Source organism: Phaenicophaeus curvirostris, chromosome 5 (genome assembly GCF_032191515.1).
Source record: "Phaenicophaeus curvirostris isolate KB17595 chromosome 5, BPBGC_Pcur_1.0, whole genome shotgun sequence".
Classification (NCBI taxonomy): domain Eukaryota; kingdom Metazoa; phylum Chordata; class Aves; order Cuculiformes; family Cuculidae; genus Phaenicophaeus; species Phaenicophaeus curvirostris.
Genome location: NC_091396.1, coordinates 48,206,909 through 48,278,997, shown reverse-complemented (window position 1 = coordinate 48,278,997; position 72,089 = coordinate 48,206,909).

The window sequence follows — 72,089 nt, the reverse complement described above, 5'->3', positions numbered from 1 at the left end:
TATAGCCAAGAGTTTCCTAATGGCTGTACATGAGGAAAACACACCTGCAGAAGTTTCTAAAGAGATTGCATTTTAAATATCAGAGTGAGAAGTACAGCCCAAATGTGAGAATTTCATTGTAGCCATATTGGCGTCTGGAAGGAAAGCTGTGTGTTTTATCAAGTCCAGTGTGGAAACCCAATGAAATAACACTTAATAATTTCCTTAAAGAAATTTGTTTTTCCTTCCAGAATAAATTATAGCACTCTTATAGTAAGTATTTTTCCCTCTTGGAATATTTTATTTTTAGGAAAAAAAAATATAGAACAAGAAACAAAATTTCCAGGAAAATGGGAAGACATATATGTGAACATACATGTGTGGCTTTAACTTCAGGTCCATAAATTCAGTTATCAAAAAATAAAGTCACATAGTCCTTGTACAAAACACAGGATTGTATAAGTATACAAAAGCTAAACTTCAATTTTACTGTAGGACATATAAAGTCCTAATTCTCTTCTCTTTAAAGAAAAATCATGGGATTTCAATAGTTACTGGTTACTGGTCCAACTACACCGGATTTCTCTCTCCTTACCTGACAGGTAAACACAACTTCTCATTCTACCCTCCAATAGACAGTTACCTACATCTCGCCATCTACAGAGAGAACAGGAGATAGCTAATTCATCAGAGGAGACTTAGATGGGAATTCAGATGGATAGTATGGAAGGAGAGGGATTTGCTGGAACTGTTGCTGCAGCCTTGCTGTGCTGGCACTGCTCTGGAGGGATAAGTGGAACAGGCAGAGGTATTATATCCAGCACTGACGGATAATGTGTGGGGTCTCAAACACAGGAAAAGCAGACTGTATTGTAACAGGAAAGTGAGGTGAATTTGAGCAAAGCCAGTTGCTTGCTATCCTCAATTACTTAGTTCAGAAACATCAGATTAACACATTTTATAAAATAGAGGAGGAAATGCTTTAAACACATCCATTGAACTTGGTGTATGGTAAGGTTTGCTCTCAGGCTTGAGCCTCAGGAGAAGTGAAAGTTCTTTGAAAGCTAAGAGAACATCTTTGTTTTCTTTATGTTTCCTCTGCCAAGAATAAACAAAAGCTCAGCTAAAAAGAACCAGCCAAAATGTCATTCTCTGTGTAACTAAGAAAGGTGAGGAAATTTGCACTCTGAATAACAGTAAGCTGCAGACTCATTCCTAATTGAGGTCTTCATTCTTTCCCAAGATTGATTTTTGTGGTCACTAAGCACCAAAAGATCCTGTGCATTTCTGTTAGGGTATTTCAGAAGAAAGAAATCAAGCAAGCAAAGGATATATAAGATTTGTATGTATTTTTTTCCAAAGAGTTTTTAAAGTCATCCAAATATTTTCAGTTTACTCTATCTCCTGATGACTCTGAGACCATGTTATTCCCTATGCAGTGGCATTGTTGTTGATTAAATCAATATTTAATGTTGATAACAATATTTAACAACAGCAGGATTGATTTACAAATTCCAAAGTTTCATTTAGATCAGTCAATTAGATTCTCGGGGCAAAATTTGTATTGGATATCTTCAATAAAGTTTCTCTCAGGTGGCATTTGCTCAGATGTTAGACAGCCATGTCAAATTTTAATTTGGCCTACAATGGATTCATTCCAGTTTTTACTTAACTTCTGAAATCCATCCAGGTCTTTCTGCTGCTAAACAATGATGGAAAAGGTCATGCCAGGTATAACTGTATTTCCTTTGATGAATACGTGGGATATGCGTTGGCTCACAGTTTAATCGAGACCAACATTCTGCTTTTGCATAGTAGTAGCTGTAACAAATTAAATTCATCTACACGCAGCCCTGCTGAAAAGTTTACAGGAGGGATGTTACCTCACTTATAAAATCCAACAGTAATCCAAATCAGCGATTACAAGGAATGCCATTAAACTTAAAGAAGCAGGTGAAAAAATTGATAGGTCAGATCCCTTAGTTATATCTTTAATTAATAAACTCTACATTAGACTTCTCTGTGAAAAAGATCTACTCAAGGCACATCTTCATCCTGGTCTTGAAATCTACCTGTAAAATCAATTACCTCATCACCCCATGGGAGCTGGCTGAAGGCCCCTCATTCCTTGACCTTAATATACAGCAGAGATCTGATAAAACAACCGAGGATTAACTTGTTGGGAGGGGGTTGTCAGATAAAGTCATCTTCCTTCTGCCATGTCAATAGAAAGGTTAGTCTGCTTCAACACTTCCACAAACTGAACCAGATAGTCTCAGTTTGCATCTGCTGTGATTTAGTCTCCTGTCTTAGGATACACTTAGAGACTAAAATATGTAAATTTACTTGTATGGATGCAAGTTATTCCACATGCTGTGAGTATCTTATGTCACATTAATGTCAAAGGATACCTACTCAGTGTAGTTGATAGAGCCTAAACAGTGATGTCATTGTTCTGAAGATAGTAATTGAATTACTGTGTAAATTATCCTCAGAGATGTACATGCCTTTTCCTTTGGATTTGTTGGTTTGTTCAATGATCTTGTGACCAATATAAACAAGGAAACAAACTAAATGCCCAGTCCTTCTGTATATAAGTGCAGTAATCACCACTGGGTCTTTACAGTGAATTGGAGAAGGAAATCATAGGCAAAATAAAATACTGTGGAAAGGAGTGAAATATCAGTGTGGCAGAGGCAGTGCTACTACTTGATTTTTCATGCCTGAACACAGCCAACATACTGTCCACACTGAGCATAGAATTGTGGACTACAGCCTAACAGTTGCATTCAGAAAACAAACTTGCCACTGATCCTTCTACAGATTTATTTAAGTGGGTTCATGATAGCCTTTTAGTTCCATATCATAGAATCATAGAATCATAGAATCATAGACTAGTTTGGGTTGGAAGGGACCTTAAAGATCATCTAGTTCCAACCCTGCTGCCATGGGCAAGGACATCCCACTAGATCAGGTTACCCAAGGCCCCATCTGTTAGTTTCTGTTAGTTCTTCTGTCTTTAATTTTGACCCACGAGCTCTCAACCTGTTTGTGGCTACTATTCAAAGACAGCTCTTCGCATTCTATCCATTTCCTGATGTAGAGGGCAACACCTTCACCCCTCCTTCCCAGTCTGTCCCTTCTGAACAGCCTGTAACCGTCCATAGTCACACTCCAGCCATGGGATTCATCCCACCATGTTTCCCTGTTGGCAACTAGATCATAGCTTCCTAGTAGCACAGTAGCTTCCAGCTCCGCCTGCTTGTTACCCAACCTTCGTGCGTTAGTGTAAAGGCACTTCAGCTGGGCTGCTGGTTGCACCACCTTCCCAGTGGACTCTTTATTACCTACAAGTGTTTTAGAGAAGTATCTTCCCTAACACCTGATCCCTGACACCTATCCTCCCACCACTTGTTACAGGCTAGCTTGATGTTGTTCCCCTCCCCCTCCATATCTAGTTTAAAGCCCTACCTACAAGCCCCACAAGCTGCTGGGAAAAGACCCTCCTCCCCCTCTCAGAAGGGGAAAGTTAGTTTAAGGAGAAACTGTAAGATGATCAGGAATAATCTTTTCTTCATGGTTATAAGAATATGAAATTGGCTGACAGGATCAGAAGAATGATTCACGTAGCCCAGGTTCCATTCATGGAATACAACTACTTACAGCTGCACTTATTGTGTGTTTTAACATTCAAATGTTTAAATTTTACTTCTCTACTATTTTTAGAAGTTCCTTCCAATGGTTAGATATAGTCACAAAGTTGGGTTTCTCCACACCAATTTGAATATATATTTCTACAGATTCTTCCTTGTCTCTTGTAGCTTTTACTTCTTAGACTATAGAGTTGGTTGCACTGTATTTTTATGACAAAGTTCAAAAGGATAGAAACCAGAACTGAACTCCAGTTGCTGCCTTCAATTTAATTTCTGTTCCAATCTACTTTTGATGGAGATGAGTACTACAGAATACAGTCACTGCTGCATTCCAGCTGCATTGAATACAGAAGAAAATTGAACTGGAGTTCTTCTCTAAAGATTTGTAATTTTCAGGCATATAGTTTCAGCATTTTTGTCTCTCTCAGACATCCTAACAAAAACTCAAAGGGATACACTGTTGGGAGATGAAAATAAAGGAAAGCCTTTGCTAAATAACAAGAAGGACTTTCTTACACTTGGGTGCAGTGAAATGCTCCTGGAATTACTTAATCCATTAATGTGTAGGTTTTGTTTCCTTCCTAAAGAGTGACTGATACATGTGAAAAATTTCTAAAAGAGCTTGCCTGTATATTTCATGTTTATATAAATCATCTTCATTTTTAACTCTTCAGGTTGTGAATGTGACTGTCTATGGTCACACAATGATGAGAGTGCATTTATACTACTGAAAAATAAAGATCAGTTAAAGGCAAAACCAACTCAAATTATCTCAAGAATCGTTATATCTGAATACATTTTTATTTAGAGATATCATCATTGTAAGAACAACAAGAAATGTAACACCATTTATAGATCAGCCTGCATCTATTTTGTTTTGCTGTTAGAGCAGATTTTCTTGGAGAATCAGCTTAATTATTGCACATGCAAATATGTAAATCTGAGACTCCTAACTGCTGAGATGGAAGCCTGTCTATGGGACTCTCGTTTATGAAGTCCCCTGGCAAATTTTTGAGTAGTCCCCTTGGATTTTGCCATACATGACCGTCAGCACAAAACCAAGACCCCATACATTCTTAACATTCATTAAACAAAACTCCTTCAGAGCTGTATGGAGGACTGTGCATAAGAATCTGTCTCTAGCTGACAGTACTAAAGGATCCATGTTCAAATTTAATTTCATCTTTCCTATAACAGGGTCAAATAAAGTACTTTTTCCTATACTTGGTTATGAAATATTTCCCAACTAACTAAATTCCATAAACTATATCAATAGAGCCTAATTTCACATGAGTATACTGCATTGTAAATCAGAAGTTATCACTGGCTCTATCCCAAGTAAGCCCAGTTGGGACTAGGCAGAAGACTATGAGCCATCTGTTCTTAGTTATTGGTCTCTTCCTATTTTGATCTATTACCTGGTACTGCTAGATCCTACATTGGGGATAACTGAACTGCTAACATACAAGCTTCTGAGCATACATCTCAGACTGCATTTCAGGGGATGTCGGTCTAGGATGAGGCATAATTATCATACCATGCTGTTAGCAATCTAACAGATATCTAATGAATCTCTGGCTCTTTTATGTCCTTATTTAATCATATAGTTATAGGAAAAAAAAGATGTAAACACACTGTTCTTGTTCCTGCCCTTTCCACACACTTTTTTAACAGTGTTGTTACTGTGAAACTACCAAACACTCCGGATCTGCTGGACTTCCTTTTCAACCTCAGAGTGGGGGAAGAAAGAGTTAAGCACTGAAGTTATTTAAAGCCTAAAGCTTAAGAAGGTTCTCTGGTGATACAGGTTTCAATCAGAAAAAAATTAATGTTGCAGTGAAGAAAATCTATTCCATGATGTGGAGACTGCAGAACCAGTGTGGAGTTTGTCATGATTAATGCGTTCGTTCTATGTGAGTTAGCATTGTCCAGGCTCCTTGTGCTGGCCTGTTCCATTGGAGCTAAAATACTTATTCAAGACTGCTAGAAACATTTAGACATCTCTAAATAATAAATAAAATACCACATGAGACATTAAAACAGGTCACCTCTCCTATTCTTCAGAATAAACTACTGTCAGATGTACTACTGATTGAAGATGCTGGTCCTTTACTTCATGGAAGGAAAATGCTGCTTTCTGGAGTACAAGGAAACTACTTTGGCCTTATGGTAGTTCTCGCTACGTCTTGAAAAGAATGTCATTCTGGACTATCCTCATTAGACTTCAGAGCCTCACAGCTTCTTGTGGTTTACCTGATGTGTTGTGATGATCCCTGTAACTGCATCCATACCTGAAAAAAAAACCCAAAACTCTCCATGGCCAGAAAAGTTCACTAGTTATGTTATAAAATCTCTACCTGACATGCTGGGACTCACTTCACATGTCAAATTCTACTGAGAGAATGGCAGGCTATTTTCTTTTGCCCATGAAGACTTTCTGCTTGTTATTTTTTATAAAGTATTTATTATTTTCCTTAATTTGAAATAAAAATCATCAACTTGAACATATCCACGTTTGATGTTTTGGACAGAATAAGGGATAATTCTCTGTGAGAAAACCAATAGTCAACAGAGAAGGAACAAGGCAGTTCTAATATTGTGCTGTCAAAAAGAAGTGACATTTGGTAATACTATGTAAATCGAGACTATACAAATTATCTAGAAGGCATTGTGCAAATAAGTTCTGATAAATTATGTTTTCATCTCTATTTCATTCATGTTTTCCTGAAATATTTATGGAAGGGTTATGATTTGCCTAAATGTATTTATTTGAACAAGGTTCTCCTATAATTTCTGTAGACAATTATTATTGTTATAAAGATTTAATTTATGTTTTCCTTGCAAGTATTAAAAAGCTATAAAAACAAGGACACTTACACTTTGCATTTGGTCAGCTGTGCACATCTGTCTCTGATACAAATATGCATTATTTAAATAAGTTTGAATATTTGTCACTTTCCAGAAAATAAAAACACACCAAGACATGTATCAGTTTCAATGGAAAAGTGTTTTCAGTTTCAAAAGACATTTGGTTTATTTCTAAGAACATTAAAATATTTCAATATATTTTTTCCAGTAATGATGAAGGCTTATGAGTTGCTACTGACATTAAATATAGACTCTTTTTCTGTCTATGTGTAAGGATCTGTGGGTTGCCCTAATCAAATTGTAGCATGGGAGATTATACATCTCTTAATTTTCCCCTGTTGTTACAAATTTTTTTCTACCACTAAAATTATTACTTGCTGAAGACCTTCACTATTGACAAAAAATATTTCTGAACTCCTTTGAAATGTTTCACAAGCAAATAGATACAAAAACCCTTATATTAACCTGAGAGAATGTCTCCCATGCCAGCTGATATCTGAAAATGCTCAGTGAAAAAAATCCACAATAAGAAATTACTTTTAAAATCAGTTATTTCTCAATCAGCTTTTAGGTTAAAATACAATAAAATAACCTCCCATTTTACATGTCACTCACTGTTTTGTCATGACTTACTGCAGACGGATCAAGGACTGTTGGGTATTAACTGAAACCAAACAAATGTATCAATGAATTAAATAGTGAAAGAGCATCTAACATTTACTAAATTCAAACTCAGTTCTGCAACCATCTGTGTCTCATTTAAACTAGATCAAACCATTTCCTAGGATTTTGACAACATAAATTAGTACAGGTTCCTAGCTAATAGGATGTCTATTTTGTGAACTAGACATCAAAGGCTTCTCTGTTTGCAAAATAAATAATCCTACACTTTTCAAGTCATTTTGCAGTTACTCAGGGTCTATACAGATAATTTCTTAGACTGTGGCTCACTGTTCCCTCAGTTGTACATCCTAAACAGCTTTGTATTACTTAGTAAGTCAATATTTACTCTCTTTTCTTTCAAAGTGCAGAATAAGTGATTGTGACTCACGGGCAGCTAGACATCAAACATATCCATCAACTTCAAAATAGAAATAAAGAAATATAATTCGTAGGTTACATGCATCGGGGCACCACTGTGTTTTATCTTCTTTGTCATTTAAATATAGTTCTTGAAAATGATCCTGGATCCTAGTCCTTAGGAGTGCAGCTGGGATTAGTATAATGATTCAAAAAGGACACCCTGGAGAATATTTACTCTGACACCAAATGGTAACGTCCTGTGGTATTGTAGCAGGAAGTCTGCTGTGCTGGATTCATTTTCCACCAGGCAATTTATCCTCTGGTAATATACAGAATGGGCTGTTATGTTACATTACATGCCAATTGTACATACAAGTCATATAGGCAACTTATTTGTAGTATGTTGATTTGTTTATCAGGACTATGAGACACAAGACCCAGGGCTCAGAAGCATCCCAGTTTCAAGGCTACTCACTGGAACAGTTTGCTTAAGAACAGACACAGAATTGGTTCTGGTTCTGCTTATGGAGGTCAGAAACACAACTCCCATCTGAAAGAAGAAAACAGAGAAGGATGCTGTGAAACAACAGGGTCAAATTAATTTCTTAGCAAGGAAAACAGAGTTTTGATTGATTTTGTTAGGATATGAATCTATTCACATGAGATCTTTATTCTATATTTCTTAAAAAATAAATGAGTAAGTCTTCCCCATTAAAATATCACACATGAAAAGAGCCTGAAGGCTGTAGGAGAATGTTAGAGAATTAGTCAGAAAACATTTTAAACTAGCCCATGGAAGAATGTGATTTCTTTATGTTGATTTAAACACTCTCTCAAAGGGTTCACACTTAGTATAGTTTTGTGGGAACTGTAATATTGTCTGTGAATCATTCTATATGTTTGGTAAGCTCTGGTCAAGCCAAGTCACACCTTGCATATCCCCACTGCTGTCAGTGTGCTACTTACATGCTGTGCAGATTAATATTATTCCCTGTCTCAAGGATGTGTCACTGAGTGTGTCTTGCCCTGATCTTACATTGCAAGGAGTCTGGAGTAAGGTCTACAGGATCGCACAATGGTTCTTTTTTCTCAACAAACCTTAAATCAGTCTAGTATTATGATAAAGTCCACCTTCTCTTTGAGGAATGGAGAAGAAAATAAAACAGAACTGTTGAAGAAGAACAAGAAAACACATTCTTACTCTGATTCTTTTCTGTGACCAAAACCTCATCTTTGGTTTAGGTATTCAGCACACAGGACTGTGCTGCGGGCTACGTCTGTGTGTATGCACATAGGTATGAAATAAGTTGTCCCACTTTGCTGGGCTCCTTCAGCTCCATCAGACAGATGGATGTGCTTTGCTGTGGTAGTTTCTGTTTGCAAACGCATCCCAACCTATTACTCTTTTTCTGGCCATCTGCAGGGTTCACCTGTGTGTTTGGCTTACAGGCTGTTGAAAACTACAAGAATGACTAAGGGTGAAGGATCAATGCAACAATTCTAATCACAGCTGGACTAAGTGACTGTTGCTGTCAACCTCTCACGTGCTGAGGGACTGTCAAGAAGTCAATGATGATTTAGCAAGATATAAGGGAGCCCTGTAAAGAAAGGAAAACACTGCTGGAGCTGACTGCATAAAGCTCAAGTTTGGAAGCAGCTGGGCTTGTTGCAAGTGGTTGCAAATTGCAAATGATGAATGCAAATTTTCCAATGGTGATGGACTGATGTAAGACTATATGGCAGTTATTTTATACTCTCTCTAAACATTTTGGAGGGTGGTGTTTCAATGCCCTGTTACAGGCCACTTACTCATGGTATGTGAGAAGTGTTTTAGCACTGTATAGTTTTCTTTAAGCCAAAAAGGTTCATGAATTTCTCCGTAAGTATCCTTGGTAACTGATATGTCATCCAACATGGAAGATATCACTCTTCCATAAACAGAAGGTTATCACAAGAACTCTGCACCTCCCATGTCCTAACCAGCTATTGAAACATCCTTCATTTTTAAGAGGAAATTAAGGACTCTTCTATAACCATTCAAAGGACTATATAGGTATATGATGTGGGGATGTTTGGATACACATATCTGATGTATTTAGGAAAAATGACCTACCAGTTTTTGAGGAGACACAAGTAGGAGTGTAAGCATAGGGTCAATTGCACCCCTTTTAAGTGAAAAAATAATTCAACAATTCAATAATTTTGCATCTGAGCTCTGAACAATCAGCCTTACCAACAGCAAAAGTCTTTTAAAAGCCAACAGAACAACAAAGCCAAGTACTTGCGGTTTTTGTGAAGAGATTATAAACTTTCTGCTTAGCAGTTGGCTCGTCCTGCTCAGACAGACCTTCTGTATACAGTAGAAGGGGGTGAAGTCATTTACATTAGTCATTTACATAGTCATTTACATTAGGAAAAAATTCTTCACAGAAAGGGTCATTGGGCACTGGAACAGGCTGCCCACAGAGGTGGTTGATTCACCTTCCCTGGAGGTGTTTAAGGCACGGGTGGACGAGGTGCTAAGGGGAATGGTTTAGAGTTTGATAGGAATGGTTGGACTCGATGATCCGGTGGGTCTCTTCCAACCTGGTTATTCTATGATTCTATGATTCTATGATTCTAATTCCCTGTGGTGCATGAAGGGAATTTGCTGAGGAAAACTGCTTGGGTTTCTCCTGCTTCAGGCAAAGGCAAACCCATTCATGGGGTTGCTTTCACTCAAGGGTCTGGACATACTTGGTAGGTAATGCTAAAAGATGATGAAGTTCAATGTATACCTCAACATCATCTGACTCTGGGTGAGAATGCTCAATTCTAAGCTGTGTCTCTAACAGTGTTACCAAGTGTTTTTTAGTATAAAGGGCTAGCTTCATCATGTGGTATCCAGCAAAATTCTTGAGGCTGCCATCTCTAACCTGCAGCCTGTGGGCACGAACCACGATGAATCCTCACACCATTCTTCTTGCCCTGAGAGACTGCTATACTGGATGGACATCCACAATCATGAATTTAACAAATTTTTGTGTGGAAAAATCATGAATTAGCAATACTTGTGTGTGTGTGTGTGTGTGTGTGTGTGTGTGTGTGTGTGTGTGTGTGTGTGTGTGTGTGTGTGTGTGTGTGTCTCTGTGTGTGTGTGTGTGTGTGTGTGTGTGTGTGTGTATGAAGATTTGAAGATACAAGTAACAATTACCTGAGAGTGACGTAAATGGTATGGAATAAGGTAGAATGTTGTGGCTTCAGTTAAAGTTGGATCAGTTTCTGAATTTAGCTAAGTCTTGTCTAAGTAACTTCATTTTCTGTAAGTTAGCTTCATGTTTTTCAGACAGCTTCTCTAGAAATGATAACATAGGGCACTGGTCAGCAAAAAGGCCAATGCTCATACTTATAGTAACCAAGGCCATCCTCAAGCTGGCAAAAAATAAAACGACACCTACAGGGATGAGTGGACAGGAAAGGTGACCCCAAAATGACCAACAGAATATTCCATCCCATATATGTCATGCTCACCATAAAACTGAGAGATCACAAAAGTCTCTTTCTCTTCTTCAATGGCTGATGTCCAGTGAGGACCTTGTCTGTGTGTTTGTCCCTGACCCCAGATCCCTGTGTTCCTGAATCTAGTTCATGAGTCCAGCTCACTCCTATCTCAGACCCTTGCCCTTCTGTGTGCTCTGCAGCATTTGTGTTGATATATCAAGGCGTGGGCACACAACCTCATGTATTTGTATTTATTACTTTCTATTTATTTTCATGATTATGATTATTATTATTTCATTAAAACTGCAGGTTTAGTTTCCCAACCCGTAAATCTTTTTCCTCTAATTTTCCTTTCTCCTTTCCCTGGGGGTGGGGTGAAGGGAACTGGAAGCATAACTGCTCAGTTTTAGCTGCGAAAACTGGCCAGGCCAGGGCTAAACCTTGACACCCCCCTTGCACTTGTCCACATTCAAATATCTGAGTACTCATTTCAGAAGTGAAGGATCACATTAAGATCTGAAGACTTGCCTTTATGTCTCATAGCTTTTTAGTCTAGGACAGGTTTTGATCAAAGTCAGTATCTCATACCTACAAGATACTTCACCAGCCCATCAGAAAGGTCTCAGATTATTTGGGTTTCAGAAGCTCCAGAAGTTCACACTGAGAAAATTATGTACAGTGTGAAATTATTTAAGATCAAAGAATATAGATCAAAGAACTTATATACTGACTGTATGTTACAAAGCTATCTCTAGTGCTAAACTTTTGCAGCAGATTATAATCTATTTTATGGGCAAGGACTATAGGAAGCTTATCCGCCTTTCAAGCAGGTGGTGAGATGAAGTCACAAATACAAAAAAAAAAAAAAAGCTTTTTAAAGCAGTGAGAAGAAAAGGAAGAAAAAAACCTAAATTTTTCATTTTTTTTTCATGGTACAATAGCATCTTTCACTTCAGGATCTCAAAGCATTTTAGAAGCACTGTAATTAAGCTTCACATCTCTCTTTGTAATATAAAAGATTTTTAATGCTTTTTAACAAGAGAAGAGAAAGAAAAAGGTGAGCAGAAGATAAAATGGTGTTTGCTCATTTAATGCTAATGGAGAGAAAAATGTGCACAACTTAATAATTGTTTTTATTTTAATTGTTCATAAAGATCCATCTTTCTCCTTCTCACCCTAACCATTGGTTACACCAGCATGTGAGAAGTTGTAGACCTTAGAATCATCCATTGTATGGTAGGCTAATTCCATGAATGTTCCCTTCCCCACATCTTCCAGCATTTTACAGAATGTTTTGAAATTCTCTTTTCATCTACTGTTCTCTCCTGATTTAGTGCTTCAATTTACCTCCCTTGATATAGTTTTGCTCTTTCAAGTGTGTGTTGCTTTTTTTTGTTGTTATTGTTTTTATGTTTGTGTGAACTGGTCTCAACAGAGAGAAGAGAGGTGAGATGCATTGTAGCAACTGAACAGTAAGGAATTTCATGTGAGATACTCTTCATAACAGACAAAATCTAATCAGTGAACTAGATTAAAAGAATTTGAGAAATAGCAGCATTCTGTATGGTTATGAATTACTTGAAATTAAAGCATCAACCAAAATCATTTTGTTGTCTTAAAGAACAGTTTGTCCTTTCCTCTTCTCTGTTATCTTGATAGCCTGCTATGAAATCTGCTCAGAAGGGAACATTTTCATGTCAGAATTCTGTATTTTCAGTCAATCAGTGGGCCCTTTGCCAGAGCAGAGGACTAACTGCATTTCGAAGTGGAAGAGATATCTGCAGCCAAAAGAAGGTTCTCTCCATTTATATTAGGGAAGACAGAAGTGACAGTGTCTCTCTTTGTACTCCATAAGTTCAATGACTATCAGCAGGGGTCAGGAAATATTATCTCACATGAAGCAGCACAGACAGAAATTCAGATGAAAATTATCCTACAGTCTTTCAAGAAGAGATTGTTAATATTTTTTTTTCTGCCTTTGTTTCTAAAGCATCCTGTTCTGTTCGATTGGTTATAGAGTTTTGCATTATTTTGTGTGTTTATGTTCACCATTTAAGCTGCAAGACCCAAGGAGAGGAACTGTAGCTGTGTTATGAGTTTGAACATCATTGGGCACACTGGGAATTTAGTGGAGTTTTCTTACTCCTATAACGAAATCATTATTTCAAAATAATACGAACATCAACAACATAAAATTATTTTAATTCACTTCAATGCCTGAAAACTTCCTCAGAAAAAAGATTCATCTGTAGGTGTTGTACACTGGCCTTTTGATGCAGTACCAATCTTATCCCTTATCAATAACAGAGGGTTCTCAATACCTTGAAAAGAAACACCTCTCCTGGGCATATTGCTCTTCTTAGGCAATATGTTACAACTGTCTGCTCTGTGAAATGACCCAGAAAATCTAAATTATGTCAATTGTTTTATTTTCTATAGCTGCCTTATCATATCTTCAGAAAATACCATATTTTGAGATAGCAGGTGAATTAACTGTTTTGGGGTTGGTTTGGTTTTTTGTTTGGTTGGTTTTTGGTTTTTTTTCCATTCTCATTGGTATCAATATATTTTGTAGTTGATGACTATATAACATGAATTTATTCAGATACCATCAGTGGCTGTTAAAAAAAAATAGTTCAGACCCTAGGTTCTGCCACAGAGTTGGTTTATTACAGCTTGAGCTGGGTGCTTGTGAATGAGCACACCTTGATGTAACCCCTGGGCAATTACATCCTTACAATCTAAGATCCATCTACCCACTCTGTGCTTTTTATGTACTTTTCACAGCCTGTTCACACAGCAGCCAGTTCAATGATATTTTGGGGCTAGGATCTCCCTTGTTTGTTTGGCATGCCAACTCTTTTCTTATCTTTAAAGTCTGCAATTGGTGTAGCTTTCTTATCTTCCAGCTTGGATTCACCACCGGGTCCCTTACAGTTACAACAGTATTAGACCTATTTTATGTTTTACTTATAATGTGAAATAGATGGACTTGCAAAAAACTGACTGCTTTAACCAACTTCACAACTTAGCTCCTGCCAGTCTCCCTCCCATCTGAACACACGGACTACCTGGTTACGCTTACCTCTACATTGAAGGCAATGTCAGTACTTAACCGGCAAAGTCTGAGAGACAAACAGGAGCATTTTGTGATGAACAGATCTAAACCCAATTGAAGGCCAGTCACTAGTGCTGTTCCCTAGGGCTCAGTATTGGGGCTAGTCTTGTTTAATATCTTTATCAGTGATCTTGATGAGGGAGGGGATTGAATGCCCCCTCAGTAAATTTGCAGAAGACCCAAAGCTGGGCAGAAGTGTCAAACCGCTTGAAGGTAGGAAAGCTCTACAGGGGGACCTGGACAGACTGGATCAATGGGCTGGGAACAATTGTAAGCAATTCAACAAAGTCAAGTGCGAGGTTTTGCACTTTGGTCAAAATAAGCCCATTTAACACTACAGGCTTTGGGAAGTATGGTTGGAAAATTGCCCAGCAGAAAAGGACCTGGGGGTGCTGGTTGACAGCCAGCTGAATATGAGCCAGCAGTGTGCACAGGTGGCCAAGAAAGCCAGTAGCATCCTGGCTTGTATCAGAAATGACGTGGCCAACAGGAGCAGGGAAGTGATCATGTCCCTATAATTGGCACTGATGAGGCCACGCGTTGAATACTGTGTTCAGTTTTGGGCCTCTCAGTACAAGAAAGATATTGAGCTGCTGGAGCATGTCTATAGGAAGGCAATGAGTCTGGAGCACAAGTCTTATGAGGAGCAGATGAGGGAACTGGGACTGTTTAGCCTGGAGAAGAGGAGGCTGAGGGGCAACCTTATTGCTCTCTACAACTTTCTAAAAGGAAGTTGTAGCAAGGTGGGTGCTGGTCTCTTCAAACAACCAATACATGATAAAATGAAAGGAAATTGTCTCAAGTTGCACCAGGTGAGGTTTAGATTTGATATTAGGAAAATTTCTTTACTGAAAGAGTAGTGAAGCATTGGAATGGGTTGCCAGGGAAGTGATAGAGTCACCATCTTTGGAGATGTTCAAAAACCATGTGGATGTGGTGCTTTAGGACATAGTATGTTGGTATTGTGTTGATGGTTGGACTTGATAATCTCAGAGGTCTTTTCCAGCCTTATGATACTGACTCCATTATTTTCTCATTGTGTAAAGAAAAGGATTGGTGTTGTCGATGTCCACGTCTCCTCACAAAATGTGTCCCTCCAAATCTGCTGAATAAATCGAGAGAGTGTTCTTCTACTCACTAATGTCAGCCACAACTCACCAGTGAAATCTGTAGGTCTATAGCAGTATCAGAATGGTTTCCTAGCTCCTCCTTCTATTCGCATTTTGACAAGTTTTATATTGGTATGTGCAGCTACCAGGTTCAATGAACTTGTTTCTGATTATCATTCATGTAACTGAGATCCTCATCTTGCCTTTAGGGTGAAGTATTTAAGATAACTAAAATAACATATCAGCCCTAGCTAACAGAGATATCCTTGTGGGTAGGAAAAATAAAGTTGCTCTTCTGCCAAGCTATTTGTCTCTGTGTCTCTTTTTCTCCTTTATTTTTTTTCTGGGGGAAGTGTGGACTTCTCTTTCACAACCCAGTAATCTCCTCAACACCCTACCATTTTCTCTCCAAATATAGAGGAAAACCAGCAAATCAGAGATAGAGAAATGTTCATTTGCATGAAGAATGACAACCTTATCCAGTTCTTTAAAACCCTATCTGATCCATTCAAGCACAGTCTCTGCATTTGAAGTAGCATCCAGGTGCCAGCAGAAAGGAAAGCCTGAAACTGCCAAATCACTGTGGTAAAAATAGATAAAGAAGAAAACTTAATAGAGTTGCTTACTAAATTTATCTTAGTCTAAATGCAGTTAGGATGTGGACGAACAAGAGAAATGTGTAAGAGAATGGAAGAAAGTCTGTCATCTCCCATTGAGAATGCAATTAACAGAGGGCTACAGCACGAAACCTGAAAAGACACAGATGGATTTAGCTTGCCTGCAGTATGACACAACCTGAAACAATCCCTTCTGTCTGCATTCTGCATCACGTTTTTCTTGTTCTTTAAGTAGATTTATCTCCATGCTGCACTTAATTACATGTAGAAACAATAACTAAGATGATGTTGAAAGTTCAAGGTTATTTTATTTAGTGTGGGAGTTTTCCTCTAAGTTGGACAAAAGCAGACAGCTTTACACCTTTCTGTCCCACACTTTCCTTCAAGATGCAAATACTGAGGCATATGCGTGTTCTGTCTCTGCTATATGTATAAATAACCTGAATGCAGGAGAACCTTGACCTGAGAGAGGTCAATACACAATCTCATTGATTAATGTTGAATTTTCAAGTTCATATATAGAATGCTGTGAAAAGTACATACATGTTTTGTTGCATACATAAAATCAATAGGAGTTTTCATTCACAGATGAGTTGTTTTCTGCTTTCCCTAGTTTGCAGTTAGCAGCAGTGAATACAGGACTGCTCAAGTTCTAGGTCAGACTCTGCAGATGGATTAATTTTACATAAAATATCAAAGCTGTGTTATTTTGTACTCACTAAAAATGTAAACAAAACAAATTCATAGGACATAGAAATCTCACCTTTATCAAAAGACTTTTTTTTTAAAAAAAAGGTCACCCTTGTTGACACATAAAATTGTCATTATTTTAGGCAGCAACAGCTTCCATAAGTCCATATTCTGCTGCATTCTTTTTTACTCTTGTAGGATATCAAAAGTCAGGAGGAAGAACAAGTATTTTCTTAAAATGAAATGAAACCAGAAGTAGTAAGTTTACCTCTGTGGCAGACTACAAGATAAAATGTAGAACTTCTGTGTTACTGAATCAGTATTAACAGAAATAAAGGTGCCTAATTTAATTGTGTAAACTCAGAGAAAGAGATGACAGCGAACCAAAAACATAAAAGCCAAGAGAGGTAAAGTATCTCTATACTCTATCCCAATTACTTTAAAAACAGTCACATAGAAAATGTGGTTCAAATTCTTTAATTAAACAAACACATACATGAAACATATATACATTTCCTTATGTAGAAAGAAACGTGTCAACATGCACAAGTAAATATGTAGATTTATGTATTCATAAAGCAACAAGGAACAAGAGAAAGGGAAGGACATTTGCAATTCTATGTTGTTTTCCCTTGATATACGAAACCCTAAATGTTAGGCTGTGAGTTACAAACTCAGTACTGACAGCAGAAATGCTCTCACTATTCATTCATGCTCCTGCAGAAGAAAGATGTGGGTCGTACTTTCTTTTCTGAAAGTGGTTCTGAAGAGCTTCGGGATTCTGGGCAGCAGCAAGCAGGGACTCTGAACCAGTTAGCGAAATTTCACTCAGGTGTCTTTACCCCAACTTCTTGTAGAGCACTGCAGATCATAACAGAAATCGGGGAAAAATGTGACAGGAAAAGTTAGTGATATTCTATGTCTCAGGTTTGTTTTCCACACTGGTATGAATATTTCAAATGAGTGAAAAAAAAGAACTTTGAAGTCTATGAAAAGAAATACATTATCTGTCGTTATTGATGCAGTCCTCTCATCTTTTGGAGGAGTTATCTGTAACGTCATTTGTGGATATAGTTCAAGCAATAAATACATGAATGGTTACAGTCTTGTTAGTCATGTTGTGCCGCTTCACAGTCTTCTCCAGAAAGTCCTTCTGCCTTTACAGACCATGATAGATTGGTCTGTCACCTTTTCTAGTCCACATTGCAGTGATCTTGCCTCCTTCATCTTTCCTCTTCCACCTCCTACCCCCCTTTCCAAGCCATTTCCATTTGGCTTTCACAGAAGTCATTCATTGTATCAGCAGCTCCCCTTTAATCAGAGCACTACTTCCATCTGAACTAGCTGGTTAAATGACTGAAGGTCCATTAAGTGAATTATTTCAAGCTCTTGTCCCTTTCACAAATCTGCCCCTAAAGCAACACAGTAAGTAATAAATTTGAAGCACCTCTCAGTATGGTGAGGGAAGCAGGCTGCACTTTACAGCTAGCAATTAGCCTTAGGGCTTCAGGTATTTTTCTTTTCTCATCACAAATGAACTTGTCTTTTTTTTTTTTTTTAAAGGAATATACAGGCATTGCCTAAAGTTCAGTGCCTGTCACTGCTAGTTTGTTTTCAAATTCTGTCCACTGGTTTATAGCATCTTCTTATATGGTGACATTCTATAGGATTTTCTATTGACTCAATGATGGGGCATTCTGGGAAATTATGATACAGCAAGACTAAATATCAGACAGATTCAGTGCCTTCTCCACAAATCTGTTATCTCCCTCTACCCATTGAGGTTCACATAGCTTTGATAAACACAGCAGAGCATAAGACAAAGATGCACAAGGTGCATTTTGACATCTAAATTACCCTCTAATCTCAATAAATAACAGGATTTCTGCATTGTGGCTATGCAGCATACACCTAGGAGTATGTGAAAGATATTTTTTTTAGCTATGTCATGTCATACAGTTAAACAGTTTGATCTCAAACTGTAGGATGCAGAAAGAATCACAGATGAGCTACTTGTCTACTCAGTATAGCATGCTCTGTGCAAAATTTAGATAATTTCACTGGCTTCTTTCTCAGCATTTTAATTGGAGTCTTTTTTTTTTCCTCCATTCTCTTCCTTTCTAACAGAATTTATTTCATACTTTTTATTATTCAGCTCACCAATCTTCTGTTGGCCTTCTCCTTTTCCCTTGCCCAACTTCTTTTCTTTCTCTTTTTTTTCCCCTGGGACTATGCAGGTAGGAATAATTCTCTTATCTCTCTTTTGGTTACATCTTGTAGTACTTTGTTCTCTGTTTCTTCTTCCAGCTCAGTTCATATGCTTTGTGATGCAGCTTTTATCAGCTTCACAAGTACTGTTGCTATTGCTAGTTCCTGATCATCTGTTTCTGTGTCATAAAGTACAGCATATGCTCTTGGCAGAACATCTGTAATTACTGGATAGTTTCTCATCTGAGAACGCAGAGTGTTACCAACACTGATATAATTGAACTGAGCTATGGGTATGGACTGTAATTAGGTTTTTTCCATGTGACAAAAACTATAACGAAAATAGGAAACATGACCCTGTACAATTTTCTGAAAAGACAAGTGAAGATTTCTTAGCAAGGCTCAGCCAAGTGTAGACCAGGCATAATATACTAGAGCCTTTCAATTTTGTTATGATCAAAGGAGATGTCCATATAAATGAGAATGAGAGGAGTTTGACAGGGCATCATGGCTGGTATTTTGTTGTGCTAGAAAGGTGAATAGAGAAATGACTGTTAGTTTAGGTGTATTCTTTTCAGCTGCCAGTGACTCACTTCAAGGAATATTGCTCAATCCCCAATAAAACTGTTGTTATGGCAATATAAAGAAACTTTTCTCTACTCACATTGGAAGTCAGTAGCAATGGCCACTTATATTTATAAATGGGACTACTATTTATTAGCAGACCATGATCTTACTGTTTTCCTTTTCTAGACAGTTGGATTCAGTAATTGGTAAAAGCCTCTTGACTGAGAGCTGTAGATACCATGTTGTTATATAGAAACTAAAGATACATAGCAGCTATGCAAAGACCAATACCAAATTGCTCAGCAGCAAAGCAGTTTCAGATTTCAGAGAAGGTGTTTATCAATTAGAAGTATTTTAGCAAGTCAGCCTTGGTACAACTGAAAGAGACAAGCAAATCAAAATGTGTCCAAAAATGCTAAGAGGTTTGAGGTGCTGTTGATCAATAACACAGGTGAATTCAAGGAAATCAGTGCTGCTGTTATGAGTTTCAGTGCATGCAAGAAAGAATAGTTCTTGTTTAATTGTATATATAACTATATACCTAAAATACATGAATCACTGCTTTGACTAACTCAAGTAAGTATGCATGATGATGAAATTCTTATGTTTGTTTGACAGTGAAGCCCATGCACATCATATAGTTTTAACTCTCTGAAAATTTGTTTTAAGAACTGAAAAGAATCTTAAGATAGTGGTAACTGGGAAAACTTTTCGGAAAAAGCATTGCATTCCTTTTCATTAGCTGTCACTTAAAATATTGCTTAAACAGCTTCCCCTTCCTCTGCCACACCATGATTCATTTAGATTGGTTAATTTCTCAATTAATAGCTGCTGCATTTGTCACAACAACCATAGGTTCCATCCTGGATTACACCCTCCAAAAATACCAACAAGGCTGATTTATTAGAGAGCGTTCATCTGTGTAACAGAGGAAATGCACTGGGAGGAAAGACCCAATGGAGGGCTCACAGAATCGCACTGAAAGGATATTACACTTTTTTAATTATGTTTTGCCATCCCTCTTTGAGCCTACCAGTGGCACAGGGCACATGAGTGGTCATTTAACAATGTTAAGTTATATTTTTAAGATAAGTTATATTTTTAAGATGTGTTGATCTACAGGACAGCCGATCTGCAGTAGACTTTTTCATATTCTTCCCAGTTGTCAGTATTTATGATTAAGCCTAGTCCAGCCCACAGGACTGCAGCAAATTTTCTTTCGTTGCTATCTGGATAGAAGTTTTCCATTTCTGATGCTTTCAGCCCTGAGAGAGCTCCCAGGTGGCTTTAAAGCTTTTACATCTCCCTGTCATTAACTGTAATTGATTAACTTTCTTCTTCTGACATGTTCCTCATTGGCTCCAGCACATCTTTCATTCTCTTATGCAAATACTTTATTTTCCTTATCTCTGTTAGAAATCACAAGTGGCAGGTGTGGGAGTAAAAAGTTACCTTGATGAACTCTCAAGATTTTCTATTACCACCTAAAGATCCTGGCTTTTTAAAAGGTTTGCTTTATATGCCTGACTTTCTCCTTTTTTCACCTATCTGCACCTTATTACCCCAATATGGTTATATTATTTAAACTAGAATTGATAAGCACACCTCCAGTATTTATCATCACCTTGTCACAGTCCTCTTTTCACTAGCTCTGTTTGCTTTCTCCAATTACAGTGTTTGTGAGTTTGCCTTGTTTCAGGGCAATGGTTTGGTAATATTTCAGTCACCCAAGATATCATCAAAAAGTTAGACTTGTAGTTTTCACTTCACTGTTAGGAGGACATTACTGTGTTTAGGCAGTGAAAATTCCAGTTTCTAATATAATGATAGAGGACCTGGGTTCTACTTACATTAGAATAATTACTTTTTGCCTACTTAAAATCACTCATTTGGATTCCCAGTGGATAAAGCAAATCCCCATGCCTTGTTCTGAAGAGCAGGGTTTAGCAATCAGTTTATTTAGAATAGCTACTCACTTAGAACACTACTGAAAATCTGGAACATTTTATTGCTTCTGTATTTGTATCAGTAATGGCTGATTTCAGACTCATCAGAGACTATAATTCATAGGGAAATGAACTGTTGCTCACAATATGCACACTATAAACCAGTTGCATTGTAATTGTCTCCTCTCTGACGCTTTTATTCAAGAAAGAGTACCAATGGGACTCTAAACACAAAGGGAGTGTTCCTCAGACTCAGAAGGGAGAGAAGAGTCAGACCTTTCATTAGGCAGCAGAGTAGATGTACCCAGGACAATTTCCAAAGATGAGAAGTTGTGGACAGATGTCAATAGTAAAAATAGTAACACTGATGACAATCTAGTTGCTCCCTAACGATATGCTCAGGCAATGAGTGCCAGTCATTACCAGCATTTAAATTAATGACAAAATCACAAAGGTTTCCTTGCTCTCTGCTTCTTTCAATTTTAAATACTATTCAAGAGAAGCAGGAAGAGCTTTGTTAGAGGAGAAAAACTTTGAAGTGTACAAGTCAAGTACAAAGAGCTCTGATCCTCCTAGGATTTTTGTTTGTCAGCTCTAAACTTAATCAAGCAAAACACTGCAGTCAAAGACAGTTTTGCCTTATGACTGCATTTTGATACTTCGGGGTCCCAAGCCTGATTGGTTCCCCAGCACATTGCAAACATAGAACATTCACTCTGAGAGCTCTCAGTGAGTGTAGCTTGCTCTATAGCAAGCCCTTTATCATTCATAGAGATCTCCTGATTAAGCATCCCGTCTAAGTTAGAATAGATCCTAGATTTTTAACCCCAGAAACCCATGTGAACAGTGTGAATTTGAGGAAGCCAGATGCCAGACAGACTGAAAGTACAGAACTTCCCGCTTGCTTTTATAAGAAGAAACTGCTAGACGGATTATATTCAGGGAGCACTAATATAAAAACAATGGATCACATTCATATTTTTCTCATCATTAGTATTAAAACCAACTAAGCTTAGCTACAACAAAACCATTGCTTTGTTGAGAGTCAAAGGACAGCAAAGGTAGACACTGCCCATGAACAAAAGACTGTCATACTGGTAAAAGCCCCTCACCGCTAGTCCATTATTGAATGCGTTTCTAATTCATGCCAGATCCCTGCCCTCTTAAACTGTAATGGAAATTAAGATGTTAATTTTTACTGTCACTCTGCATATGCTTTCTCTCATCCGGTGTACTTTTTAATAAACAGATTTCCTCACTCTTATCTCTTTTTAAAGGGAGAAGGAAAGAAGTAAAGATGATCCGTTGTTCCCCCCCAAAGATCTTCATATTTGTTAACATGACCTTACGTTGTCCCCCTGAATAACATAAGATATATTTTGCTCTGCAGTGCAGGGCTCCTGTGTCCCCAGAATCCTGGGGCAATGGCAGTGCTAGGCTGGCACACTGTAGCACAAATGTCATTTTTTAATGATGTTATGTGGTTCTATGGGGAATCTGTTATCTACTGCTGAGTTGCTGAAATCAGACTATTTATCTCCAAGGCAGCTCTGTCTATGATCTAGAATTTATACCTCTTGTCGCTGCAGGAAACAGAACAAAAAAATCTGTTTTTATTTCTGGTGCCTTATGTTTATAAATTTATTCTTACAAGCTATGCAAGCAGATTTCTGGGGCAGGATGCTGATGGGTGGGGTAGAGAAAAGTCAAGTTCAGATGCTTCTCCAGGTTCTCTGGATCTCCCTAGTAAATTGCTCAAGGTCAGAAGGGATCCAGCTGCCCTTCAGTCACACACATCCTCAAGAGCTCAGGTGTGAACAGTAACTAGCTTAGGTATTAGCCATTGCTCTGAGAACTACAGGCATTTAAGTTCTGAGAATACTGTACAAGCAAGCAGCATCAACAAATTGGCCAGGCAACCTCTTTAAGTTAATTAACATAAACACTAACCTCTGCTTGACATTTTAGGTTGGATGCCTACAACAGTTTGAAAGTATCTTTTTTCTCTGACACAAGATATTTTAATTTAAATGTAAACTAATATACCTACCAGCTTATTCACAATGATTCTCAATTATTTCTATTTCATCCCCAAGGTATCGGAGCAAATGAAAGAGTTTAGTACATGTTCTTTTTTAGCTACAAAATTCATTACCAAGCCACTCCATGAAGTAGAATCAGAGCTGCCAGCAATTCCTATCTATTAACAAACAGTCACGTTTGAAGTGCTTTTAAAACAATCCTGCTCAGGTATATTCTAAATTAATATGTGTTTTCCGTATCTTATAAAAGTTCACAAAAATGATGCAGGGAAGGACAGAGGGAAAGAAATACTGGAATATTCTGTCAAAACCGTAATTCTTGCATTGCCCTCTAGTGCATACATGGTAATATGACACTTTTTTTTTAACTCTTCATGCCATAAATTACTAAAATGAAACCTTTAATGTCATTTGATGGTTTGCTGCACTTAACTTTGACAGAAATATTATAGATAGATTATTTGAAATACATAATTAAATTCTTGCTTTCTACAATCCCTTCTGGCAAATCTGATAAACATTACGTTGCTTTGTGTGTGGCAGAAATGCAGGCCATATATTTTCAAAACAAAATAAGTATAATTCAGAACAATCCAGACCCAAATCCATCATTCCTTCAAAACCACCCATGCAAATTAGAGGATACCTAAATTATTTACTATATGAGGGCAAAAACAATTCTTCAGGAGCATGTCATTAATCTGCATACACTTGCTTGTAAGTCAGCTGTCTTCCCCACACAGAGAAAGTTTAGCATAGAGACAAACACAGGAAAATGAAGAATAGTTAAAGTGGGCATAAAATTTACATACCAAGGTGAAAGCTATTGTAGAACATTGCAGAAATAAACATTCAAGACGCTACGGTTTCAAACAAAGCCTTAGCTGCTTTAATGCTTATCTGTAAGAATCCATAAGTTTCTGGACAAAGATTTGTGACATTTTAAGTAATCCTAGGAACATACTCATTATACTTAGTAGAAGAACTAAATCAAGTAGCAATTTCCTTTGCTGTCTCATAAATTAATACAGAAAAAACCACTTCTATTTCTAGTAAGAGTCCTAGTAAAAGACAAAATTTTGTAAAATATTTAAGAAAAATAAGATCACCAGGTTACAGTGAGGCATACTATAGAAATCTGTACCTTTGTACCTGAAATGCATCTGAGATGTTTGATGACCTTATATCACCTCTTCTTTTCATATGTTCCTTAAAAACATAGCAATTGTAGGTTCTTTTTCTCTGGTCTGCAACATACCATTAGGTAACTTGTCAGCCCTCCACAAAGTACATGGAGAGAAATTACAGCAGCTAATCCCTTGTCAGGATTTCATGCCTTTTGCTTTCAAAGCCAAAGCCACACAAGAAACACTATAAGATATGTCATCATTTTTCAGGTGAGGAATTGCAGTTCACACTCTTGGATAAGCAAGACAGCCAGTTATAATATTCTCCCGTGCAGCTCTAGAAGGTATATGAGTATTTATAGGAGATGTGGTTGTATCTGTACAAGCAAGAACACTTACAGGACTTAAAAGGCCTGGATAGAATCAAGATTTGAATAACAGAGGGAAAGAAAAGGTTTACTATAAAGATAGGTGACTGTAGCTACATTGCATAAGTGAGAAAGCATCTACCATACTTGTAGATGATGTCCACTACCAGAGTCAAGCAAAAAATTGCATCCTATTTTTGTAATCCTAAATTATATTATTGGAGTACTGTGTGCCACTGTGCAATGTTGGCAATCTTAATTCTTAATTTGAACGATAAGCCTTATTAAAAACAACTTCTGGGCAACTTTTGATGAGTGATTTTCTTCTTACATTTCCATATAATTTAGTGATCCAGATCTTCCTGAGTTTACTTCGCTCTTTCATATGAAACTGCCTCTGGAGTAATAAAAGTTCCTATCTCCTAGGTTACATCTGTCAGTATTCTGAGATGCATGTTCCTAATGCTCCAAGAGCCTTTTCTGGACTCCATATCCAAATAATTCTAAAATAACCATAGCAAAGAAACATAGTAAAAGTTCATAAGAATTATAGGATAGTAATTGTTCATTTTTAACTTAATACTTGAAAATATGCTGGCATGTAGTTGTTATGGATCACAGAAAATAATGGAGATTTTGATCAATCTTCCTGTTTACAGCTCTGGAAAAATCTCAGTAAAAAGCCAGGACAAAAAAAAAAAGTGTCTTGTCATTGTCCGCCTGTCAGGCACAGCCCTTGAAACATTGCTGCCTAGCCTTGTGAAAGGTACAAAACTGTCATCACGCAAACATAGGATGGACAAGGTTTTTTCTTTTTATATAAAAATGCAAAGGACTGGCCTTTGAACAATCTTCCTACTTGGTTATCACAGAATGACTTCTTCAGATTGACAGATAAATAACTTCTTGTTTTAAAATCTCACATTCATTGCACTTGCAATCTCATGGCCACAAAATGTGACTCTAATCACTTTAGATTGCCGTCAGACATATGCCCCACTTAAGTGTCAGTGTCGTTCTGAAGTCTGCCTCTCTCATCTCAGGAAAGCAGGGTAAAAATGGAGAAGCAACGTGGTTGGAAAACGAGCATAGCCATAGAGGTGCTCACTGTCTGAAGGGGATGCTTAGTTAAATATCCTGCTCTTGTGGTTTCTGCTCCTGTTTTCTGTAACATACCAGCAGCAGAAAACATGTAACCGATTCACGATCTAGCTACTGCTCTCATTATCTTGTCCAGTAATTTTTCCTCTCTGCTTGCAAGGCCAGTACTTTGCACCATCACCGAGGAAAATCTGGCCTTGATATTTTTTCTGGATAGTTAAAGAACTTCAGCCTTCCAAATTCAGACCTGATGGGTGGCTACAGCGTTTAATGAGCAGCCCAAGCACTCAGGCTGGGTGGAGTTGGGAAGCCTTAGCCAGGGTCCTCAAGGTTATAAAAGGTTATAACGACTCTGTTGTGTTATGCAGATTAGGAAGCTGGCTGTTGAAGGCGGGCTAAGGTTAAACAATTTATAAAAGCAGAACGAACCCAAATAAAGCGGCTTCACTTGGATCACATTGATCGCTGTGTGTTGTCCCAGTTCTTCCGTCGTCTGCAGACCATCTACGGCTTGTAGCTCTACTGAATTCTTTCAAAGTGGAGAGAGCTTACGTTGTTGAAGTGGAAACAGAGCAGCTAGGAAACCTAGTTCTCTAGGTTTCAAAGTTCTCTAAGAATCTGCTTAAGAAACAATGTCATAGTTTAATAATCTGAAATCAAGAAATTTTATTTACAGAACATCCTGAATGTTTTGAGGCCTTATGTGACTCACTATGAATGCACTGAGAACTAAGGTGCGATAAAAGGCTTACAGATTTTGGTTACTCGTTTTTGTATATGTCTGTATTTTTTTCTCTCTTTTTTTTTTTTTCCTACTACTCTTCAAAATATCAAGCTTTTTTCCTCTTCAACCCCAAATTTATGCAAAGAGTTGAAATACTGTTTTGGGTTTTTTTCTGTGACTCAAAAGGCAAAAATAAGCTTTCAGCCAAATTACAGGATAATTTTGTGTCTAATTCAAGCACTTAACTTTAACGACTGCCTAAATTATGCTACTGGCCATTCTATCTAGAAAAAACAAGCACTTTCAGTAGATAAGCCAGACCTTCCATATACTGTAATGATTTTAAGGGGAGCATCAAGTTCCCTTTGCTACTCCCTTATTTCTTTCCCTATTAATGTTTTCTTTCCCTGTTTAACTTCAGCTTGGGATATTCATGGACACAAACCCATGTTCCAAACTTCTGTGAGAAGTTCAAAGGCCATAATTTTATGATCTGTCATATTTTTTTCCTGAAACCCTTGCCCTCCCATGAAAGTACAATGTTGACATAATAATGATACTGAAAATCATAAAGGATTTTTTTTAATCAGTGTACTCCCCTCTAAGCCACCATTTTTATTCCATCGGTATTCTTACTGATGCAATTTTTTTCCTAAAAATATATTGTTGGCAAACTCTGATTTTGCTAATGTCTCTCTCATCAGTGTCAAAATGTACTTTTCTATAGCACATGCAGGGAAAGTAGCTTAAATTTTTTTTTCTCTATTCTTTTCTTCTAAGTGACCAGCCTAAGTTTGTAGTTTGTAAAGAAACTATAGAAATAACCATGCTGATCATGCCCCTATGGAGATGAAATAAGAACTTTGTTGTCTTCATCACTTTAGACTATATAACCAACAGTCAGCTGTAAGTGCTTGTCATACATCAGTCCCTTTCCTACAAGGACTCAACAGCAAAGAATTTCTTCCAGCTCCAGGGAAACTCTTAGATTAAATATCATTGCTGATTCACATCAGCAGTCGTGATTCATGGATCACTGTATGGTCACCAAATTTTTCAGAAATACTTTAAAAAAAACCCAAAACCAAAATAAACCAAAGGCAGGATGCTTTTCACTGATCTCCTCATCAGTGTTTACAATCACAAAGGGATGCTATGATGCAGCAAATTCATTTATTTGCCCATTCCTAGACCAGAAGCCCACATGAGATGATTCTGATCCAAAGCAGGACCAAACACTATAAGACAAATGTTAATCCTTGAACTTTTAATATGTATACTATGGCACTGGTTAATGTACTATTACATGTAATGCTGCTGGGGAATTTTGTTAGTCCTCCCAGTAAATGCAGAGTTGTGCCAATAATCCCCAACTTGATAAATTCCACCCTAAAATCTGCCTAACTGGTTCTATTCAGAAATTAGTCGGTAAATATCACTACGTGCTAATATATATGTAAGAGAGAATAAAAAGGTTTACCTCCCTAGTGCAATGTGAGTAAGTAACAGAAAAATTAATAAAAAAAAAAAAAACGGAAAAGAAGAAGCAGAACAAATCTGATAAACATTGATCATGACTTAATGCTCTGCCTCTTCTTTATTAAACACTTCTCTGTAACAAATGTGTGGTCCAGTCAGTAGTAAATGAAACAGCAAAAAGCAAAAAAATTTAAACTGGAATTTTTGTTGCAGTGTTTGATTCTAGCTTTGCTAAGCAAAATTAAAAAGGGCTTGCTATGAGGTTGACCTTAAGCTAGGATTTCCCTTTTTGTACTGTTGAATGAATACCTATCTTGAAATGCATCAAAGAGTCACGAAATGCTCAATTAAACTCATGTTTCAGAATAGGTTCCCGGTGAGCTCATGCTTGACAAAAGCTAATAAAAAGACAAAAAAAGGTGAGAAATGTAGATACAGTGCACAATATGTAGCTGTTAGCATCTGATTCTAAGACAGTTAGAAGAAAGTCTCACCATAAGTTAATTAATGCTCAGAAACAAGGGCTGCTTGCTGTGTTTATAGTGAGAGTTTGGTCCTCACAAACACCAGGAAGAGCCACAGACATTGTACTAGCTGAAAATCTGATCCTAATCTAATCCTAGGTGTTTACATATCAGACTGTGAATATAAGAAGACAAAATTAGAACCCCAACAAATACCAGTCTGTCCAGTCTATGAAGTTGCTCACGATTTGCCCTGAAAACAGGAAATTGCCACTTAGTCTTTAATTGTTATGCACTCTTTTTCTTCTGTGTAAGACTCCAGTCACAATTTTGCTCGTAGTCTTGGACAAATGCACCTTCTCAAGTAAGCTATTCATCTGTCTAACTCCTACACACTGTCAGTGACATCTAATTATTCCAGTCTTCCAAGGGTGATGACAAAACAAAAGAGAGCATGGGACATGCAGAAAAGTATTTCACTGAGTTTGAGATCTTTTCATTCTATTTTCTGTTGTTCTAAGAACCTGACAATTACACACTTAGTATATAGAGGTATCATAGAGGTATCATACAGTCCCGCCAGGTCAAAATGTTAGAGTGGAACATTGTATTATTTATTTGACCCTAAAAAAAACCAGCATTTGAAAATTGAAAATTATGTTCTTAAGTCATACAAACTAGTTGGATTCTCAGAATATGGAATACAACATGACAAACCAATCAAAAGTACTTACATAACCTATTGCCCTACAGTAAATACAGAGGAAAAAATAGTTGGTATACACTTGGGTTTCAATAACTCTCTGTCATTGTTTACATAGCAGTTCCAACAGAAAAGATAATCTAAAACATTCTTCCATGTCGGGTGATACTAAGATATTAGTCCAATTACAGTATGTTAAAGGAAAAGTTCTCTTATAGAAACTCATTACCAAGAACAGAGGTAAAGAGATTTGACACTGGATAAAAAGGTAGCATCAGCTTGCTCTGCTGACATACAATACACAGTCAATTCTCATACAGCAATACATTTGAAACCAAATATAAGTTATCATGAAGTTACAGATGTCAATCTGAATTCAACATACTATGCAAATTCCCCTAAATTTCAAGACAAGCCTTGTAAAGTTTGTCATGATTTGCATTCCCAGTAAATAAAATGTTATGTGGGTTTTTAGAAGGCCATGGGGTGTTTGCTCATAATTTTTTTTTAACCCAGAAAGTTTTGTGATATTTCTATTAAAAAGTCAAGACCAGCTGTACCTCAGTTGTTTCTCAAAGACATTCATCCAAGCTCTTTAAAGAAATCTCCAAGGGAGGACCCATGTCCTCAACAGACAATATGTCTCAGTGTTTCAAAACTTATACAATTTCTCTCTGAACTTCAAGTTTATTATCTGAAATCTATTCTCTTTATCTATTGTAATTATGAAAAGCTCTAATTTATTTCTATTTTGCATCCATCCCTAATCCATGTATTTTTCTATCTCCCCATGAATCTTCTATTCTTAGCTCAAAATAGACCAGAACCTCCATTTTCTGTGTAGGGCATGTTTTCTAAACTTTTAATTCTTCCTGGTTTTGCTTATGATTCTCTGCTGTTCCACAGTGTAGTGTTCTGCACTCCAAATGCATCCTGAGGAGACACTAGCAGTGTAGCCCAGCATAAACAAGGACGGACACAAAAAAATCAAGATTACCCCTACAGCACAGGAAGCAAGAGTGGAAGGGGAGAAATAAATAAGTGGTTATTGAACATGTTCTAACCTGTCACAGTGAGACAAGGCTCAACTCCACCACTTCACTCAGTGGATTCATGTTCAAATATGGACATTTTCTTACCCTGGGCTGGAAAATGCTGGTGTGCTAGAGTGAACAATGAGTTAGCATCAAGATAATGTGCCAACCCTCAACACTCAGTCTGTGAAGCTGGATTTAGCTATTAACATCACTGTGCTTGAACACCCACCCTATTTGCCAGACCTGACTCATTGCAATTTCTATCTCTTCCCAAAAATCAAGTCAGTGCACAAAGGATTTATTTTATGTCAACTGAAGATGTGAAAGCAAAAATGACAGACATACTCAACAGCCTTTCAGAAAATGATCTGTGGAATTGCTTTGAACATTGGCAGCTTCATTTGCAGCTGTGTGTCAATTCAGAAGAGAATTATTTTGAAGGTGATTGTAGCTGATTTCGTTAATTTGTTAAATAAAAAGTTACAGTCACAGTCTCTTTTGTAGATTTTGCTTGCCAGAATAAAGATACCATTTTCACCCAAAGTCTTCAAGTTTGTACTGTGAATTTGTGTTGTTTTCTATTGACCTATTCAAAAAACTTTGCTTTTTCAATTGTTCATTGAATCAATGGAAGTTCATTAAAGAAATTGAGCAAATATATATATGATATTGTCTTTAATGTTAAAGGACCACTCAAAGTTTGGCAACTTGGGGTTTTCTAGAGAAAGTAGCCAGGGCCCATCTCATTGCCCTGGCCAGGAAAATGAAGCCAGGGGCAGCTCGAGCTCCAGGCATCAGGCACCATGCTGGGGACACGGATGAACTGAGACAGAGGTGGGTTGATGTGGGACCATGGCTAGGCAGGTCAGGGCAGTGGGGAGCTGTGGATCAGCCTTGCTGCAGAATTAGGCCCAGGGACCTGAAACAGCATCTTGGACCTGGGCAGGATGAAGGATACTCCAGAGACTTGACAAAGTGTCTATATCAAAAATTATGATGCTTTCTGTTATTCATAGCAATGTTATTTCTCCAGACTCTTTTCTATCCTTTCAGATGATAAATTGCTCTTATAGTCCCTTGGATTTGTGCTTATCAGTAGTCTTTCAGGATGTCTCCAGATCCTAGGTACCCTGGAGGCACTTCAAGGGGACCTGTGGTGCATTTGAAGGCTGCTACTGGTTTCCAGGCCTGGTGCCCAGGATGGCAGCTCCACGCTGGCCAGTCTTTCTGTTTGTGTATTTCTCAGCAGACTGTTTTCTTTTTATTCAGTATTTTTTTTATTCTAACCAGGGTGCCATTATGGCTACTTACACTAGGAGGCTCCTGGGCTGGTCACGGTCAGTCAGACCTGGTGGCACCCTCAGAGCCCTGGCAATAGGAGCTCAGGGAACAGCCAGGCTTGAAGGACTGTAGCCCAGCCTGAAACAGCTCTTGGGGCATTACCCTCTCCTTCATGCATGGTGGGAGGAAAAAAGCAACCTACATGTCAGGTATGAGTCTCACCATGTGCATCGTCTTGGGAAGAAACCTCTCCCACTCCTTGCACTGGGGACAGGCAAAAAGGCTCAGTCCTGCTCAGAGAGCTTGTCCTTGCAGAAGAGAATAACAATGTGAGCAGTATGGTGCTGCAGAGGCAGGAAGCATTAGTTTCATGGATCTCTGCTTAAGTCTACACGGTAAAGGAAACCTAGATAAGCTTACTTAGCTGCCAGTCCAACGGCATCTTGAAAACTTCAGTGGGTGAAGTAATGGACCTGTGGTTTCCTGAGTCCTGTTTTAGGTCCTCTTTTAAGTGTATCTGGTATCTGCACCCTTCCAGTCATCATGGGTATCCCCTGAGCTCCATAACTTCTCAAAAATTACAGAAATAGGGTTAGGAACTTAAGAAATATTGACATGAAAAAAATAAAGCCTAGGTAAGAAAGAGGAGAATAAGGAGACAGCAAGTGAGAAAGATCAAGGACCAGCCCATTCCACGAGCAGTGGAGATCAACATTCTCCTCGCTGAAGGACAGCTGCCTGTGTGGCACGGAATGAACAGGTGTTTACTTTGGGGGTTGGCAAGAAGAATAATGTCCAGCTCAGGAGAGTGTTAATCCTAACAATCCACTGTGTATAATGACAGGTAAACAGTTGCTTTCCATGTTTCAACAGTGCATATTCTGCCCATAGAACCCATTTTTGCACAGATGGTCAGGCAAAACCCATCTGCTAGAGGATAATTCACAATTTCAGCTCTGCACATGTGGCATATCACATCCTGGGCTGCTCCTTTAGTGTCATACTATATGAGCTGGAGGTTCTGGAGACTTCCGATTATTCTGAGCCAAAGTAGAGTACTGGTTCACATGAAGAGCTCTAAACTCATGGCTGAGTCACATCAGTGACAACCTTATCCTAAGAAGGTTTGACCATGAGGCATTGTTGGGAGATGGCATCAAGGGCAGGAGCTAGGTGTTTTGAATGACTGGTTATCTTTGGCCATTTCTCATGAGATGGCCCAGCAATTTGTCACTGCAAGGCACACCCATCCCATCAAAAGAAAATGAGGAAATTTGAGACAATTTCACTAGCCTTAAGAAAGGAGGCTCTTCACTACAGTAGCTACCCAGACATGGCACCATTTTAAAAAATGGCACCATTGTCCTTGGCAGTTTTAAAAAATCCCAACCCAGCAATCCTTTTCTAGTCAGTATAGCTCACAGATTCAAACCTCTTTCATACCATAAAATATCTGCTTTGTAAATTGTCAGTTCTGTTGCTTCCTTGGCCTTATACTTGGCAACTCACTTGCATGCTCTTTCTGACACCACAGCCTCAGCCTCAACACCTTGAGCCTAACCTTGCACCCATTCATTCCTTCCACCCATTCATGCCTGACATATCCCTCAAATGGTCTGCATTGAGCATCCTTCAGCATTTCATGTTCAGCCCACTCAGTTTTGGGAGAATCTGTGAGAGAGAATCCAAACATATATAATCCAGCAAGACAGAACCAGATGGTTGAACTTGCCTTCTTCACATGGGGCAAATTAAAGATGCAGGAATGGGCACAAAACAGCACCTCTTCCACAGACTTTTGGGGAAGGTTTGTGGGCACAAGCTATGGGATACTACAAGAGCACCATTTTCACAGCTATATAGGCAGTGGGACTGTTATTGCATTTGTCCAGCAGCAAGAATTCCAGCTGCACATCAAGACAGGCAGACTTGTAGTCATCCTGGTAGTACAGGTAGTTCTGTCTTTGTAGCTAAGCCAGATATAGGTTAACCTCCTTAATGTGCTATATTGTTGTCTCTGCATTTGGCAGTTAGAGGATGTCCAGAGGATGTTTTAGAATAATATTTCTGTCTTTTTTGCCAATGTTTTCCAAGTTTCTATCTGAAGTACCATTATCTTCTTTTTTTTTTTTCTTCTCTTTCAACCACTGGTTCTCTTCTGCTGACAGTTCTTTATTGCATCGAATTAATCTCTAAGTACTATTGTCTTTCTATTCTTCCTATTTTTTACAACTGCTTTTCTCCCCAGGTGAAGAAACTTATGCTTCAAGTGACTAATATTTGGTTTTATTTTCTTATTACAGTCACGTTTGCTTTCCACCTGAAGTATGTAACTATACATAAACCTCACAGATACTCTATTGTTTCATGTATTGCCTAGAACCATCTTCCCGTGTTTTAAATGTTTGTACACCAGCTACATATTGCTTTCTGCCCTTTTTTTTATTCTTCTTCTGAAATAGGCTTGACTCTTCACTGAATTGCTATGAAAACTCACATCTTGGCAAAAAGGAAAGTGCTCGTAGTTTTATCGTCTCCGGCACAAAAATGTTCTCAAGTTCCATTTGCATGTTTCACAACAGTCTATTTATATCACAAATTGCTTCTTAGTGTTTGAAATGTGCCCCTAAGAATTTGATTTTCTTAAATGTATAATAGCATCTTCTGATTTTTTTCACAAGCTGTTTATTTGAATTTAATCTCCATGTGATTCTTGGACAGCAAATTTTTCACCATTGGATAGTTTTGATTAGTACATAGATGCAGTCATAACTTCTAGAAGTTTGGTATTCCTTTTACTCAATAGTCACTTCTACTTATATTGTTCCTGTAAACATTCCATGCCAGTTAGCTGCTTAGCAAAGTAACAGAAACAAAATCTAAGAAAACTCCACTCAGCATCAATTTACAGCACCACTAAATGGCTTTTACAGCATTTAAGAGATAAAAATTGTTAAAGATCAGAAAACAGATTATTAGATGATGAGGTAGTCACACGATTCCAGAAAGAATTAAAGAATGGGAAAAGCTGAAGGGAGTAGGACAAGAATAGATGGAAAAAAGAACAGCAGTCAGTCCTCATAAAAGGACAAGCTTTTCTATAAGAACAGAGAACTGACTTCCCTGGATCTGCCAGTCCCTCCTGAAGGAGCTTCAGCACACACGTGGCAAGACCACTCCTCACATGCTGATGAGGCATGCAGTTGCCTTACGAAAGAAATTGCAAGGAGTTACAAGGAGCCTGGACCACACAATCTGGAAGAAACTGTTGCTGGAGCTGCTGCTGGAGAGACCATGTCTTCCTGAGAAACTGCTGCTGCCCATTGGAGTGGTGACCCCATCCTTTTTTTTCCTCTCTCTCTTCCCCCTCCTTCCTCTCTGACTTAGCTTACTGTGTTTTCTTGACTGGCATTGCTTTGTGTCAGATCAAATTCTAGCGACCTTGACTGTGTTTAAGGGATCAGATTGAAATCTGGTTTTGCATCTTTGGGAAGTCATTTGTCCCCCCTCCTCAGACTGTGCATCTGAGTTTTTTGGTCTGTTTGTTTTGGTTGTGACTGAAATAAATTTTGCTTTTGTATTTCACCCTGAGAGTGACCTTGTTGGCCTCTGGATCATTGCACAGATAAATGAACTACCTTCTTCAACCATGCAGGTCAAAAGAAGGCCTGGACATGAGTGTGTAGCTCGTGGACTGGGGCGTGACTGTGGTGTAACACCCTGAAACAGAAATAAAATACCATCTCAATTTGGCACATGAAAGTCCTTTCTGCTAGTCTTTTAGAAGGTGCATTGCAAAGTCAGGGCAATCAGTATTTTCTCAAATGTATCATCAACGTTTATTTTAAATTTGGGACTGGTGAAAATAGCTTTAATGGGATTTTAATGGCATGTTGGACACACTTCAGTGTCCAGAGATGCGGCATCATATCCAGGAGTGTCATTATCTGGATTAATTATCAATAGCAGTTATCATTAGGGAGATATGAAAATGAGAGAGGTAGTAAATGAAATTTACTGGGCAGAGATTCTGAGAAATAAATAAATAAATAGTAGCATCTGAGAAGTCACCAGTGGGTATTTCAAAGCCATTTTCAGTTTGATATTTTGCATTACAAATGTCGCTTCGTTCACTGCTCTAGAATCTCTAGTGACTGAAAGATTTCCCTTGCCAGCTAGTATAAGTTAAAGTTCTTCATAGTCCTACCTGTACAACTATATTTTATATACAAAATTCATGACCAAATCTACTTTTTAATGTGGATAATGGGAAAATTTGAAATCTTAAAGAATCTACATTAGCATAATCAGCAAACATTTTATAACAGTCTAAATAACACTTGTTAATAAGCTTCTAACAAGTGACAGTTAGTTCTTTAGTGTGTTATGTTAAGACACAACTGATAAATCATACTATAAATATGCTTTATCTGGAATGATACAGTGTATCATAAATGTGACCTAAAAAATCTAAAGGGTTGCACTGAGGTAAATTATATGCACCTCAATGCTATATCTGCATTTGAAAAACCATGTTTTAAGTTATGTTTTTCTAATCAACATAGTAAACATGACTTCAAAGTGAAAGTAAATATTTTTCTTCAAGGCTTTTAGATAATTTTACATTTATGAAAATATTGTTCATGCAACCAAATTTAACAATATTTATCTTAATACAGGCAAACACATTTTTAAGAGAGAAGAGAAGGTAGGTTACCATCCCCTGTAAGAGGGAGAGATCTATCTTGGGACACAGAGATAAATTAAGTATTCCACATGTTTGTAGACACATAGACACACAGGCAAAGCTAATAAGACAGTATTAAGTGGACATAAAAAATTATGCTGTATTTTCCCTCTTAAATGTACAAATTCTGCTCTTTTTTGCATTCAGAACCTAAGAAACTTAGTATTTATTTGTGTGCTTTGTCTTTGCTTATTTTACTGTCTGTCTGGAAAATTATTGAAGAACTATTTGTGTAACACAAACTGATACCAACTTCATTGGCAGGTCTCTGAATAGTGAAATAATGAAAATTCTCTGAGAGAAAAGTATCTTGTCCCTTTATAATGTGCACCCTACTTTAGAAGGAATATGACAAGTTGTTCCCTGAATAGTTAGAGGTTCAATGCTGAAGAACACAAGAGGTATGCCAAGAAAATTAAATGCCTGCCTACCTAGCAATTTGCTCAGAGTTTTAAGAACCTTCCCTTGAACACAACAGCCAGCACTGTACTGGCAGCTTTCCGCAACTTTTTGGTTTTAGTTTTGTCTGTCTTAATACAAGAACTATTGAACGTGCTTAAGGCTAAGACTAGATGGTCATGTAGCAAGGATGATGTAGAGTTAAATTGTTCTTGCCTCTATGCAATAAGGGTGAACAGATGTGTTAGATGACAGAAGTGTTTCTCATTTAAAATTAAACAATGGTTACAGAGCACTTTTTACTTAAGAACCTTAAAATGACTTTGTTAATACTAGGATAAATCGAAAGCAAGGACTTACTTCCAGTTCCAAATGAGCTAATTATGCCTTATACACCAATAGCAGATCTGAGATACTAAAAACTATCAAAACTCCCAAAACCTCAGAATCAAACACAAATGGCTAGATTAATCTTGTTCTATGAGCAGTTCCTGTCTTTATAACAATCTCAAACAGGATAGCAGAGCTGCAGTCTCTTAAAACGCTATGGTTTTGGACATCTGTTCTTCTTTTTTGTTACTGAATCCTTCTAAGAATCTGTCCCATTTAATGTTTAACAGAACAAAAAAAAAAAGAGAAAATAATCTCTGTGACATATTTCTCCTTTGCTGGGAGGTGAAGATGGCTGACCTCCCAAAAATTCTGTATAAATGCTGATTTTAGCTAGCAGCAGGCCCTTGACCTTGGTGAGGCTGACAATTACTCCAATTAAATGGATGAAAAAGGTTGACAGACAAAAAGTGATTTCATCCACCAGAGATCAATAGGTCATCAAAAATGAGACACCAAAATGAACTATGCTAAGGAAGTTTTGAATTTGAATAAAAAGGAAATACAGAGCTAGGAATGAAGAATTCAGATTAATAAAGTGAGGAATTTTCCCCTTCTCTTTGTCCACTTGTCTCCGAGAGTTTAAGATCTTACCTCTCCAGCTTACTTCTGTTTTAATTTGAAATTATTTTATCATGTAAAAGTAAAGGTAACTGTAACTGTATACATACATGAATGCTCCTTTTTAGAAACATAAACAAATTATTTCTACTTATGCAGCTTGTTGAATTTACTTTTTCATAAATTAATTATTATAGTCATATTTATTCAAAACAATTTTTTTCAAAATATGTTTTTTGCATAAGCACTATTTGTACTGCGGACAGCTAAGAGAAATGTGTGAACTAAAAATCACCTTGAAAACTCAGAAAAACAATTATAGAAATACTGTAATAAAGTTGAGTTTTCAATTAATCTAATTTTTATATAGTTTATATATTAGAGTTCCATTAGCCAGTGTCTCTTTAAATTTATAGTACTGTCCTGTCACTTGCACCAAACACTATGGAATGTTTTTTTGACTTAAAATTACTGATGGGTGATTATTAACAGAAGCAAAACCAAGCTGCATTTTTAGCTCACCAAGATCGTGAAGTCTACAACATTGCTAAGTTTACTACAGAGTAGACTCTTGAAAATATTTCAGGTGGACAAGCAGGGTAACTTTGTCCTCTCTGAATTCACTCCTTACTGCATTTTGAATTTATCAAGCCATATCTATGCTGAGAGACTAAAGGAAAAGTCATTGCACAAAAAAGCACAGTGACTGAGAGAGCATAGGTAACTGGAAAGCAAGTTGGTGGACACATCGTGTTTATTGCTCCTCCTGCAGCCTCTCATCAAATGCAATCAGAGAGAGACTATGCTGTTTTCTGACCAGATCTTCTAGCTTCAGCAAATCCATTTAACAGTGTAGAAAGCATTTTCTTAGGCTGGATACTGCAAATAGAAGAGGTAGCGAGTTGCTCACATCTGTACCAGGTTGTGGTGTTAGAATTCTAGACAGAATAGAAAATGTTCATGGCCTCGTATCTTATTGATATTTCAATGTTCATAAAAATGTCTTCCCTATTTTCCAAGATATCTGCATGAATATTTTCTATTGGCACAGCTGGCACTCGTTATGTGTGTGAGAGAGAAGCTTGTGAAGCAGCCAACAGCTTTTGATAAGTGAGAGAGGAAAAATAATTCTAAGGACTTAAAGAAACAGCTATAAACAGGGTTGAAAATGTGCTTAACTCAAAATATACACGATATGATAAAGGGGAAGTGAAAAGTTCTTCAATTTCCTGTTATTTACAAGGATCTTAGAGCTCAGTCCAGTAAGAATACAGGTGTTGAAAGGTATTTTGAAACAGCAAGGGTAAGAATACAACTTTGTATCACATAATTTAGTGGTTTGCAGCTAATTAGCAATGAATATGGAATCACAGTGGAGTAAACATATACATGCATTTACTGGACACATCTTCACTTGCTCGCTTTTTGGTTTCTTTGTGAAGGTGCTTGTGGGGATATATCAATTGTCCTCTGCTGCTGCTACCCACGGATAAGAATCACAGAGCTAAAGCACTAGTCACTGAGAGCAAATATAGTTTTTCTGACTTCATTGGATTTCCACCACTTAAGTCTCTTTATCTTATAAATCCATTGTGCCTGTGATTTACAAGCTTCAGCCACTGTGTAACTTTTGGACTGAATAAAAGTAAGGTATAAATAAATTAAATGAGTTAAATAAAACCACACTCCAGTTGTAAAAAGTCACACTGCAGCTAGTAAGCTCAGATCAGATTCAGGCTTCCTGATAATTTTCCTAAAATTTGTGAAATAAATGACAGAGGTCTTTAGGCCTGAGAGGCATCCCATTGATCAAGATTCACTGAAGGTGGCATAAAATGCATACAAACTGACTTAAAAATTAATGGTTCATGTTCACGCCAGATACATCCCAAAAGTTTTACACCCATTATCCATTCATACTTATCTTTTCACCAAGTGATTTTCAAAGCATAATTTTTGTCAAAACCCAATGTATTTAAATCATTCCTTCTTTGTTCCAGCAGCAAGTTTCTGATGTACATTAAGCACAGTTCCAAAATCAGCAGGTAATTTTAATTATCCATGGACAGTCTGAATCTATGTCTGATTCGTTACTAGTTCTGCTGCTCATTACTGATCCAGAAGGCTACCTGAAGCAGCTTGCGTTAGCATTGTGATGTGCTTTGAGAAAAGGTCTTTTACAGAAACGTCCCCAGCTTTCTTCCTTTGTGGAATTTTGCTTTTTTGATTTATAATTGTCTTGTCCAACATGTAATGGGACTGATGCTTATCTGCCTTAGTAAAAGGCTGTTTGAAAGACTATAAAATTAATTTATTGATATTAATTAGCACCACTATTAATTTTTGCCACGCTTAGTGTCACCAGTGTTAGTGCTGCAAATTTCATTTACAACAAAGAAAACAACATTGTCAGATGTTAGCATTCATTTATCCAGTTTTCTCTCCACAATAAATCATACTGTAATGCCCTGAGTCCAAAGAGAGAGGAAAAAGAAAGTACAAAGTTTATTTAAATTATATATCTATATGTCCTTGATCTTATTCAGCTCATTTACTTTGGCAAAGACTGCCAGTTTCAAGGACTAGAAGTTGAACTCTGCTTAAACAGGGAATGAATGCAGCATATAACATGGCGATTCAGATATGCCTCTCCAATTAGTATCTCAGAGCCTAACTGGAAGGATTACTCTGTTAATCCAGGTATTCCCTAACGACCTTCTGAAACATCTCTAACTATTCCTATTAGTCTGTGGAAATTTAGCCCATTGTAAATAAGGAAAATACTCTACAAGCAGAAGCTTTTAGACTACAGGGTAAGTAGCGTATTGGTGATAACAATAAGATGTCCTGTAACACTCCAGAGATTCTTTGTCTTCAAGGTCTGATTTATTTGACTTTTTATTATTTCACAGCATCCAAAAAACAATATAGAAGTCTTTTTTATAATTTTCTGAATGGTTTAAGGAAAGAATGAATACATTATCAACAATATGTGTGTTTTATTTCAGGAATAGATTTAGTGCAAAAAAATTCTCTTCACTTTACAGGGTAGAACTGAGAACACAGGGAGTCTAATATCCAGATCCACAGAAATGCCTAGATGCTTAATGGCTACTGTAGAATCATATCTACTTGTTATGTACAGTGTATTAGTAAATACTGCAGAAAAAAAGTAGACTTCAAAATCTCACTCTGGGAGTCAAAACAGAAAAGTAAACATGAGGAGACAACAGTCCAATGGGTGCTGAGCAAACAAAATCTAGTCCTCAGAACCTGAAATCCCACTGAGTCATGTCCAGCACTCCACTGAAGTAAATCACAGGAAGAACTACTCTGTATATTCTGAGGAACAAGTGTGGAGTCTGCAAATATTGCATGACTAGGTAGTTAGACCATATCTGGGTAGGTGTTTTAAAGATTTTAGTTCTGTAGTTAGGTCCAAAGCTTACAAAAGTTTAAACCTAGACTTAGACTTAAGGAGTGTCTCAAGATCACACAGGAAAGCTAGGTTATAGACTACCACCTTTTAAGCTGTGAGATAGTCCATCACTAATTTAACAGGAAAAAAAGAGATACATGGGAGACAACTGTTTTCCAAGCTAAATGTCTCAGACAGATAAGTGCACCCCAGAGTGCTCTCCTCAGTAATGCAGATACTGAATAGAAAGAAGCATTGAAGCGAGGGATGGCGATTGTGAAAAGTGTAGTATGATTTGTAGTATCCATGTGCGTTTCTGACTTCTATCATTTTCTCTCACATGATCTGGTTGCCATCATTTGAAAGAGTCATCTCTGTTCCTGGTTCTGACATCTGGAATTATGTTCCTCTGTTTCCTTGCCTCACTAACATTTCATCCATTTTGTGAATTTATGCTATGAAATCATTCTCCAATGCATTCTTCCGCTCAGGGTTTGGTGGTTTTTTTTTGGATCTTGTTTTATTTCATTCAATATCTGAACAACAATCACTAGCTGCAAAAGCATTGTTATAGCTTAAAGGCAGCAAGTGATTTCTTTTTTTTTTTAGTTTTTCCCTAGCTTTCACATGAATGTACACCAAGCTGCATTTATTCATCTACTTGTACTTGAATACATATTCTTACAAATCAACATCTATGGGTTGAAAAAAAAAAAAGTCTTGTACTTAGATGACAACTCTTACACTTATGCTTTCTCTCACTATTAAATACGTACCTACAGACATTGAAAAGTCAAAGCTGTCATGATCAACTTACTGTGTACTTTAATTTACTGATACACCTATCATTAAAGTATTTGTTGAACACAGACGTCAAAGCCACTTCAAAAAAAAAAATCCAAAAGTATATAACAAAAAAAATTGTTATAACTAATAAAATAAAAATAATCCCCTTCCAAATGACTACCATTGTTGTGGATTTGGGCCCCAAAAAGAGCCACATGGCCACTAGCCCCGGTGGGCAACAACAAACCACAAAATCACTCACTCACCCCTCATCTTTCCAAGGACAATCAAAAGAAACAAAGGCAAAATTTGTGAGTTGAGTTAAAGAAAGGAAGGGTTTATTCACCAAGTACCCTCAGAGGCAAACCACACTTGATTTAGGGAAAACAATAATCTATCTAATCTAACTAATCATACTAGAGCAAGACACAGGTATTTTGAAGAGATGGGTAAACCAACAAATAAATATATAAGATCCTGTTGTATTTTTAGTTTTAATGACTCAAGCTCCAATCATATCCCTTAGGAGGTGACAGTTCTGATTATACAGTATTGAAACTCTGATAAAAATGCAGGATAAAGTTCTGATTCATATTCTATTGAAGACGTGCAAATGCAGATAATTAGGTCATTTTTATATAAATGTCAATATATGCCAGCCAAAGATACCAAACTACCAAAATGTATTCCTTTACTGTACAAAGAAAATGAATTTTAGCAATCTTAAAAGCTACACTATAGAAACTGTTTGCAAAACACAAACTTTACTGTAAAAATATAAAAATCGATTATTATAAATGAAAAATCGTGAAGTTTCCCTCATACATCTTTCAGTTATCATGTACATGTGAACTGGCTGTATTGTTCAAAAGCGTTCCAGAACAGGCAAAGGCAACTGCTGGGGGTAAAACTCAGTTTGTGACAATTTTATGTTTGTTTGAGTTTGGATTGTTGGCTGTTATGAATGGAAGTTTTCCACAATCACTTCATCCAAGCTAAAATTCAAAATGCAAAATTTCAAATAATACAGCTCCTTCCAGGCTGGTTTGGTTGGTTGATATTTCTGGACTCATGCATTTATTTATTTACTTTCAAAAAATCAACTCCAATAGTGTAATTAAATTATATATTCTAATTTTTATAGAGCCAGTGAATGTGCCTCGTAAGCTGAAGACCTATTATGTTATGCCCCTGCTTCCAAGCCTTTACCATTGATGTATCAAAAAAGCATTAGATGAATGCAGGCAACAGAGTTCAAAGATTAGTCAAGACTGATCAACCTCATCAGCAGATGTTTAAGTTTAACTATCAAATTTTCTGACTGATCAGTGAGGAGACATCTAGTGTTATTGTACTAAGACATGGCTTTTGGACTGTTTTGTGTTGGCTAGCATTTTCTGTGCCAAGCAAGTCATGATCAGTAAGTCCAAGCATGTCAGAAAGTGACAAAATACCAGCTTCTGTCAGACAGCTTATATAAGTAGTGTTCACCTGTGAAACTGAGAGACAGCAAATCATTTATAATGGCTGTTCAAACTGAAAAGGCCTACCGAAAGTTGTAAATTGGAAAGTCATTCCTGGTGGGGCACAAGAATTGAGAAAATGTCAGCCACCTCTAACTACAATATCTTGTTGACTCCAAATTATTTGGGATTTATGTGCTTCAATCAAATCATCAGAGTTTGTTTCAACTTTGTGAAAAAGACATGAATATTTATGATATGAATATCAATTGTTATATTAGGTGTGAGATACAATACCTAGATGCAGGCATTAAAACTGAGAATGAAGGGAAATGCCATTCTAACCTGTGTTAACAGTTTGGAACATCTACCTAGTTTTTCTGAGGTTTGCTTCTTTCTCTGAATATTTGTCATTAGCTACTGTTGAAGGTAAGATATTGCTTTATGCAGCCTTTTATTGATGTGTTTTATACTGAAATATAAAGAAACAACCGTCTTGAAAATCTTGTTCAACTTGCACAGGATAAAGCACTAGACCTGCACTGATATATGAGCATTGTAACCCCATGACAGTCAATGCACTATGTTTTCTGTCTTTGTTACTGTAGTACATCACAATTAAGTATAGAAACCATTAATCAAATGGCAGTACTCTGTGATGTTGGGTAGGATATAAATTAGACAAAAATTTGGCGTCTTACCCGTGTTGTCCCTGGATTTGCCAATGGCAGGAAATACCCTATTTTATTTAAATAGCTTTAAATCAGATAGGTGAATATTTAGACCAGACATTAGGAAGAAATTCTTCACAGTGAGGGTGGTGAGGCACTGGCACAGGTTGCCCAGGGAAGCTGTGGATGCTCCATCTCTAGAGGTGTTCAAAGCCAGGTTGGATGGGGCCTTGAGCAGCCTGATCAAGTGGGAGATGTCCCTGCCCATGGCAGAGGGTTTGGAACTGGATGATTTCTAAGGTCCCTTCCAACCCAAACCATTCTATGACTGTATGATTTTGCCTTGAAGGTTTGTCAAGCATGTTGTTATTAACAGCATTGCATAAACCTATATTTTGTTATACAACTATGGGCATGAAGACAAATTAAGATATAAGTAAATATTTAGAAGCTTGATCATAACTGACTGATTGATCTCTCATAACACTTTTAATCTCCTCAACCATTTTGCTCTCACCTGTCTGAGTTTCTTATCTGTAAAATGGAAATATAAGACATCTTTCTTTACTAAGAAGAGTTAAAGATAAATATTAATAATGTTAAAGCACTTCAAAGCCTCTGATGTAGTTGCAAGTTATATCTTCACTCCAACTAAATGGGGCTTTTTTTTTTTTTCTTTTGGAATCTCTCATAAAGTCAGGACAAAGGTAAAAAAATTACTTCCTCCTCCCATTGCTTATTAATGATCTGGGAAAATTAAGGTCACAAGAGTTAGAAACATTGAATAATTAAAAAGATTACAAACTGGAGCACATCATGTAAAACAGCTAAAGTTGTCCATTCACTAGAAGGAAGGAAGTTTAATTCAAAAAGAATAGGGGGAAAAAAGTCAGTAATTAAAGTCACAAAAAAATCTTGATTTGTTTTCATCAATTGAGATGATAACATTTCCCAGCTTCTTAATTAAGCAATAGATTAAACCAACTATTTGAAATAGCCAAATATTTATAAGTTTTTGTTGGTGTTGGACTGTCTAACCATGACTCTGAAACAACAGGATAACACCTTAAATCCATTCCATCCTATTTTTCTCTGCAGAACTCCAACCTCTATATGAAGAAGAGTCTTTCCTTCTGCTCATACTTCTTTTAAAGTTTAAAGAGTAAATAGGTTAGTGGGTCTTAATTAACCATGCCTGATTGCTCTGAGACCTGTCTGAGGATGAACTCTTAAGACATCAGATGGTTTCTTGGCTAAGAGAGACTCAGCTAAGTCTAAAATACTCCTATGTCACCAGAAAACCTATGGGCACCAGAAAGGCTATTGGATTTGGGTTTACATAAAGAAATCTTTTAACCACAACAGTATTTACTCTTAAATTTTGTGTAGATGAGAGCCTCAAACTCGTGCCATACACAACTGTAACAGATTGAGTTTTAAAATCTAGTCTTCACAGAAACGATATTTTCTGTATGATCATGAGACAGTGACTTGTCCTTATGAAGTGAGAAGTAGCCATCGATCAAGATGTTACTTTCTCTATGTCACCTATCTGCCCAGACCTTACTCAGAGGAAATCGAAGGAAGAAAGAAGTCATTTTGCTGGGACCTCTGGTCAAGCTATAATGCAAACTAGTTTCATATAGAATTCGTAGCATTGTTCTGAAAACATGACACCTCCAGACTGACATAATTTATAAAGCTGACAATACAGTACTTTCTATTGCCAATAATTTGCCTATAATTGTAAGTAGAGAAGCAATCAATGCACAGTAAAATTACACCAGTTATTCAGCCTTGTGGGATGAACTCCAAACAAATTAAATGTAACTACTCTTAGATTTTTATGTGCGCCATTTTTCATTCCTTATTTGGAGCTGATGTAATTTAAAGAGATTTAAAGATAATAAGAAACAATCACGTGATGCTCTCAGTGCTTATATAGAAGTATGGGAACATAGGCTCTTAGAAGTTACTTAGTACCTGTTTGTTTCAATTACATCAATGAATTGATGTAGAGGTATGTTAGCTACTGCATATTGCTGAAGCACTAGTAATTCTTCAAGCAGATTTACTGAGGTTTAAGGATGGTATATTTTATATGCAGTCGTTGTTATACCTCATTAGATGGGCTGGTAATGATCCATTGCTATTTAATTAACATGCAATGAGTGCAATATTAAATCTAACACGTAAATTAAAACTCAATTTGAGTTGCTTAATTTTAAAGTGTGATGAAAAACGTCTTTGGTCCTGGATGACTTGCGTTTGTTTCTTTTACTTGACTCCTGTTGTTCAAATGATGCTGGGCAGATTCTAGAAAGACAAAAGGGAAAGTTTTATCACAAGAAATTTCAAGAAAGCATATTATAAACAGCCCCACTCTTGGCATTAAATGATGGGCATAAATTTGGCCAAATCCCTGACTTCCTAATATTTCAGTGTTCACACTTCTGATTCAAGTTCACTTCTAATTCAGAAAGCGCTAACAAGAGAAATATATGATCAAATGTGACAGAATTTTGGAAACAAAATATCCAAATACTGTGTCCTTGTTTGACAAGGTTATTGAGACACTGACTTCAATCTGATGGATTGAAGACTCTTTATTGAGTTAGCTGTTTATTTATATACCCTTTTGGGTTACATAACAGGCAGTCCACAAGGCTATCTACCATGTATTATTGGCTAAAGGTCCATAAGTCTATTGCTAACATATTATTGGTTAAACAACTGCATATGCTAAAAAAACAAGTTACACTAAAATTAACCATGTTGTTATTTTTCTTCTTTTGTTTTTCTCTCAGTTGCTACTTGTTCCCACCAAACTAGCTCTTCTTTTTCTCTCCATTGCTTCTTCTTCCACTGAGCTAGCTCTCTGTTTCAAGGACTTCTCAGTGTTGCTCAACATAAACAAGGCCCACAGCATCAAGTCCTTCTTCCCTAGAAAATGTCTCCACACTTCTTGTTGTCTTTTCTTTTCCCCTGTGATGCAAAATTTGAACCAAAATATTTAAACTGGACCTTAGATAAGATTAAAAAGGGAACCAGTTATAAGGCCTTTCAAAAAAAAATTTTCAGTTCTAAATATTGAATCTACTACTTTTCATGACTATATCTTTTTCTAAAGAAAATAGCAAAAGCAGAAGGAATCCTGTTAGTGGATGCTATCACAATTACATCATTGTAATCAAAGGCAAAGAAAATTGACACAAATCATAGGCCCTACTCATGGTTAAATAAACTAAAAATTTGGGAATTAAATAAGAGAATGAATTAGACTTCTTTTTAACCTTAATTGGATCTATTCAACTGCAGAATGCACCCTAAAACACCTGTACAGTAAATTTCCTAAATCACTTTGATAGGAGATTAATTTGTGAAGAGATTATGTGTGAGCTGATAGCTTTTACAGCATTTTAATGCAGATTTCATTACACATTTAAGTCCCTCATCATATCCTGTAGGTACCTCATTGGTTTATCTCAGATGTTTCTTTTGTGGAATATCAGATCTCTCATACACAGTCATATACAGTGTCATAAGAAACTAGCAATGCCAGAGATAATAGGAGATGAAAGTCCTAGTCTTGATCCTTTCCTGGTACTGCTAACTAACTTCAAATTAATTTGCCTGAATTCAGTCACTGGTACTATGTATCCTACTCCTTATTCCCAAGAAATAAGAACTTTTCAGTTAGAAAAACAAGCAACCTAACTCTAGTCAGCTTTAACAAGTTCTACTATTTCAGCACAGAATATTTTGACAATGACTGATGTACCAGAATACAACATCATAACCTGAGTTTAATTTGATTCTAGAAATCTATGCCCTGTGTGGAATGTATGACGGCAGTATGGCAAAAGCTGTTACAGAGGTTTGGTGGAGTTTTGTGATATAACCTGTAAAAATCATAGAAGTGCTAATCAGAAGTCTTCTGTCCTTGTACTCTATATAATGATCATACTGTAGAATGACAGTCATAAAAATGGAATGAGAAGGTTTTGGTTTTTTTTTACAATAAATAAGCAGATATTATAAAAATTATGTGTTAGCATGCAAACTTGACACATCTGTTTCAGAAGGAAACAGCTGCCTTCCAGAGTTAAAAGGTAACCATTCAGTTCTGTTCACCAGAGCTGAAGAATACACTTTGAAAAGGTATTGCCTCTGCATGTGTTTCTCAAGCAGAATAAAGTCTCCAAAATTATTTGTCTAAATTGTTAAACAGAAGTAGCACTTTTTCTCTCATTTTCATATTGGACCTTAGTCAATTTCACTATCTAAATAATTTGCAATTGTACTGCAACTTGTTAGCAAATTACTTCCAAGATAGATTTATTTGTGAACTTCCTTTCAAATGAAAGAAGGAAGTTTCTAAGAATCATTAAGCTTTTTTTCAATGCCTGGTTGCTGCGTGATAAAGAAAATGTTGGATTTATTAGTTGCTCTGATAGACAACCAACCTCTGAGCAAAACTTCTACAATTTTCTCGTACTTGATGATCTGTCTGTTTCCATGGACCTCAAAGTAAAAAAATTGCTCTGATTTTTTGGTAGAATAAATATTTTAGAACAACTAATTTTAATATAGTATATACGAAGTAAAGCTTTTTCTAATATTTGAAAAACGTTAATGATTACAATCATTTTACAGAAGATGAAGCAGAGCCAGAGAGAGTTTTGTGATTCAACTAAAACAGCAAGTAAGACATAAAATGTTATCAAACTCCATATCCATTAATGTCCTACTGTAAACACTGGACTGTGTTGTTTAACCTTTTAGATAGTTTTCAGGTTTCCTAAGAGACTATACAACATAGTTAATGTGAGCAACTTGGCACAAGAAGACGTGCCTGGCAGCAGAAGCAGCACTTTTGCCATGCCAAAACGGGTGGGTGCAGGCAGTGCACCCAAAGTCCGTGAGGCAGATGCAGCTAGGAAGCCACACTAGTTGCAGCAAAGCATCAGACACTATGCCTTGGCACCTCAGTTGTAAGGCAGACTCTGACTGACCCTAGTTGTGGATCTATCCGTCTTTTCTGCATCAGCAATACACAGAAAAATGTTGGTTTTGCTGTAGTAGTCTGGTTTGCATTTACTTCTCAGTGTAAGAAGGTAAAATATTTAAATTATTATTAAAACAACTGATCTAAAACAGACATTAAACTTTTTAGCTAGTTCTATTGCTGAAATAAATTTGCAAATTTATGTTTTGTTCACCTCTCCTTTGGATCATTTGCAAGCATAGACATATAGACATTTTTCTATGTTTAAACTCCACGTGTTGTTCCTCAATTAGAATTATTACAGCATTCCAAAAAGGTGTGGAACCTTAAGGAATTCAAATATCTGAAATTAAGAAAAGCATTGCAGAAGGCTATCTTAGCACACTCAACTTTTGCCTTTTTTTTATATGGACTAAATGCAATTTTGGGGGCAGTCAGCAGGTATAATAATATTTTACATATTTTTTCTAGTTTATTAGTTATTATGAAGACCTTAGGCCATAGATATAACTCAAATGCTCATGTAATTGGGAAAAAAATAATAAAAGATTGGCCATCTCCCTTTACAGAGTGAATGAATTTATGAAGCTCTTATTCCAGGAAATATATTTTCCATTAAACAACCAATTTCAAGGCACTTATGAAAGTAAAATTCCATAATTACTAGAAACACAATAACTGTATAAGTTAATAGTGTCCTGAACCATATAAAGAACTTAAAGATTATTAATCTAGCCCAAGTATGAAACATAATAGCAATTTCAAGAGGCAGTTATATATGGAATGGGGCATATGTTTTGATAGATGACATAGGCATAAAGTGAATTTTGCATGTATCTGTTACTGATACCAAAAGTAATACATGTCAACAGTAGATAGGAAGAATATCACATACAAGAAACAGATGCCAGAGCAGTACTTATTTACTATTGTAATATGTACAGACTTAGAACTAATCTTTGTCCTGCCTCTCAGAGAGGCTTGAAGAAAAGGGTTAATAACATTTTTGTGCTGACATATGACACAAATCATTTAACCACTGCATTCCAAATTATTTCTTCATACTATCGCATGTGGAATTTTGTATTTTATCTGAGGTTGGCAGATGGTGGTGGCCATTTTGGACATGCAAGTCTGTTTACTCAGCTTAGCTTCTGTATTTTGTGTGCAGTTCAAGTATCAAGAAAAAAAATTAATTTTAATGATGAGTTGGTCTACAAGTATCACATAGCAATATGGCTGGAATCTAGAAGGTCTGTCATATTGATGCCTTGTGAGAGCTTGAGATTAATTGCTCTCCTCTGTGCATTAATATCTCTCTCTGAAAAATGGAGGGATGATTGTCACAACAGTGATGTAATTTAAAATATATGGATGAAGAATTGTATAGAAGTTTAATAAGAATTAAAAAAAACGTCTCCAGAATCTCCACTGACTCGTGGTTTTGCTTAATCCACAGAATAATAAAATATACAAACAAGATAGATGAGGACAGTATATTAACATTCCCCACTCGTCAAGTCAATATCAAAATCATCAACACAATATCAAAGCATTAGATGTTCTGGTAAAGAACAGTCAGTTCTGGAAATAATCACAGAAATATTTGCCTCTTCAGGGTTTTATCCAGCTTAACTCAAACAGTTTGATGCAACTGAAAATCATTGTTAGTGCTGCACAAGAATACGATATCAAGGTCTGGAGAAATTTTTCAAAACCATCTAATCAATTTCGTAAGTCTAACTGAATGATGGAACATGACTTGTCCTCTCAGCCTTCCTAAATGCTTGCCTCGGCTTACACTGTACCCGCTTACTGGAAAAAAAGCATAGTTTTTCTGAGTTGTGTGGCAATAGAGAGGAATTTCACTGGGACTGCATTAAATTCATCCTGGTTTATGAAGGGATATGTTTTATTTTCAGTTTTCTAAACATGACTTTTTCAGAAAACTGTGTAAACAGATGATATTTTTTGTTTGCTTGTATTTTTGTTAAATTAGAAATGTCAGCTAGCCAGCTAAAGCCCAGAGATTTGCAGCCATGCCCACAGGGATGGGCTTGTAAATGCTTGAATCTTTAAAGACAGAAATATAGTGACATCAGTAATTAAAGAAAAGCAAGACTTAAAATTAGCATCATTAATTTTGTTCTAAAGTTCAACCTTATCTCTGCAATCGCATTTTGTTTAACAAAAGGTACATGACCATTGTTTAAGAGGGTACTTTTCAATCTGTGTTTATTAGTCAGTGAGGAGAAATCTATTAATCTCTTTCTCTATTTTTTCTTTTTCATTATGTATTCATACACACATGAGCGCACAGAACTCTCAGCTTAAGACACTAATCAGGAGTGTTTAGCTGAAACAGCTTTTCTAGAGCGCACAGAGCAACGACACCCCAGAAATTCCAGCTTTGTTGTAGCTTCAAAGACAAAACTTTTGAAATGATTCTGGTTTGCGTTTGCTGTTATGTCTCTCCTTAGCATTTCATGAAGTATGAGGAAAAAAAATGAAAAGCTTTGAGCAGTAGGGCAAAGATAAACAATTTCTAGGTGAAAGCAGAAGGCAGCAAATTGCACAGGTAAAAGAGTGGGTATAAAAATGGTTATTTCCAAATTAATTTTTGACTACTTTCTGTGAAATACTGTTAAGAATAATAATGTTATAACAAACATCAAAAATGTCGTGGAAAAGAAGACTCTGTTTTGCTCTTACCATAAGACTTGGATTCAGAGATCAACCCCATGGCAGTAGTTTGTGACATCTTTCCTATTACCAGAGGGAATATGTGAATCTACTCATGTTAGGAGTATTCATGGTGTCATGAATTTTCACAAGAGAAACAGGGTATCTTGAATAGGAATCCTGGCAAGAAAATAAGAAATAAAACCTGTTACTAGAGTGCTGAGAGCTACAGAAAATGCTGCAAGGAAGAATTTCTTTACTACAGTAGCCTTTTTGGGTCCTAACTGAGCGAAGTTCTACAAGATTGCACAGCTATAGTACCATATCATCTGCATCAAGTCTTCATGATTAAGATGGACAAAAAGTATGAAATGAGTGTTATTATGAGCTTTAATTTACAGGTGGGAGCTGAAACACAGAGGAAGCATGACCTGCCCAGTTAAATCTCGGACACAAGCAAGATCTGAAAAGGCATCTGTACAAGCTTGAGTAACAACTTCAATTCTAGCTTTGTTTGCACCTGTGAAAGTAGGATACATTATTGGTATATGCCACACACTTACATATAGCCAGAAAGAACTTTATTGGTATGGAGGAGAAAGAAATTCTGCACCTTCCACTTGAATTAGCCCAGTTTATAAAGCATTTCAGTGATAAATCAGTACCGTCCAGGCTTTCTGAGTTCCTAAATGATTTGTAGTGTTAACTTCTTCTTAACAGGGCTATGATGTCATTGGGAAGCTGCTTTGAACGCTGCCTCAAGGCCAATAGTTGTAGTATTTACAGCTATGAGGTGGTGAAGGTTTTTCAGTCTCAATGACTAAACCCACAAAAATGGGAAGTTCAGTGAGTTAGGTCTCCTCGATCCTATCTAATGCTAGAGATATCTGGACTTCTTAACAGAAAAATTCGGAGGATGGAAGTGCTGTGGGATAATTGAGGAGCTGAAGGATGGATCCCAGCTCCAAAAGCTAGGATGAGTACTATAGTATTCAGTCAGGCAACTTTTTTGCCTTTCACAACGTAGCTCAGCATGTTGCAGCTGGCAGTCTCAGGGCAGAACCAGTCTAGAGGAGGCCACCACAAAACTTGAATGAGACAATAGTTGTTCAGGTAACATGCAATAATAATTGCCTCCCTCCTTCTGTGCCTCTTCCTGTCATAGCCTGCCTTATTACAGACTGAACTGCCACACTAAATTTTGGACATGAAAAGTTGAAACTGAAGAATTCCTCCTTTTCCAGCAGCTGCAAGCAGTCTGGTGCTTACGCCTGCTTCCACTGATACACCAACAATGCCCAAAAGAGAGGATGCGATTTCCCAAACTGTGATTCAATCAGTCTAATTTCTTAAGACTAATGTGAGATGGAGATTCCTTTTCCACTTAATTCATTTTAATTTTTATTTCCTTTTAACATGCAGACTACAGTGGCTTACAAAGAGTTACATGTTATTTTTTTCAAAGGAGGTAACACCAGGCTGTGTATAAACTCATAATCATTCCTCAGTACCGAGGAAGAGAAAGCTGAATAAATACCTTAAAATATTAAATATTCAAAAAAATTGCAAGAAAAACAACCTGGAGAGCTGAAACAGAAGGGAGATCGCTTTAGAGCTCCCTACTCTTTAATGAGTAACCTAATTGCCTAAGAGTGTTCCTATTAGAAAGAAAGTATTTCAAACATCTGTGAACTAATGAAGAGAATATCTATGTGGGCCAAGTCTCATACTTTATCAAAACATGATAAATATGTGAACTTAGGATACTTTTAAGTTTTAATGCTGAAGCAGGTGTTTGACGATGTGGCCGGTGCGTGTCCTCTGAAGAGGACTCAAACAGGTATGACATAAACATAGTCAGATTCTCTACAGAGAGCTCACACTCTTGAGCCATTAGCTCAAGACATGCTGAGACATGTCATCAGGGGTCACACAGTGGAGAAGCTGTCAAATCTGAGGTTCCTCAGATCACAGAATTTCATTGATCTGAGGATCACTGTTTTTCACGTCTCGGTAGATATAATGAGAGATCAGTGTCTAGTGTGCTTAGTATTACACCCTAGTTACTATACTCTGGAGTTAAGAAGCCCTATAGAGTTAAGAAGCGCTGATTAAAGCAACATAGAAGGGGGAAGTTTAGGCTGTACATTAGGAAAAAATTTTTCACAGAAAGGGTCATTGGGCACTGGAACAGGCTACCCAGGGAGGTGGTTGATTCACCTTCCCTGGAGGTGTTTAAGGCACAGGTGGACAAGGTGCTAAGGGGCATGGTTTAGTGTTTGATAGGAATGGTTGGACTCGATGATCTGATGGGTCTCTTCCAACCTGGTTGTTCTATGATTCTAAGGTCAAATCTTGTTGCATTTTTTCTTTCTTTTCACTGTTCCCCTTATAAAGCTTAGGACAGACTAGTAATTCTGGTTCTAGATTGTTGAACTTGTGTATAAAAGGAGAGGATGTTGAATTGATAATAGTAGTTTTCAGGATTACAGCAAGCTCTGAAGATTATATAACTAAAACCACTCCATGCTGGTTTTAGTCTTTTGTTTGAAAATCTCTAATTCCATGGTTTTAATCAGTTTTCAATTCCCATTAGTGTGGAAGGCATCTCAAGTTCTTTAATAATGAATCCAAGGAAAGGGAGAAGGTATGAATGTGGGATGTTTTGTAAGAGATGGGTATAATAAATGTACATTTTTTTCCTTCAGATGCTATCCCACACTGTAAGTTCAGCTAAATATAATTAGGGTTACTGACATGGTAATTTGCATTGTTACCCATGATGCTTTTCTGCTCTTTATAAAGCATTTCTTTTTTAAATTGCCATGACCCACATAAGCACATCGTTTTGTCCCTGTAGCTAGTACTTGGTTGAAGTAATAGATTCACTGTGAAATTTCTGCAATTACTATTTCACTCTTATCTAGCTGAATATAGAAGCACTTTCAGGGCCCTTTTTTAAGTATGTCATTGACTGTATTAGTTTTGATGAGATCTCAAGACTGCTTATCTATAATGACTTATAAATTGGCAGCTTAAACTAGCCCTCCTTTATTCTGTGTTATGTATCTTTGATGTCCAGCTGACTTAGGGGTGAAAGCAGAGCAGTTAAAGCAGAGACACTTGCAGAAGATAAAGAAGCTGGAATAATACTGATTGTTCTCAATGCTTGACCTACAGGAGAAACTCTGATCCTCCACATGGATTACCAAAGGAACTTGATTTAGGAGGAGGTTGACTAGGAAAGTGGATCAAAAAGTCACAGCAAAGACCTCTTGAGTTTTTCACCATCTAGATGAAGTTATAATTGCCTTAGCTTAGATGCTTTGTCTCCAAAATATAAAAACACCTGTTACAAATACAAATGAGTTCTGAGAAAAGTACTTACTGTCTGGATTTGAAAGCTCCATTATCTGTGTTATGAACATTTGGTAAAGCTAGACTGACTATTGGCAGTTTATCAGTGTGCCCTTGACAAGGAGCTTATTAGTGGCATTCTGTCCTTCAGATCTTAACTCAATATATCAGAAAGTATCCTGAAATTTTTGCTCTGGCTGGATTTTTTTTCAGTTTAAATGAATGCAAAAATTCTGTATTGATCTAGCACAGTAAAAATAAACACATCAAAATATATCCTGGACAATAGTGTGGACTAAGACATTATTTCATATTTCAAAAATATGTCTCGGTGACAGTTCAATGTAACAGTTGTGTATGAACCATGTGGAATGTTTTAACCTTTCACCATCATAATGTTACTGGGGCTGCTGGTCGATGAGAAGCTTGACATGAGCCAACTATGTGTGCTCGCAGCCCAGAAGGCCAACTGTATCCTGGGCTGCATCAAAAGAAGAGTGGCCAGCAGGGTGAGGGAAGTGATTCTACCCCTCTATTCCTCTCTTGTGAGACCTCATCTGGAGTACATCTGGGCTACAAGGAAGATCAGAGTGCTGGAGCACCTCCCATATAAGGATAAGCTGGAGAAGAGAAGGCTCCGAGGAGATCTTATAGTGACCTTCCAGTTCCTGAGAAGGGCCTACAAGAAAGCTGCAGAGGGTCTATTCATAAAGGCTTGTGGTGATAGGATGAAGGGGAATGGGTATAAACTGGAGAGGGGCAGATTTAGACTAGACATTAGGAAGAATTTCTTCATGATGAGCGTGGTGAGACACTGGAACAGATTGCCAAGGGAAGCTGTGGCTGCCCCATCCCTGGAACTGTTCAAGGCCAGGTTGGATGGGGCCTTGGGCAGCCTGATCGAGTGGGATGTCCCTGCCCATGGCAAGGGGGTTGGAACTAGATGATCTTTAAGGTCTTTTCCAACCCTAATTATTCTATGATTCTACTGGAAATTTGATATAAGATGGATCCAAACTGACATCTTCCTTACAGCTTCTTGCCATGGAATTGAGGTTGGAAAGACCTCTGGAGGTCATTTGACCCAACAGTTGCAACTCAAGCAGTGTCACCTGGAGTAAGTTACCCAGGACCATATCCAGATGGCTTTTGAATGTTGCCAAGGATGGAAATTCCATAATCTCCCTGGGTAACCTATGCCTGTACTTCATCACCTGTTTCTTGATGTTCAGAGGGAACTCCCACAGTATGAGTTTCACCTCACTGCCTCTTCTCCTGTCACTTGGCACCACTGAAAAGAGACTGGCTCCTTCTTCACAGAATCACAGAATCACAGAATAACCAGGTTGGAAGAGACCCACCGGATCACCGAGTCCAACCGTTCCTACCAAACACTAAACCATATCCCTCAGCACCTCGTCCACCCGTGCCTTAAACACCTCCAGGGAAGGTGACTCAACCACCTCCCTGGGCAGCCTGTTCCAGTGCCCAATGACCCTTTCTGTAAAGAATTTTTTCCTAACGTCTAGCCTAAACCTCCCCTGGCGGAGCTTGAAGCCATTCCCTCTTGTCCTGTCCCCTGTCACTTGGAAGAAGAGGCCAGCACCCTCCTCTCTACAACGTCCTTTCAAGTAGTTGTAGAGAGCAATGAGGTCACCCCTCAGCCTTCTTTACACCATCTCTTCAGATATTTGTACACATTGTTTAGATCTCCACCTTGAGCCTTCTCTTCTCCAGGCTGAACAGTTCTAGCTGTCTCAGCCTTTTCTGATGGGAGAGGTGCTCAATTTCTTTCATCAACTTAGTGACTCTTTGCTGGGCTCTCTCCAGTAGCTCTATACATCTCTTGTACTGGGGAGACCAGAACTGGATGCAGTATTCCAGGTATGGAATTAGCAGTGCTGAGCAGAGAGGATCACCTCCCTCAACTTGCTGGCAATGCTCCTTCCAGTGAAGCCCAGGATACCGTTAGCCTCCCTTGCCATGTCTAAAGAAGACCCTTTTCTACCCCACAGTTCCAACAGTCTTTGGACAGTTTCTGTGGGAGGACAGGGATTGAATAGGAATGTCAGTTAATTCCATTTTGATAAAACATACATCTATTTGTTTTCTGCATAAATACAGTATTTGAGTTTTCTTGTCTGTATATTGAGATTCAGGTAGTATAGTGGTATCAAGGGGCTGGGTGGGTACACAGACACTGCCTCATTCTGAAAATAACATTTTAGTGTATTTGACAAAAGTGCTGGCTCTCAGGAAAGAAAAAGTAAAACCACTTAATTTGAGCATAAATAAATTCTCTCAAAGCATGCCTGTATCTTTAACAGAAATGGGCCTTTGATAGCGACTGTATGTAGTAGTAAAAGTAAAAAAAGGAACACTAGAGACCTGTTTGCTTTGGCTACTATAACTGCTTATTCTTTTCAGTGACTGGGCTTTTGTTGTGTGGAATAAGCAACTTGTCTTCTCTCTTCTAAGACTGTCACCCTGCCATTTCCATACAGAGAGTCTAGTTCTGAATCACACAGCCTCAGAAGAACTGAGCACAGCTGGAGGACAATTACACTGAAAGAACTGGTTTGCAAACAGGAAAAGCGTAGAGGCAGAATTGCTTTGTGCAACCCTTTTCTTTTGCTTTACCTGACTTGTCTGCTTTATAAACTTGCTGTGCACATGGATGCGTAACACTGTGTCATTGCCCAAAGTCATGCAACCGAAAATGGTAGTATTGGAATGTGTGCAATTAGGCTGAAGAATATAGCATTTACTGCTTCTGTCTCCAGAAGCAATTTTCCCTAATGGATTTGGTCTAGTTTTTTCAATGCTTTTCATTGAGACAAAACTGATATATGCCATCTATGTAAATGTGGTATTTTCTATCCAGCACTGGAAGTACTCAAATTTTCAGATTTTCCTAAATTTTGGAATGTGACACCTGAATATTTTTTCACGGGCTAAAACCAGAAGTTTTGTATTTGTATCAATATTGTCTTCATTTCAAAGAACCTAAGGTGCAGATGTTGTAGAATCAGTCATGTTTTACTCTCAGAATCCTTAATGTCTAATGTGCACTATTGGAGTTATTTAACGTTAACTTTTTAGCCCCATGGAATCACTCCAGTGTTAGAAAAATGGTTGGGCTGTGGCTGTGACTTAAAATTGTCTAGGAAAATGATATATGAAAAGTTTTTTTGAGAAGACAGCAATATATAACGTTAACTTTGCTTTCTGCAGAAGAAATATGAAAGTGAGGATGGAGTAAATTCTATTAGTGCCCTCATTAGTTACTAAACCACCAAGCTGTTTCTTCTGTTTTGCCTTTCACAAAATTCTGCACACAAAGGGATAGATTTGCAGCTTAAGTGTTGTGCCTTTAATCCGAAGTAAATTCTTTCTCACAGGAAGACTCTGTTTCCATCAGGGAACTCTGGACAGAACAACTGATGTGAGAACTTGTTACAGACTAGTTAAAATAAAGTCTGTTTTTCTGAAGGCAACAACATAAAATGGCAGACTGACAGAAGACAATGAAGATGAAGACAACGATGGAGATGAAGACATAGAAGAAAAAGAATGAAGAAGTCTGTAACCTGAGCAGAGCCTAAATATCAAGAACATTAAAAATGTTAAATTTAGCTGAATCACAAAAATGAATCACAAGAACGAATCACAGAACATCTAGAAATAAGTCTTAACAATCTCTAGACTCATAACCATGCTGGGAAAGAGAATAATATAAAGACATTCAGAAATGTATTGCATTTTGTCAGCCCTGGGATAATTTGATGACATTTTATGCTTAAATTTGGTTTTCCCAATTTACTTTTGTGCTTGAAGCACAACAAATCTGCCTGCAGAAGGTCTTCGTATTGGCTGTTGTCAGGGAAGGAAAGCTTCCTTAATTTTGTTTAAAAACTTTTCCTAGAAATAGTTTTGTTTTGTTTTTTTTACTCATTGATTTTGCTGTTCTAGTTTGGTTTTTTTTTGTTTTGCTTTGGGAGGTTCGAGCCTAATAAGTGGATTCATTACTGAACTACAGTTAGCAAGTAAGAATAAGAAATGAGAGTTCTCAAGTTTATCTTCAGGTAAACTTGTGTAGCAGTAAAAGTATCAAATCTGTCTGTGAGGCAAAATATCTCGGTATACTATAGTGAACTGCATCCTCATTAGTTCGACGTAAATGACCTGAACAGATGGGAGATTGGTTTGTTTGCATAAAGTTTGTTTACATATGCATAAATGAGGGTCATCCATGAAGATTTAGAGGTACAGCTTTGTGGAATTCTACATCTCCATGTAAACTAGCCATTTAAATTCTTTGTACAGACAGTAGCTAAAATATCATGCAAAATTATCAATTTCACCTATCTAATTTAGTATGGAATAATCCTTAGTCAGAAAGTACACTTTTGTCTTCATTGTATATAAAGTAATTCTAGGCATCTTGCTCAAATTCAAACATCTACATTCTGTCAGATAAACTACACAGTTCATTTAAACTTGAAATGCCTAAAACTGATTGGCCAAGAAAAGAAGTCTTGACAAGGACAATATACTATAGAAGAAAGAACAGCTGTGCGATGTGAATAAACAAGCTTGTATTAGGATTAACTCAGCAGTAATATCTGTAACTGAGATAGACATATGAAAGTTGTGCTTATCAATATTTAGTCAGATGAATACTATAGGGGTATCACATTGGGCCCAATTTAATTTTCCAGTCCAATTCTACTAAAAATAATATTTGTACATGTATGAAATTATATCAGTAAAGTAAGAAATCCAGTCAGTTACACCTATATAGTTAAGAAAATATTTTAAAGTACAGATAAGCCTGGCTGGATCCACTGGCTGGATGGCAAGAATCAGAGGATTGTCACTGGTGGTGCAGAGCCTAGTTGGAAACCTGGGACCAGTGGCGTTCCCCAGGAGTCAGTGCTGGGCCCAGTCTTGTTCATCCATGAGCTGGGTGAGTGGATAGATTGTACCTGCAGCAAGTCTGCTCATGACTCAAAACTGGGAGGAGCTGCTGATACACCAGAAGGCTATGCTGTCAGCAAGACCTGAACAGGTGGGAGAGTTAGGCAGAGAGGAACCTAATGAAGTTCAATGAAGGCAAGTATAGGGTTCTGCACCTTGACAGGAATAACCTCCTGCACTTGTAAAGGTTAAGGGTTGACCTGCTGGGAAGCAGCTCTCTGCAGAAGGACCTGCGAGTCCTGGTACAGAACAATTTAATGATGAGACAGCAATGAGCCCTCACAGTCAAGAAGGCCAATGGTATCCTGGGATGAACTAAGAACAGTGTGGGTAGCAGGTCAAGGGAGGTTATCTTCCCCCTCTACTTTGCCCTGCAGAGGCCACATCTGGTGTATGTCTCCATTTCTGGGCTGCCCAGCTCAAAAAGGATAAGGAACTACTGGAGAGAGGCCAGCAGAGGATTGCAAAGATGATCAGGGCACTGGAGCATCTTTCTTATGAGGGAATGCTGAGATACCTTGCTCTGTTTAACCTGGAGAAGAGAAGGCTGAGAGAGGGCTTTATCAATGCTTATAAATATCTAAAGAATGAGTCAAGAGGATGGAGCTAAACACTTTTCAATAGTGCCTAGCAGCAGGCCAAAGGGAAAGGAATAAAACTGGAACACAGAAAGGTCCATCTAAACATGAGGAAAACCTGTTTGTACTGTTTTACTGTGATGCAATGAGAATCCAAAACTTTTCTCATCATGTTTTGAAGAACTGAAAGTTATGTTTATTTGGCATTTTCCATTCTATTTCATTCCACCAAAATGTTAGTATAGAATAGAAGGCAGAGTACTACAGACAGAGGTAAGCAGAAGCTCGATTGAAAAGCACAGAGGGTCCTGGTAGACAACAGGTTGAGCATGAGTCAATGACATGCCTTGGAGTGAATAAGGATAAATTTCAAGGGGCTTTTTCAGTGGCACACAGAGAAAGGACAGGAGGAAACAGTTACACATAGCTACATGGAAAACTCCAACTGGACATTTAGGAAAAGTGATTTTCCCCATGAGGTTGGTCAAGTGCAATCCAGCCTCCCAAGGAAATTGTGAAATCTCAATCTTTGGAGCAGACTGGAATGGAGAAGACCTTGAGGAACACCTTATAACTTCAAGAAAGGTCTTGCTTTGTGCAGGAGGTTGAATTAAGTGACCTCTTGAATTTTCTTCCTATCCAATACATTTCATAATTCAAATTCGAACTCTGATCTTTAAAAAAAGTACAGATAAAATAAATGCGTATGTAAAAGCAATGTGACAATGGCAGCAAAGGTAATTAAAATAATTACTAAATTCACAGTCCTACTTAGCAAAACACAAAACTGCCTGCTGCAAATTGTCAAATCCAATGAAACCGAACTAAGAAAAGTCACATTTAAAATCTATCACATATTTCTCTCACATATCTTCTCTTCTTCTCCCTCAGCAGCATAATTCAATACAGTTGCTTTTGACAACAGCCTTTAAGGTGGGGATGCTTTGGAGAAATTAACTTTGAAAAAATCATATAATTCTCCATATATCTTGGCCTCAAACATTTGTCATCATTTAGTAATGCAGCTGAAATGTTACCAGAGGATGGGGACCATAAGAGAGCAAATGAATGCTAAATTTGCTCTGAGTCGGTGCTTATCCCATCATAAAAAGAACTTCAGATCTTTTTCAGTCTCCATTGGTATATTCTACATTTATCCGTTAATACAGGAACAACTCAATTAGTGGTTCTGTAGGGATTAGAGCATAAACCTACTATCCACAATTTAATAGCTACCATACATCATCAGGATCTAATTCCCAATCTGAGTAAGATGTAAACAGCAGTAGACCACAGATACATTTTTTAAAAACTTGAAATCTTTGCAGCTTAATACTCTTCCCCAAATGCACTTGTATTATGCATCCTGCAACTTTTCCTAAAATTCATACAGATTAATGCTACTGACTGTTTTGTAGTTACATTATTTGATTTCTTGATACATCACTATCATGAAAGGGAATTATTTGTCAACAAGAATTTGTTTGCATTATCAGAGAATCATTATCCTTGAAAAGTAATAGCCTGAGACTTAGAGTAATTTGTGTTTTGTGCTCTCAGTGGTCTTCCATATTGCTGTTTCGTCTGTTGCCTTATATTTATTTTAGAGAAGGTTGATGGTGACTCATTAACATTCAAGATCAGGTAGTATTCTTATTTAATCCCTTCAATCTGGAATCTAGAATTCACACTTTTTTTTTAAGGGTAAGAAGTATCAAGGAAGATAGGTACTATTTCTTCTCTGAAAGAATCCTGGGACAACTAACAGAACAGAGAGCTAAATACACACATTTACGAAATAATTCTGAAAAAATTTACATTGTTGGAGGCTTTTAATGAAAAGCAGCTGCCTAGGATGGCTTAAATATAGCTAAAGTGATGTTATTCTCCAAATCCAGACCTGAACTTTCGTTGTGAGCTTTGGAACTGGATACGGATTCTGATTTCTCCATCAAATTCCTTTGGCTAAACCTCAAAAATAAGGGTGGCTTTTTTTCCCTTACCATAGATTTTCCACTTTTTATTTTTAGTTTCTACTTCTGCACTGGAAAGTTTGGCTTGGAGTAGAATCATAAATACCAATAAACTCCAGGAAAAGTAGGTTTCTCTGTATTTGCAAGTGACTTTCATATAACAACCAACTTGACAAGAGTGTAAGGTGTTAGAAAGCTTAATAATAAGCCCATCATTCATTTTTCCATTAATTTTTTTTGTTTCAGTAGATTTTCATAAGCTCTAGATAAACTGCTCAGGTCCAGTTTTTGAAGTTTACTCATCTTCAGTGGTCAAGGTAATAGTGGTTTTATTTCTATTTTATTTTGAATGTGCTTACAATTCCTTAGCCACGTTCTAAGCACGTTAGAAGAGGAATAGGGAGCGTTATATAAATAAAATTGGTGTTAGTATTATTACTAGCAAGCCTTTTTTTTTATTCTGTTAATAGTCATAACCACATCAAGAACAGCTCACTTTCTGTCAAATTATATCCTGAATGTAGGAAAAGAAAAAAGGCATAAATTTCCAAAATACAGAAAGGCTGTTGTTTAAGACTACTTGAGCTACTTCAAATCACACCAGTTACATTTCCTAGCAGTGATCAGTGATATGTGAACAAGTGTGAACAAGCACCAACTAAAAACAAACAAAAAAAAGATGCTGATGGCTGTCTTCGAGCTTCCCATTGTGCATTGTGCAGTTGATGGTGAATCTTTTAATCTTTTTTTTCTGTTGGTTTGTTCCTACACATTCACTCTTTTGTTTTCTAACACTTTAAGAAAATTATAAGCCACATTTGTCACAATTTCTTTTGTAGAAAAGTCATCTTTGTTATTCACACTTCCTTGTGCTGTGCAAGCTCCTGGGAAGCCTTGTCATTATTATATCTTGAACACCAAAAATATTTGCTTTGTGAGATGCATGACTCCAGTTTGTCCTACCACAACATTCAGAGATTGCCTCCTAACAAGAAAATTTTTATGAGTCCATCTTACCCTCAGCTTCCTTCCTTCTGAAAATTCATAGCTTCTCTTTCATCTTATGGGCATCTTCAAACAAAAGGGCAAAGTAGAAGTCTTAGAAAAGATGAGAGGAAGCCTTCTTGTTATTTACTGCTCAGGTTTTGTGACCTGTGGGAAATGGTCTTTACAAAGCACCGGGTTAGCTGCAATTCAGATCTGGGTGTCCTCACTTCTTTGTACTCCACAGGCAGCTGTGAGTTCCAATATGGAAAAATACTGTATGATCATTTGAGTATATGGAACAAATGTAAGACTTACATGTACTTTTCAACCAGCTGCCCATACTCAGTTTCCATACAACCACTCTGATTGTACTGAATATGCACAGTGAGTCCTAGCTGTGTGACAGAAGATGGTGGCATAAGGATATCCTATAACACAGAAAAAATGACTATGCCTGAACATCTGGTAGTTGAGTGTCATCGTAGACATTCAGCAACAAGTATTTTAGGGGATCTTCCGCTACTCATAATCCCAGAATCTCTGGAGAATATTTACCTGTAAATTCCCATTCTTTTCCCATTAATCTTCACAAATTTATATTTTTTTGATTCACAAATTCACAGAGCATCTCCTCATTCATGACTACAGATCTCAAGCACCATCAAACCTGAAATAATGAATAATATTATGTGTCCTTGCCAGAGAGAAACTTCCAGGTTATGCTATTGAATTCTAAAAATCTTTGTGAGTATATAACATTCTATATTAAAAATACGGAAACAAAATTTTCATATGATACGAACCAGTGGCATAACCTACAGTCTTGACTCCAATTCTTTAACTCAGTATAGCATGTGGAATCTTCTTCTTTCAGTACATGATTTTCTAGTCCTAATTGGAGCAAGTGCCCAAATATCCACTTATCTCATTTCAGATTCAATTCTACTTTAACATTTATTGCTCTGACTTTTCTACATACTTTGATTAGTTACAGAATTTACCTCTTAAAAGGGTAAAGAGTTAGTCCTGCTGGTAGGCACAAAGTAAGTTATAAGTTCTGCAATACTGAGTTTGTTACATATTGACATTTCATGGGACATAATAATGTTTTCTTCCTTTGTATTGTCTGAGTTGCTACACATTCTCTGGAAAACAATTTGCAGCCAGTCTAAACTTAGATCAATTTTAATTAAAAATTATTACATTCATCATTTTGGACTCTTTAAAAAAAATAAACAAAAATATAAACAAGAAGCATAAGTGGATAATTACCTTTATTTTCCTCTGTCAGCCAAGATTTTTGTAGGCAGAAGACCTTCTTTGCATTTATATCTTTATCCACAGTTTTCATTCTTAATGTCTTTTAATTATGTGTAAGATTTTCTCTACAAGAAAGGTTTGTGACTTTGTATTTGCTGTTAAAGGTGCAATGAGTATCTAACGCTTGGAAATTGTGTTCTGTAAATATTTAGTAATAATAATATATTGCCAACACTGCTGCCAAATGGGTTCCATAATATATCCTAAAGATGTTGCTATGAATGATGTGAGTTATCACAGTACAAGTAAAGCATAATATGCAGAATACGGGTTGAAAAATCATGGAACAAGTGTACACATACCTGCTAGGCAACATAAACCCCTGGAAATGCAAACATAAGAAGTCAGGCATTAAAACTGAGTCCCTTTGAATAAAACTACAAAACTACAATTAGTTTCAGAGAGGATGAGGCATGTACTCCAAGCAGAGATAGAAAAAAGAATGCTTTCCAGCTCCCCAAAGCCAATTGTGTAGGTGATGCCATTTGTGCACAGTGCCAACTAATTTTTCCTTACTGAAGTTAATTATTCATAATTAGTTCTTGAGAGGCAGACTATATTATGGATTGTTGTGAACACATCTGAAAAAGACTAGTTCAGATTTGTGTCCAAACTGAGTCTTGGATAGTATTTATCTGGATTCTATAGAATTAAAAATACCTGAAGTATTAAGATATTATTGGTTTGTAGTTATGTATGTTTAATTAGTTTACTTAATGCTTCAAGAAGTTACTTCTGACTGTACCTATGCAGGAGGATTTGAGAGCTCTTCCATCTCCAGGAGTCATGTATGTTCCTTTGAAGTGTCCTAATTCCCTATAAAAATGACAACCCAATATGTACTATGCTTTGTCTGCTGCATGGTAGACATTAGGCATATGGTTAAGGAAAAAGATATTACACCTTCTGACCAGACCTAGTCTGTATTATAGAGACATATTTTAAAGCTAAAATATGACCACTCAGCCCAAAATTATACAGAATATGATAAGAGATATCCCAAGATGCATTTGTTATTTTCCTCTTCTTTAAAATTCCTTTTCCAAGCCAGATATCCCAAAATTTTTGGAGTATGTCTCCGAGATATATCAAAAGGTGGTGAAGAATATAAAAATCAAATTATATCCAAAATATGAATACTTTTTTCCTCTAAAAAATCTTCATGTGTTTTGATACCACTGGTCCTGTTTACAATACAGAAGGTTTTGGCGGGTTCAGTTTTCACAACTAGTATCTTAATTTATATATCAACTGGAAAATCACCCTTTGAGTCTACAAATAATAATAATGACACTAATAGCAATTATAATAATAACAGTAGGAATACTAATCTTCCAAACTATTTAAATGAACCTGACATGGGCCTATGGGTAGGTTAGGGAGGAAAAATATGCATCTTTTATGCCCTTTAATAAGACTACTTTCATACATGAAATATATAGTTATTGTTGTTATTATTTAATCAAAATGCACAAATGTCATTTTCATATGAGAAAAGACCCCCAGAGGACTGAACTGTTCAAGTATTTTTGTTCTCAGTTTCACAATTGTTTTTATTTCAGGATACAGAAAACAAGCATTCATTAAGATAATTGCTACCAAATAATTTATTATTGCAAAAAGCTACACATAGCAAAGACACTACAGCTACTTATAACCTACTAAATTAAAACTAAACCTTCTGTGGGCTGAGTATCTTGCATAAGATTAATTGGATAATATAGTGCTGCTCGTATTGCTAAGTTCAAATGCAAGGAGAAAAGAAATAATCTTTGCATATATATAAATGTAACCTCAACTCCGCAGTTGCTGCTTATTTATTTGGCATATAAACAGATGCACCTACTTCTCTTGTAAAAGCTATTCAGGGAGATAGAGAGGAAAAAAGAGAATCCCCCTATGAATACCTGAGAAGAAGATAAAAGATATGTCTTATAAAATGATGTTTAGCCTTGGCTCCTTTTGAGTTCTGTGACTACTCAGCACGAGGCAGGCAAGAACATGGGAACAACAAATTATTCTGTCAATCTACCAATCCTTCTTCTATAAAATGTTCTGTACTATAATAATTTAGAACATGAAATAGCATCAATTTCTTTAGTTAAAATAAGATGAAGAAAAGGTTTCCTTTTATCTCAGGGCCCCATTCTTATTCTAGACCTGCTTGTCAATTCTCTTTTCTACCACACAGGGAAAAAGTCTCATTGTAAGCCATTTGGCAAAATTTATATTATTGTGAAGAATATTTGTAGATGGTCAGTGTGAATTTATTTCTTGTTACCAAGCCTTTGATAATTTTATATCACCATACATTTGAAAATATTTTGGTGCTCCAGAAGTCTCCTTTCAAAAGGTATAATGTCAGTCTTTGAAAATAAAAGACCAATAGGAACTACCAAATTCAACAGCTAAATTCTGCTGTCAGCTACACTCTTGCATAGGACCATCTGGAAAGGTAATATAAAGAAACTCTATATAAGATTTAAGCCAAACTATCAAAGTACAATTCAAACCACTCAATTTTATTTTTTATTGACCACAGTAGTGACTGGTTAAGTGTTGTATGAGCAGCTGCAACACCAGATCCTGCTGCAAGCCTGTCACTATGCAAGCCTGTGGCACGTTCACTATTGCCTCACCGTTACGCATTGACTTTGAGGAAATGACTCTGTATTTTGTAACTGGTGTTGTTAAGACAGAGTACTATTCCTGTGGCCAAGACTCGTCCTGTAACTACACACTGCCAGTAAACTGGAGAAAATTCTTCTAATAATGATTTAGTGGATATATCCCAGTTTATCTCAAATTGAAATGTGCCTCTTGGTCTTTGATGTCAGGGTTCAACTGAATTAGAAAAGACTAAGGAGCATAGTGCTCCATTAGAGACATGGAAAATTAATAAGTGCAATGTGATTAATAAATGTGAGCCTTTGATAATTATTATTCCACAACAGAATATTTACAATGTCTAAAATGTGAGTATGCAACATTGATTGAAGGGATACTTCAGCTAGGTAGAGTACTACTTAAGGAATAGTATGCTTTCAAGAAATAAAAAGGGGCATTTTCTGGAAAAATAATGGGGGAAAAATAGCATTAAACATTTTTACTAGGTATAACTACAAAAATGTGGGGGTTTTCTGATGAGAATTTGTTATAACAACATGACTGATTGAATTCGAAGTGAAAATAGAGATATTTTTAGGTATTAGTTCTTACTTTACCTGAAGGAGTAGATTTATTCCCTTTTGACAAGAAAGACCAAGTATTTGCCATTGATATATAGTCATGAATAGGAGATTTAGATCACTTAGGGAAACACTTTGTTATAAATCTTGATTTTGTACCTTGCTGACTATGATAATTTGTTGCTAATGGAAGATCTAAATCACTTAAAGAACCACTGTCAAATTTATCAGAAAAAGTGATTTTAATATGATGTTGTAAAAGTGTCAGTTTAGCAAAGTGATTCAAAGGAATTTACTGCAATTGAAATGGCAACTTGATTAGACACAGGAACAGCAAAGTTCACACAAGAGTTGCTGCAGGATTTCCTAAATCAAATCACACATGTACAGACACACACATAGAGATGTGTGAATATCCAGACACATAGAAATTAACCTCGATCAAAATTTCTCTCTTCTTGAGTTTAGCAAATTAATAGTTTTTAATGCACTGGCATTCCTCAACAGGGAATTGTTGAGCCTCAACAAGTCTGGCTTTCCCCCTTATCTCTTGTCAGCTTTGTTAACAGATGATCTTTCAGTCTTTGCAAAATACTACTTCTTCTTTGCTAAAAAGAAGTAGACTGTAAAAATACTACTTTGAGACCTACGAGTTAAGAACAAGAGGGAACTGCACAGGCAGTGCAAGCTGGGATGGGTAACCTGGGATGTGTATAGAGATGCTGCCCAGTTGTGTAGGGATGAGGTCAGAAAGACCAAGGCACAGCTGGAGATAAACTTGGCAAGGGAGGTAAAGACTAACAAGATGTCAATCAAAAAGGAAGGTCAAAGAGAACGTCCTCCCATTGATGTTTGGAAATGATGACCTCGTATCAACAGACAAGGAAAAGGCTGAGGTACTTAACTTTTTTGCCTCAGTCTTCACTGATAATTGCTCTCCTCACCCCTCATGAGTCATGGGGCAGCAAGATGGTGACCAGGGGGGTAAACCCCTCCCACAGCAGAGAAGGATCAGCTTCATGACCACCTGAGGAACCTGAACATTTATAAGTCTGTGGAGTCTGATGAGATGCATCCCAGAGTCCTGAGGGAATGGGCAGATGTGGTTTCCAAGCCACTCTCCGTGATATTTGAAAAGGCATGGCAATCAGGAAAAGTCCCTGGTGACTGGAAGAAGGGTAACATTGTGCTCATTTTTAGAAAGGGTAGAAAAGATGACCCTGGGAACTCCCGACCTCTTAGCCTCACCTCTGTGCCCGGGAAGATCATGGAACAGATCCTCCTAGAAGCTATGCTAAAGCACATGGAGGACATGGAGGTGATTAATGGCAGCCAGCACGGCTTCACCAGGGGCAAATGTGTATAGATACATATCTAATTTCTAGCTGAAGACTCTACATTTACTAACTAGCTTTTCAAAACTCTGTCTTGACATAGTGTACTGGTTTTGGCTGAGATAATTTTCTTCATAGTAGCTAGGATGGGGCTATGTTTTGGATTTGTGCTGAAAGCAGTGCTAGCAACACAGGAATGTTTTAGCTATTGTTGAGCAGTACTTACACAGAGACAAGGGTTTTGCTGCTTCTCACACTGTCCTGCCAGTGAGCAGGCTGGGGATGTACCAGAATGAGGGATATTCCGTACCATGTGACCTCATGCTCAGCACATGAAGCTGGTGGAAGAGGATAGAAGGAAGGAAGGGTGGAAGAAACGTTTGGAGTCATGGAATTTTTTCTTTCCCAAGTAACCAGTATGTGTGACGGAGCTCTGATTTCCTGGAGATGGTTGAATGCCTGTCTGCCTATCTGGAAATAGTGAATGAATTCCCTGTTTTGCTTTGCTTGCTTGTGCAGCTTTTGCTTTCCCTATAAAAATGTATTTATCTCAGCCCACGAGTTTTTCTCACTTTTGCTCTTCTGATTCTCTCCCCCCATTCAATCAAGGGGGAGTAAATGAATGGTTGGGTGGTTCTGGCTGGGATTAAACCAAGACGTAATTTCAGTACAAGTTTTTCCACTGTCTTTAACAAGGTGAATGGTTTCCAGAGTTCCCCCGGAAACTTGCTTACTTGAAACCTGACAATACTAGATACAGTTGCTATATTTCTGACTATAGTTCTGTATTTTCACCCCTTTTCACCTATTTCTGTCCCATGAGACTCAAACTGGCCTTGTGGCTGGAGCAGAGAACCAGAGCTGAATAAAAACAAGAGAGGACAGATTATTTCAAAAGAAAGGATCTTGGAAGAAAGCACTATGCGGAAAATATGCCAAGTTTATTCCCTGTTAGTAAAAAAAATGTTCTACGTGAGTCATTTCAATTTGTCACAACATCTTTTAAACTCTGCTCTGCTTCTGCTGACATCACAAATTCATGTTTGCTCTATAGCAACATCAAGTCAGCTTTTCAGTGCTGCTAATTCTTTAGTAGATCACAGAGCAATCAGGGTACACCTGTGCACATCTCCACTACTGCAAGGGCAGCTTGATCATGCTCTGTAAATTCACTCACATCAACTGAAGCATCTGAAGTGAAGAAAGGCAGCCAAAACTGGGGACTTCTACTTACTTCTCTCTTTAACACTTGCTTTATTATTTCTTCCAAAGTTCATATAATCTTTCTCCAGAAAAATCTCCTTGCTCTAGAAGAGATTTTGCAGGGTTCACGTGCCTTGTCATTGCTATTAATTCAGCAATCAATAATCATGAATCATAGTTCAGAAAGTGGTAGAACTACAGACAGAAACTCTTCTTACACAACTGTCAGAGGACCACTCATTCATTCAGGGACATACAGATGGGGAGAACGCTGACCTAGTGGTCATGGTTGGAGAAATGGCTCTTACGGCTGTACCTCATAGCTCTCCCCTGAGCTGACAGAAATTATTTGTCTATTTAGAATCAGAATAAAAATTGCTGAGAGCTAGTAAAGATTAGCACTTAATGCAAAAGGGTCCATACACTTGGTTTGGAAGGCCCTGTTGTGGGCTTAAAGTATCCAAGGACTCTAACACAAAATATAACAGGAAACTGAAACTCCTTGATGGTAGGAAGCGCATTACAGCACTGTAAATGTAAATACATATCGATGTTTTGAAAACCTCTGCTGGTCGTTTTGATCAATTAATATATATTTTCTGTGGAGTCAGAGGAGATACCTTCTTATGACCAGAACTGTCATTACTGCAAAGGATGCCTTACCTATTTTATATTAATTTAATATGTAAATGTTATTTCCTATAAATATGTAATTTTAAATAAAATACATTATCTCTTTCATATTTCAAACTCTTTGTAACACTGGCAAATACTTTTACTTAGTAGTGCTAGGAAAAAATAGACAAACAGCCCTTATCAGACAAAAAACCAACCATCAGAGTCTACCTGTGCAGCAAAATATTAATACATCAATACTATATGGCAGAATAAAATATATAACTTAATATAAAATAAATTGTATTTCTTCAAAATTTGCCAAAGAACTTTTTTTAGTTTCCCTGTAATTAATCTGAAACCATGTATTTAAAAAAAATTTATTTTGCAGAATTTTATTTTGCAAATTATAGTATCTGGAAAAGTTCTTAAACCTGTTTTTGCATTCTGGACACAGCTTTATTGGACAGGAGCTATAATTCCATTGAGGTTTTATATTAACATGGAGAACTTACTAATAATAAATCTATTGCATACCGCTTCTCATTCTGTTGAAAAATTGACTGTAAACAAGTCACTGTTGTCTGAAATGGAATTTTTATAGAGAGATGAAGCATCAGATCATTTCTGTCAGTAATTACTGGTACATAGATTGTTCACATGCAATTCACTGCAAGCAGCTGATTGATAGTCAGATTCTGACCTGCAAACAGGAGTGCTTTGAACCATAGTTTTCACTGATATATTTGGTCCTGGAGCTGAGTGTAGCTTTCAGGCTTTAGAATCAGAAAATTACAGTTTTAAATGCAATTTTAATTTGTCTCTTTCTTTGAAATTATCTAGCA